The 56114-nt window shown below is 47.2% G+C and overlaps 21 protein-coding genes across 21 annotated transcripts; 11 read left to right on the forward strand and 10 right to left on the reverse strand.

Moving 5' to 3' along the window:
- Positions 1–1387: 1387 nt before the first annotated feature.
- Positions 1388–3556, forward strand: BDV27DRAFT_135354 (protein kinase family protein; the record flags this gene model as incomplete). The annotated part of the gene is made up of 5 exons (XM_032068520.1): positions 1388–1471; positions 1528–2234; positions 2284–2830; positions 2887–3284; positions 3347–3556. Coding segments are annotated over exons 2-3 (981 nt in total), but the record flags the coding sequence as incomplete, so codon positions are not given.
- A 336-nt stretch (positions 3557–3892) lies between these two features.
- BDV27DRAFT_135359 (uncharacterized protein) lies at positions 3893–5304 on the forward strand. The gene is made up of 3 exons (XM_032068521.1): positions 3893–4020; positions 4229–4631; positions 4725–5304. Exons 2-3 carry the CDS (start codon positions 4349–4351, stop codon positions 5237–5239), a joined length of 798 nt encoding a protein of 265 aa, XP_031922984.1. The 5' UTR covers positions 3893–4020; positions 4229–4348; the 3' UTR covers positions 5240–5304.
- Positions 5305–9278: 3974 nt separating this feature from the next.
- On the reverse strand, positions 9279–10652 carry BDV27DRAFT_162166 (uncharacterized protein; the record flags this gene model as incomplete). Its single annotated transcript, XM_032073345.1, has 1 exon — positions 9279–10652. The coding sequence occupies one exon, from the start codon at positions 10650–10652 to the stop codon at positions 9279–9281; it is 1374 nt and encodes a 457-aa protein (XP_031922985.1).
- Positions 10653–12093: 1441 nt separating this feature from the next.
- Positions 12094–13330, forward strand: BDV27DRAFT_47582 (uncharacterized protein). Its single transcript, XM_032076711.1, has 2 exons — positions 12094–12472; positions 12548–13330. Exons 1-2 carry the CDS (start codon positions 12202–12204, stop codon positions 13273–13275), a joined length of 999 nt encoding a protein of 332 aa, XP_031922986.1. The 5' UTR covers positions 12094–12201; the 3' UTR covers positions 13276–13330.
- Positions 13331–15064: 1734 nt separating this feature from the next.
- On the forward strand, positions 15065–16228 carry BDV27DRAFT_149152 (uncharacterized protein; the record flags this gene model as incomplete). Its single annotated transcript, XM_032071009.1, has 3 exons — positions 15065–15344; positions 15437–15667; positions 15747–16228. The coding sequence occupies 3 exons, from the start codon at positions 15065–15067 to the stop codon at positions 16226–16228; spliced, it is 993 nt and encodes a 330-aa protein (XP_031922987.1).
- A 2371-nt stretch (positions 16229–18599) lies between these two features.
- On the forward strand, positions 18600–19675 carry BDV27DRAFT_168241 (BTB/POZ domain-containing protein; the record flags this gene model as incomplete). Its single annotated transcript, XM_032074717.1, has 2 exons — positions 18600–19179; positions 19230–19675. The coding sequence occupies 2 exons, from the start codon at positions 18600–18602 to the stop codon at positions 19673–19675; spliced, it is 1026 nt and encodes a 341-aa protein (XP_031922988.1).
- A 402-nt stretch (positions 19676–20077) lies between these two features.
- On the reverse strand, positions 20078–21345 carry BDV27DRAFT_162170 (2,3-butanediol dehydrogenase; the record flags this gene model as incomplete). Its single annotated transcript, XM_032073346.1, has 4 exons — positions 20078–20232; positions 20283–20388; positions 20449–21146; positions 21207–21345. The coding sequence occupies 4 exons, from the start codon at positions 21343–21345 to the stop codon at positions 20078–20080; spliced, it is 1098 nt and encodes a 365-aa protein (XP_031922989.1).
- Positions 21346–21930: 585 nt separating this feature from the next.
- On the reverse strand, positions 21931–23905 carry BDV27DRAFT_168242 (thiamine pyrophosphate-binding protein; the record flags this gene model as incomplete). The annotated part of the gene is made up of 4 exons (XM_032074718.1): positions 21931–23037; positions 23097–23293; positions 23357–23589; positions 23649–23905. 4 exons carry the CDS (start codon positions 23903–23905, stop codon positions 21931–21933), a joined length of 1794 nt encoding a protein of 597 aa, XP_031922990.1.
- A 466-nt stretch (positions 23906–24371) lies between these two features.
- Positions 24372–25749, reverse strand: BDV27DRAFT_149156 (bZIP transcription factor; the record flags this gene model as incomplete). Its single annotated transcript, XM_032071010.1, has 3 exons — positions 24372–24714; positions 24874–24932; positions 24982–25749. The coding sequence occupies 3 exons, from the start codon at positions 25747–25749 to the stop codon at positions 24372–24374; spliced, it is 1170 nt and encodes a 389-aa protein (XP_031922991.1).
- Positions 25750–26989: 1240 nt separating this feature from the next.
- Positions 26990–27652, forward strand: BDV27DRAFT_149157 (uncharacterized protein; the record flags this gene model as incomplete). The annotated part of the gene is made up of 1 exon (XM_032071011.1): positions 26990–27652. The coding sequence occupies one exon, from the start codon at positions 26990–26992 to the stop codon at positions 27650–27652; it is 663 nt and encodes a 220-aa protein (XP_031922992.1).
- A 569-nt stretch (positions 27653–28221) lies between these two features.
- BDV27DRAFT_162173 (uncharacterized protein) lies at positions 28222–29153 on the reverse strand (the record flags this gene model as incomplete). Its single annotated transcript, XM_032073347.1, has 2 exons — positions 28222–29030; positions 29087–29153. 2 exons carry the CDS (start codon positions 29151–29153, stop codon positions 28222–28224), a joined length of 876 nt encoding a protein of 291 aa, XP_031922993.1.
- Positions 29154–29409: 256 nt separating this feature from the next.
- BDV27DRAFT_135363 (NAD-dependent epimerase/dehydratase family protein) lies at positions 29410–30711 on the reverse strand. Its single transcript, XM_032068522.1, has one exon. The coding sequence runs from the start codon at positions 30606–30608 to the stop codon at positions 29490–29492; it is 1119 nt and encodes a 372-aa protein (XP_031922994.1). The 5' UTR covers positions 30609–30711; the 3' UTR covers positions 29410–29489.
- Positions 30712–31680: 969 nt separating this feature from the next.
- BDV27DRAFT_162175 (putative 1-aminocyclopropane-1-carboxylate deaminase) lies at positions 31681–32733 on the forward strand (the record flags this gene model as incomplete). Its single annotated transcript, XM_032073348.1, has 1 exon — positions 31681–32733. The coding sequence occupies one exon, from the start codon at positions 31681–31683 to the stop codon at positions 32731–32733; it is 1053 nt and encodes a 350-aa protein (XP_031922995.1).
- An 80-nt stretch (positions 32734–32813) lies between these two features.
- On the reverse strand, positions 32814–35001 carry BDV27DRAFT_135366 (inositol-3-phosphate synthase INO1). Its single transcript, XM_032068523.1, has 3 exons — positions 34791–35001; positions 33839–34674; positions 32814–33787 (listed from the first exon to the last, which is right to left on the reverse strand). The coding sequence occupies exons 2-3, from the start codon at positions 34537–34539 to the stop codon at positions 32890–32892; spliced, it is 1599 nt and encodes a 532-aa protein (XP_031922996.1). The 5' UTR covers positions 34540–34674; positions 34791–35001; the 3' UTR covers positions 32814–32889.
- A 2752-nt stretch (positions 35002–37753) lies between these two features.
- BDV27DRAFT_168245 (uncharacterized protein) lies at positions 37754–40729 on the forward strand. Its single transcript, XM_032074719.1, has 3 exons — positions 37754–38145; positions 38199–38297; positions 38357–40729. Exons 1-3 carry the CDS (start codon positions 38037–38039, stop codon positions 40450–40452), a joined length of 2304 nt encoding a protein of 767 aa, XP_031922997.1. The 5' UTR covers positions 37754–38036; the 3' UTR covers positions 40453–40729.
- Positions 40730–42790: 2061 nt separating this feature from the next.
- BDV27DRAFT_168247 (sulfatase family protein) lies at positions 42791–44824 on the reverse strand (the record flags this gene model as incomplete). The annotated part of the gene is made up of 5 exons (XM_032074720.1): positions 42791–43183; positions 43241–43402; positions 43467–43684; positions 43747–44599; positions 44693–44824. The coding sequence occupies 5 exons, from the start codon at positions 44822–44824 to the stop codon at positions 42791–42793; spliced, it is 1758 nt and encodes a 585-aa protein (XP_031922998.1).
- Positions 44825–47511: 2687 nt separating this feature from the next.
- On the forward strand, positions 47512–48717 carry BDV27DRAFT_149164 (uncharacterized protein; the record flags this gene model as incomplete). Its single annotated transcript, XM_032071012.1, has 2 exons — positions 47512–47814; positions 47860–48717. 2 exons carry the CDS (start codon positions 47512–47514, stop codon positions 48715–48717), a joined length of 1161 nt encoding a protein of 386 aa, XP_031922999.1.
- A 582-nt stretch (positions 48718–49299) lies between these two features.
- BDV27DRAFT_135370 (cupin domain-containing protein) lies at positions 49300–50247 on the reverse strand. Its single transcript, XM_032068524.1, has one exon. The coding sequence runs from the start codon at positions 50199–50201 to the stop codon at positions 49605–49607; it is 597 nt and encodes a 198-aa protein (XP_031923000.1). The 5' UTR covers positions 50202–50247; the 3' UTR covers positions 49300–49604.
- An 885-nt stretch (positions 50248–51132) lies between these two features.
- Positions 51133–52488, forward strand: BDV27DRAFT_149166 (kinase-like protein; the record flags this gene model as incomplete). The annotated part of the gene is made up of 4 exons (XM_032071013.1): positions 51133–51159; positions 51671–51787; positions 51857–51887; positions 51917–52488. 4 exons carry the CDS (start codon positions 51133–51135, stop codon positions 52486–52488), a joined length of 747 nt encoding a protein of 248 aa, XP_031923001.1.
- Positions 52489–52604: 116 nt separating this feature from the next.
- BDV27DRAFT_162181 (serine/threonine-protein phosphatase) lies at positions 52605–53788 on the reverse strand (the record flags this gene model as incomplete). Its single annotated transcript, XM_032073350.1, has 4 exons — positions 52605–52703; positions 52769–53068; positions 53123–53524; positions 53609–53788. 4 exons carry the CDS (start codon positions 53786–53788, stop codon positions 52605–52607), a joined length of 981 nt encoding a protein of 326 aa, XP_031923002.1.
- A 714-nt stretch (positions 53789–54502) lies between these two features.
- BDV27DRAFT_168248 (serine/threonine-protein phosphatase) lies at positions 54503–55774 on the forward strand (the record flags this gene model as incomplete). Its single annotated transcript, XM_032074721.1, has 6 exons — positions 54503–54649; positions 54704–54745; positions 54806–54911; positions 54982–55515; positions 55576–55648; positions 55702–55774. The coding sequence occupies 6 exons, from the start codon at positions 54503–54505 to the stop codon at positions 55772–55774; spliced, it is 975 nt and encodes a 324-aa protein (XP_031923003.1).
- Positions 55775–56114: the final 340 nt, after the last annotated feature.

A 56114-nucleotide genomic window follows, 5' to 3' on the forward strand; every position in this document is an offset into this window, starting at 1 on the left:
ATTGTTGTTTTTTGACGCGGTACGCGTTCTGCCAAGTGTTGCAATACTTCTGACCCACTATTGTACTTCGATCATTCTCCAAAAAACAGACAAAAGGCAATGTCAATTGACTTACTATAGCTGTATTTTTATCTAAGTTATCTAATTCAATAAACTCGCACTGTTTTGTCGCTGCAAGTTCCAGCATTGACGAAATAACATAGGAATTCGTCAAAGCTTCCAATATTTAGGCTCTACCCGTAATTGTAAAGGGTAGGGTGGATACTTTTATAGCTATGATACAGGTAACTTATGCCGCAACATCCTTGTCCTAGTAACTTTTTTTTCGCCGCCATGTCATTCGGATTGCGGTTGCTTCTTTTGTGATACACAATGATTTGGCCCAATGTTAGCTACTTAGTACGAAATTATTTATACAATGAGCTTCCCCTCGGCGACTGGCTTCAATTATCCTATACTGACCGCATCATTCCGAAAATTTGTCCCCAACACAACACAACCCTATATAACCCAACTACGACACAGGCCTCACTAAGAGCACTAAATCCAAATCAATTCAATCAAAGTTAATATATATATATATATATATATACAACAGGATCAGTATGATTGTGCTCACCCAAGGCCAGTGGTGGGTGTCTCACCGCTCTTAGAGACTCGTTAGAGTCTTCTTCAGAGATCTGACTATCCTTTATCCAAAGAATCGAGAAGCACATTTTCATTACTAGAGTGGGTTTCGGGTCCGGGTCGGGTCAAGATCTGAAGCTGAACTCTATCCGCATAAATAATACACACTTGAAAAATCACGAGGTTTAATATATTTGACCTATTTTATACACACTAAATATTTTCAAATATCCAGAGGATATTGAGTGGGATACCATATCTGACAACTCCACAATTTGCGGAGAGGATATGCGGATATCCATGGATATTGAGGATGTTACCGCAGTCTACACAGTAGTGTTTTGACAATATTGCCCAGATAATTCCGTGCTTTTCTGCTATTTTTCGTGTAATTTATTTTTCGCCTGCTTTCAAGGATTCTATCTCTGCTAGGGCTGTTTCAATTGAGTCCCTATTGATGATATTATGGTCTATGTAATCTATCGAAAAAGTTGGTGTACAGATGAAAAACGTTTGTCAGGTGATACCATTTGTCAGGTGATTAGGGACGGCACATCGATGTCAGCCTCCTGTTACAAAACAGATTGTAAGCGCGCAACTCTGAGCTTACATAAACCACTTCCGCAAACGTAGCAAAGAATTCACTAGTGCCTCGTTGTTAAACTGATCAGGTGTGGCAAATAGACAGAGCCCTTATTCCAAGCGTCTGTCTCACCACCTCTCCGCCTTTCTTCTCCTTCTCCTCCTTCTCCTTCTTCTCCTTCTTTTGTGCTTCGTGCCGACTTTTTCTCAATTTCATAAAGACGAAGAGTAAGGACTCTGATATCACGAATTCTTTGCCAAAGTGAACAGAACCCTCTACGCGTAATTATGTCAGCTGATTAACTATGTGGTTACCAGTGGCAGCTTCGAGTGATATCAGACTCGAAATCTGCCTACAGGTCAGGAGTTCATCCTTAGATGACAGTGAACTGAGAAAGCAGAACATTTCCATATTGATAGGCCAGCTTTATGAGAATCTGTGTTGGAGTCATAGAACTTCTGCTTTGCCAATGAAAACGTCCCACGTTTTCAATTAATGGCATGTCATCGAGACCACGACCTAACCTCCAAGGTACCAGGGCTGTCTTGTGGCTACCAGCAGTTGCATTTCGCTAATGTATAAGTCAAAATGGACCTTCCACATATCGATAATTGCGAAGAGTTCCCATACGGGGTGCGTACATATATCTCGGCGGGTAGATTTGCCACCGTTTGGCAGTGTACACGCCAGAAAGAGGTTGTAGCATGCAAGCTCTTCGCGAATTCATATGATGCCCTCCCGGACTGCGCAAAATACTTCGGCGAACTTCGGCGGAATGAAGTTAACATCATGGGCAAGCTACGTGGTCAACGGCATATTGTTCACATCATAGAGACTATTTGTATCCGGCGGGACTTCTTTATTATCATGACTCCACTTGCTGAATTTGACTTACAAAAACTCCTCTCTCTTATTCGTGATGGGACAAAAGAACGAGATGATTATAGGGAGTCCCTGTTGAAGGCTTTCGGTTGCCTTTCTAGTGCTCTTGATTATATTCATGAACAGAAAATCCGTCATAAAGGTATTTCGTGACAGTTTATCAGCAAGAAACCGCTAACTTAAATAACCAGATATTAAGCCTCAAAATATTCTTTACTCCAAAAGCTCCTGCTATTTCGCTGATTTCGGGATATCACAGGAGTTTGAAGACCATTCAAACTTGCTTATAACACGTTCCGAAAGACCCCAATACACGGATAGGTATTGTCCACCTGAAACATTGAAACCTACTGTATATTCAAGTATTCCCACGTTTAGTCTACTTCCAAGGTATCCGTGGCTTGCAATGGAGGAAAGCTTTGCCCGAGATGCAAGATCTGACGTCTTTTCGCTCGGTTGCACCTTTTACGAAATCTTGGCAATTCTGGAACCGGAAATTTTTCCGACACAAAATGAATCCTATCGTGAATGTATTACAAAGATCAAAGATTCTCTAAAAGCGGCTGTATCCAGAGAGCCTAGCCTAACGTCGCTACTTGAATTCTGCAGCAAAATGTTATCGCAAGACAGGATCAAGCGTCCACATCCTTTGTTGACTGAATTAAAATCAATGCACTCATCTGACCTCTTTGAAAAGTATTTTTGTCATGACTGTCGATTAGATATATCAAAGCTGTGGTACATACCCGCTAATCCTCTCTAGATTTTCAATACTAACTGAACATTCTGCAAAGATAACCGATATCGTGAAGGGGCCAGTGGCCGTGATTCCTCCCGTTGACGACAGGATAGCCTTGGTCTAGAGGAGAATATGTTTTGCAGGACGTGCTGATGACCTAATAATGGCATTGCCTCGTCGCCCTTGGACATCCGTGTCAATTCTTGATATTGTGAAAACGTGGCGAGGCTGAGTAGAAACATACGACCAGTTGTCAATAAGAGTGCGTCGCGGTGGGTTATGAATTTAACTCATGAAAGGAGCTAACAACCATACGGACTATAATATTCCTGCTCGGATATTTTACTTTCTAAAATCAACACCGCAGCTTCCATGTTAACTTGTGTATTATCTCAGATTATAGTCCTTGATTATGATTCATAAATAGCTATCTTGAAACGCAGATTTATGAAGGTCAGTGATCATGCTCAAACATTTTTGGGGTTCGTTTAATAAGTTACCGAACTTAATAATAGATGAGCTTCTGTGACTTTTCGCGCCTTTAAAGACTAACTGGTCCGCCTTTTCAGCAAGCCATGGGTGAACGCTTTTTTGTGTCGTATACACATAGCATAGTCCAAATTTGTCGTGAAGAGGTTATTCATAGAGCGAACCACTCACTTTAGGATAATATATTTTGTACGGTATAACTTTATCATTGGTAATAGTTAGGGCATGAATGTTCTAGCACCCCGCATTACAATAGACTTTCGAGATCAAAGGATCGTAACCTCTTTTTCGATTTGACTGGACGATATAACGGCTACTCTAGCTATCGCCGAAGTCATGCCACCATGGCTACGGCGAGGGGATAGTATAACAGAAGTCCCCCCGGGTGACCGGCTTGGTCTGGCCAATGAGATGTTGGAGCCAGTGATCCAGTAAGTGGTGCCACTTCCAAATATTCAAGACGTAATCGTGAGTCATGAGCCGGTTGAGGAACAGCCTAGAGGAAAAAAGGGTTGACCTTGAATATAAAGTATTCTATGTAGCTCTTGAGACACTGGTACTCTTAACGAAAACTCACATCGTGGTATATTGAATGTTTACACAATGCCCTCACATTTCTTTGTATCAGACGGGAAATAGAGCGCCGTATTCTAGGGTTTGAACACTTACCACGCAGCTTCTGAAGACGCTACATGTAAAGGTACGGCCTGAGCCTTCTTTATCTTATAGTGCCAGTTGCTGCAAAATAGTCCGCATCGGGTTCAAAAAGAGGAAAGGCAGTGTAACTCACAATCATGATGGCCCTTCTACAGACTTTACTCTGTAAAGTAACTTGCGTTTAATTATCGTTCAAGCAGATTGTTTTTGTTGACTAGGATACCTTGTCATCTAGCTAATTGACATCATAGACCCATGGTCATGATCTAGGTCAAATGAGAATGAACGATCTTTGAAAAAAGAAAAATAGCCTCCCCGACTACGGTAATACGGTACGCTATTTCGTGCAGTAAGTTATTAATGATTACAATATGGGAGGCAATATAGTCAACAACGCCGAAACTACAACCGGATGCCCATCAGATGTTGAAAGGGGCAATTATGAGGATGAGAAGGCCCTGCTGGATCAAATCAGATCAGTTGGTGGTCGAGAAGTGCAAGGTATAGCTATACTAAGCTTCAGAGCGCTACAGCTTTACCGTATCTCAGATCTACAAAAAGAGCTTTTATTGAAACAAAAGAGCGTGATGAGTGGACAACAGGGTACAGAAGGAGATAATGGTCGTCAGACCGATAAATTACTACAAAGATATGGTAGGTGAAAAATTTACATACACTAGTGAATTACACAGGTTCTGGTCCTCATCGCTCGTGCAGCTATTTCATATTTGGCTAACCATGCTATAGCTAATGCGGTCCGAAACTATGAAACCCTATCCCAGAACCTAGTCCTTGACAAAATTGATGGCTACAAATTCCTTGATGATAAATGCCAGAGATTCCATCTAGAATATAGGAAGGGATCTTCCAAATGGGCAAGTCCCAGGTGGAAGTTCTGGGAGGACAAGACCGTCACTGTAGCTGCCACCGAGCCGAGTGCTGGTTTTTTCGGTCCCCTTGGATTTCGGGAACTTGATAAGCAGAAACGAGTAGAACGAGAACGTCGAAGCGCATACCATTCCCGGTTTGGCATGGGTCTATTCGGAGGCGTGGCTCTAATTGTACCTATGATTATCATGGCTTTACATCCAGGCCTTGTGGTAGATTTAGTTACCACTTCAGCCGCCACAGTGATATTTATTTTGATTGTTACTATTTTTGGGCGAGATGCAACTGGAAAGGATGTCCTGGCATCAACAGCAGCTTATGCCGCTATTTTGATTGTATTCGTTGGGACAAGCCTTGACCTACGTGCGCACTAGATAATCACTAGGGCAATACTTAATTCTTAGCAATACGTTTCAGTAATTAACCCGCTTTCGGAAACCACCACACTCCCCGCTCTACTTGTATATTTCAAATAGCATTGGTTCTCGAGGCCTAAAGTTGAACACCACATAATTCCAGCCTATCGTACTCAGCATGAAAATCTTTACAAAAATTGGAGAGATTGGATCCTATTTCTGGTATACCAGCCCCCAGCCTGAATAACCGCCTCAACACACCGTCCCATACTACGATACTACCCACTATATTCTTTAGAATACCCTAGAGCTCAATACACTACGATTGCTCAAACCTCCTATAGATACCTTCTTTCTTTTTATCCGAGCTGTGTTAGTTTCCAACATCAAGCATTTTATTATAGATGCCGTCTTCGAGCGAAAGCTACAAGTGTCCAACGGATTTTAACTCGAAAAAGCAGGGCGGCTATTCCATTTATTTTATACTATATCTCACCGCCAATCCTTGGTATTCCCAGCTATATAGAAATGCGCTTTATCTTTCTCGAAGGTATGCTGAGGACCACAGAGAGCAAACAATATCTTTTTCAAAATATTGAAATTGGAGTTAACAGAGTAGCCAAGCTTCTTCGACTCAAAGTTCACGTGCCAGATGTGTTAAATCTTTGCGGTTTTTGCCCCCAGATAGCTGCCCAAACCATCACTCTGACGCTATATCCCTTTTCAACAGGTTGAAGAAAGTCCTTCTTATATTTTCCACGATAAAGGTGGAGCCGAAAAAGCGATTTCTGACGATGGCCTGAGCCGAGCATTCATTTGGCTATATACTATTAGCTCAGTTAGCCTCAGTATAGTATTTGGACTATATAACCAATTGAAGGCATTATTTAGCTGTTTCATCTGTCAGTGTAGTGTGTTTTCCAGCTTTCCATTTGCCATATATCGATTCATGAATAGAATTATAGAGCGTGCGATCTGATAAAGCCACTGGGAGCTAATTCGGCAACTATGCATAAGGCCGGAAAGGATCTCATTAAACAAAACAGATAGTCGCTTGTCTCACTTAGGATGGTGTCGTGGGCATCCTGGCTGTGGTTGGGATTGGTATTTATGTTGCAAAATAGCTTGGTCGGTAGCTGAATAGATGGTTCAGACAGGCCCTATCTAGAGCGTCTGCTATTATTCACTAGCACCACCGAACCGAGCCCCCTGTATCAAAGGCTCTCAGCTAACTTCAGCTTGCCTAATACCAGAATTTGAAAGTTCTCAACGCCTCCCATTGAGCCATGGTTCTGTGGGTGATCCGGGCGCACTGAAACTAGGTTTCATTACCCAGACTCTTCTTTGGAAATTATACGAGGGGGCTGGGCTTTGGCGAACTTAAATAAGGAATGACGTTTTGAAATGAAAATTCGGTTACAAAAACCCTTTGCCATCCTGGCCCCTGTAAACGCGGCCATTACGATTCTGTCATCCTCAACTGCACCTGAATGCCCACATCTGAAAAGGTGAACAGCACATCAGCCTACCACAATGTATTCTTTTATTACCAGGTCTTCCAAGGACGTAAACGAGAAATTTAACGATATCCCACACCAGAATATGGAAATGACAATACTCCTTCCTCAGGTCGAAGTCAGAGAGGATAACTTCCCATATACTTTTATATCATTTCTTGGGAGAGATGTCTTTACCACAGTCCATAAGGTGCAGCAAAGAAAAACACGCAAATTATTTGCCTGTATGGTTGTACAAGACCTTTACAACGAACTGTCCAAGAGAGAGATTCTCTTTAAGCAGAATATTTCTGATCAAGTAAAGGCACTTCATGAGTTACGTGGACATCGGCATATTGTGGAGATAGTTGAGGCTTTTTATATACAGCGCGAACTATTTATCATTATGGCTCCAATCGCTGAGATTGATTTACATCATCTTCTACTTGATATTCGAGATAAAAACAAGCTACAAGATATGTATAAACAGCCGCTGTTGCAAGCATTCGGTTGTCTTTCTCGTGGACTTGCCTATATACATGAAAAGGGAATTTGTCATGGAGGTATTTGATTATACCCTTCTCAATACACAATAGCTGACTGGAACAGATATAACACCACATACTATCTTATATCACAATGGCTCCTGCATCTTTTCTGTGTTTGGGATATCAAGAATACTCGACGAAGCAGGCGGATTTATAACCTATACCTCGTCACCTCTAGACAAATATGCGGGCAGATATTGCCCGCCTGAGGTCTTCAAGAGTTGGAGGCGGCCAAATAGGCTTTTGACAGATGCGAAATCCGACGTATTCTCACTTGGATGTACATTCTATGAAATCCTGGCGACACTAGAGCCAAAAACGATTGAATTGCTCCCGAGTGATAAACTTTACTACCAACAAATTGGAAGAAATCAGCGACAGCTGAGAAAAGCTATAAAAAAGATACCAAGCTTGCAACGCCCACTTACACTATGCAGTATGATGATGCATAAAGTCAAGAAAAAGCGTCCTTTATCTAGTGAATTGGTGCCTTATCTCCTCGACTCCTCAATTTCTCAGCGTACTACACAGCCTGGTCACCAGCGCAGGGGCCACATAAATCTAATATGTGATAATTGCAAGATAGCTTAATAAACTAGCTAACTTCTAATTTATCTTATTTTCTCTTCTTGTTTCTAATCCGATATAGAGGAACAGGTGGAATAAATAACCAGATATCGACTTGTTTATCTTAGAAAAGCTTTGTACAATATATTTTTACCCAGAATTTGGTAAGAATAAGTCTAATTTCTCAGATTATTCAACAAGATCAAATAATAATTACAAATTCTTTCTCGAACTCTATTCAGCAGCCTCAGCCATCTAGAAAATTGATAGATGACTATTTTTTATATTGTAGACGGGCCCTAGTATCAAACCATGTTAAATTAAATATTACTATAATTGGATCACGGCATCATCTGTACATGGGTGGGCTTTCTATATAGGACTCCACATGGAGTCGTGGGTGTCTCTCTACTGTTCAGATATTTGATAGCTTCTAAATCTACACAATAACTTTATTATTCGTTTACCATACTCCAGATAAAGGTACCTACTTGTGTTTATAAAATATACCCTTACACGACTAAAGATTGCCCAGTTCGTCTTGGGTGGGCTTGCTTCATGGTAATACATCTTTTATCTTTTATAACAACTCCAGACATGCTCCTTTAGTCGCGACGGATAACAGGTCAGAAAACGAGACATATGTTGATTGTGTGAAAGGGCCTAACACCGTCCCTTGAATGAATAATAGTGGCCAGGTCTTTGCGCTGCTATTGAGGACCTCATATCTTATTCCTTTAACTCTTTCTCCGGTTCTTTGATCAGACACACTGTCTAGAAACGAGAAAAAGTACACTGTAGAGATGAGTCTCTCTAAGTTTTTATTATTACTGATATACTAAATAGATTCTATAATTAGATCTATAATCTCTTCTCTTTTATCCTGCGTTGTTGGTAGCTTACACCCACCGTAGTTAGTTATTACATAGTGTTCGGTCTCACCAAGGCCAATACAATCAACAACTCATCACCCGTTGCCCTACCACTCCTGCTGCTCCTGGAACTGGTTCTACTTGGGGCCCCGCTAGATTCGCTGTTGCTTATCTGCTCCAAATCTATAGGTAAATCTAGGGCCCTAGGGCCTCCACGGTATATTGGTGTTGGTGATGGTGATGGTGGTGGTATCCCGCTCAGGGGTGCCCATCTCGACGCGCTCGATAGGCCACCACTATAGGGGTTTGGCTCCTCTATAGCGGTTCCTGAGGTCTCAGGGAGCCTTCCCGATCGATTGACGCGTTAAAATAACGTGTTTAGGTTGGGTGTTGATTTTGATGTTCCTAAAGTCTTATGGACGATCTTTTTGCACAGCGTCGTTTTCCCAACGCCTGCACGGCCACGAATGAGGATTCTTCGGGGTCTGAAAGTCTTGTCGGAACTTGTTCGAGCGTCGAATAGTGCAAACAATTCCATCTCTTTTTCGCTAGTAGGGGCTTGAATTTCTAGACGCTAGAAAATTGAGAATTCTGAATCTCGAAGATTGGGCTTGTTAGGATTTATACCGTTCTGAGATTCCATGTCTTTAGATTCAATAATTGAAAGATTGATGTAACATTTGTCCATCTTTAACTGCGCTCCTGACAACCGGATGATTTCAAGACGACCTCCTGTCTCATAATATTGGGTGAGCTTGATATCAGCACTGAGCCTTTTGGCTTCATCGCAGCTTTTCCATGCAGCTTCCAATAGTTTTGTGTGCATCCCTCCGTTGGAGTTTGTGTTCCCAGCAAATACCTGAAGCTGCATCTGCGGCTGGCACTCTCCCTTATTACCCAAAAAGGCCAATTTTGAAAAACGTGACTTGACTTTATGATTTGTCCATTTGGGTTTATTCATGGTCGTCCCAACTACATTGACCCATTTCATCGTGCGCTTGCTTTTCAAGGATCTCGGCAGAGTTGATTCGACCACTTCCTCCACGTTCCACCTGGTGGGTTCATCTCCCTTAACCCACAGTTGCTCAAGCTGAGCATAAACACCACAGAGGAAAGTGTCATGGTCATCACAAAGTTTGTCTTCCAAGAGAGCTTTTAACATTCGAAACGCCCTTGCCTCAACTAACATTTCTGTGTAATGAAGAACAATATACGAATTTTTCCTTCTAGCCGACCTCATCGCTTCTGTAAATGCAGCATGGCCTCCACGGGAGAGATAAACCAGCTCCCTTCCTGTATTAACTATCTGCTTGAACAGCTCAAGCATCTTGAAGATACTTGGGACTGCGTCTGTAACCTTGGAAGGATCTAAGGTTGCAACCGCGCCAGCAACATTGGCCGTCGCTTGAAGCATAATCCAGCTGTTGCGGCGGAAGCTTTCCCATATATTTTCGTTATTGGCAATATTGAGGAGGCCCAAGTAAGCATAACGAGAAGCCTGTGCTAGACGCAGTTCGGGGTGCTCGCTGAGACTGTCAAGCTGCACCAAGAGTGGTTCACGTAGTTGTACTCGATCAATACCACCTACACGGAGGTCAACCATAGAGTCAATAACGCATCTAATCCTGCAGACTATGTGATATTGGGTCTCCAACGCTGCGTCCCGCACGGCACTGTCTAGTCTCCGTCTAAGGCTATCTAAAACCATCCCATGGCCTGCGTTTTCAGCAGTGAGGGTAGACTTGGCACGATGGAGGACAGTTGTAAAGTTTTCCAGCAGCTTTTGATGTATGATTGTGCCATCTTCCGTGCCCGTAATCATGGCGTTGGAAAATGCAGTAAGGATCTTACGATATTCTTCCTCGGTGCTGATTTCCGATAGGAGTGATATCTCGTTCATGTTGTCGAGGCGTGGGTTGTCCTCGAAAATCTCGATCATGCGGGCCATTAACACTTGCATTGCTCATTTCTGTTTCTCAGTGGTATCAGGGTCGGATAGGCACTGGAGAAGACCTTGTACCGTAGCTGGTTTGATGGAATAACTTCTGACAGCCGCCATGATGGGCAGTTATTTGCATGATCAGGGTTCCCCTGCGATGCATAGAAGAGATAGAAGAAGAATGCTAGAGACAGGCCGAAGGTTATGTTGAGCGTTGTGCCACTCAACCAAAATACCTTTGGCATTTGGTCGTGCCTCGAACCGAACAATCCGGCCAACAGGTTATAACTCAAGTTTCGAGCTACCAATTGCTCAGCCTCGCGCAGCATGAGTTGTCTTGTCACGTGGGCGACAAGGGTGCTCTTTGCTATTCCATCCTCTATATAATATGCCGATCCATGTCTAAGCCTTGTATAAATAAGGTCTGTTTCGCTTTCACTGTTATAATCGTGAAGTCTAGTCAAGTTATGGCGAATTTTATGTAGAGGAATCTAGCAGTCGTGAATTAGCAGTTCACTGATTGTTTCGCAAGATAAAGTTGGGATCAATGAGGCCAATATATACATTGAAACTGTGAACTAAGCCGCTAACAGAATAGACGATTTCGTAGATGTCAACTACTGGAATGGATACATATAAGGTCCAGCCAGGTTCGTGTCTTACAGGATCAACAACTAACCAATTATTTGAAGTATATAAGTTGTCAACCGGGCTCAGCCTATCGATCAACAGCCACAGTTATTGTGTAAACAGTAGGTGTCCCTACGCTTCATCTGTTACGGGGAAATCAATACTACTTCACTCATCTGTTTATATCGAGGGCCATAAAGGGCAGTAATTCGGGCATGAAGATGGGATTGCGCTTCACCCCGCGTAGGTTTATTTAGGGTCAATACGCACTGGGCTCCAAAAGTTCTTATCTCGATAAGAAAAGTAGGTGGGACGGCAGCAATGAGGCCGAGTGATCAGGGTTTTATTGTGGGTCGCTTGAAGCCAGCTCCGGTCAACATATCGTGAGAGAGATGCTCAGCCCCTGAAAATCTGGGCAATTGTCTAATACCTTAATCATATAGCAGAAATCGCATAAGACGCAAAGGGGCTTATGGTCATCGGGAATAACCCAACAACTGCCGAGAATCTGACAGGGCTACCAGGAAAAGGCAATCAATTAAACCTATTGCCAAAGTGTCTGAGCTAAACTAGTCAAGTCTCGTATAACGGCGCCAACTATACCGTAACAGCATTAACCTCCCAACGCCAAGGCAGGCTGAGGAAAATTAGAGCTCCCCTTCCGAAGCTCCAATTGGTGCGTTCGATCATCCAAGGCACTAGTTAATCCTGCTGCTCGGCCCCCAAAAGCACCCAATTTCTGCCCATGAAGAGGAAACAGTTAGCCGCAAGATGATCTCGATACAAGCGAACCCTTTAATAGGCGAAGAAAGCCCCGTGCAGGATCCTGCCAGAGTTGGATGGTTTTATAATTTGATCGGCGTGCGCTGTCAGACCCTCCGTCCTTATGTCTTGACCGAACCAAAAAACTTCAGCCATATCTTTCTACATGATGGCTTATTTGCCCCTGCGGACCCTCGCTGGTCTCGTAGCTGTCATCTACTTGTCCATACCAGTGCTATCGCTGGAAGTCCTGGACTCCTCAAAATGCCGGGGAGAATGTGGCGACAGGAAAAACACTCTCACGACTGACCTCGTCTGTCAGGATTCCTCGTTTAACACCACTGCAAACGGGATCACGATGAAAAACTGTCTCCTTTGCGAAAGCACAGGCACGACATACGTAAACGAACACGCAAGCGATACCTGGGATTTTCTCTGTATGTATACACCCAACCTAACACACCACTCCATCTACATCCCAAGACCGCAAAACTAATCACCGAGCCATACAGTCATTCAAAAATACACCCTCCAAACCTGCCTCTACGACGGTGCATCGGAAACCTCTATCTCCGGCTGCGAAGACCACTGTCTGCCCCTACGGTCAATCTACAAGGACCTCTGGTACAAAACCAATCATACAGAAGAGCTCTACTACTATTGCAGCGATGTGTTCACGCAATACGCAGGTGACTGCGCCACCTGCCTTCGGTCCAAGTCTGGGTCCGTGATTCTGGGCAATTTCATGGATAATATGGATTCCGCGTGTGAGACGAAACCGAATGCGTCTGCGGGGGAGACAATTACGCTGCGACGGCCACTTTTTGATTTGTCGACTGCTACGTCTAACGAGACTACGACGAGTAGTTCATCGGCGACGGCGACAGCGACAGGGAACAATGGAGATAATAGGGAAGCCAGTTCGTCGGGGTTGTCAACGGGGGCTAAGGCGGGTATTGGGGTTGGTGCAGGCGTAGGTGGGTTGATGATTCTGGGTGCTGCCGCTTGGTTACTGCTTGCAAGGCGGAAACGAGGGGCTGCACAGGGAGGTCCACATCAGTATGAGCCGCCATTGGAGCAGGGGCCTGCGTCGGAGGTTTCATACGGTGCCGGAATGCCTGTTGAGCAGGTTGTTGTCAAGCAGCCCGGGGAGCTAGCGGCTGTGGAAACGGCCAAGGTTGAGTTGGACGGCGGGAATGGAGGAGTCAGGAGAGGAGATAATGCGGTGGAGCTGCCATGATGAATGTATGGACGTGGTATACATAGTATGGACTATACCGTTTAATGATTATTCGATTACTTTAATTGAGCTTAGTTACATTACTCCTGTTTCGTATGTGGGAGTGCGAAACTAGGTTCCAATGGCTCCTCTGGGACACACCATCTGTCTATGTCATGCTAACCGAGAAGACCCTTGAAGAAGGCATCGAGCCCCTACATTCGGGAAACAAGTCCAGGCGGGTATCCAAAAGCACAGACGAAGATCGACAATAGGGAGTTCTATCTTTGTCATGCCATAGCGCTGGATCTGGATAAATGCAATTCGGCACCTTCCATTGCAGGCCTCACGCAAAGAGCACATCGTTGGATAAGTGCATAGTTCGTTGAAGCACCATCGATGAGGTTCATGTTTCATGATGGAATGAATTGTCGTCATTTAAGGTATTATAAGGTTCATCAGGCGTGCAGAGACAGAAGGCCCACTGAGACAGTCGCCACACTGGCCATGGATTGTGTTGTGTAGTCATAGATTCGTCATAGAGACAAGATCTTAGTTTAGCTGCGAGAGCTAGATTCTGTTACTCGTATAGGGTTCTCTCTTAAATCCTTGTGTCAGGATAGATTCTCGGCTTTTGAAGTGTGCTGTGGGGAATGCTCTTATTGCGCAAACGACCCACAACCAACGGCCAAACGATTAAGGTAGAGCTTCATCTTATACTTGGGGCTTCTTGGAAGTATATTTATTTCAGGGAAACATATCTATATACACACAGAATGCTTATTTTGCTGGTAAATGCAGCATAAGCGAATACTGATCTAAGTTCCTTCAATTAGGTCCACGTCTCTCCTCTCTCCAGAGGACTACAATATAAGCTCAAGGATCAAACTAAGATATAATCCTGTGTACAGTACACTTTCCTATGGCTAGGTGTGATTTCTGCCACAAACAAAGGGAACTAGGGATTTGGGCGAAAGTAAGGGGGTCTCAGGGTGGAGGTAGTATGATTGGCGAGCTTTGGTTGTTTTAAGTGGAGAAGCGCGGTGCACGGATGTCACTTAGATTATGTACATACTCCTTGCATAGGACGCGGAAGCCCATGTTTCTCGTGCCGTTAGTAAATTGCATGGCATGTTCCGGGCCTAATGTGAGTGCCGTCATTGCACGGACCGCGGTCGACAGCGAATTTCCCCTGGCGTGGCCTGGTAGGATGACAGATTTGCTTCATACTCGGATGACGATGGATCCACAGAGTCCCAGAAAAACGAGATAAAAAAGCATTTGTGCCACATGCCAGATCCAATGTTTCAGCTGCAGCATAAGCCACTTATAAATAAATCAATCACAGAGAGGCTCTGCTCTGATCCAGTTAGTGAGAAAGAATAACAACCGAGGATCCGGTAAGGCTATGCTCATGCTCGATAATATCGGGATAAATCAGCTCATTCGAGAATGGATCAACGTCGTATTCCAGCCAACCAATGACACCAAAAGAGCCCCCAACGCCAAGAAAGACTCGAGCAAAGACCCGTAGCTTGATTGGCCCCGTCGTCAACATACACTTTATACTGCGCCTCAGCCGTGCAAGTGGAGATTCTCCATCTCAACCCTGAAACCCTGAGTCGCCGCAGGGTCGCGGTAGTCGTGGAGCCCACTGTTATTGTCGTAGTAAACTAAATAACCCCCGAATTACAGTCACAGGATGATCGACATATATTACGAATTCCCCAATCCCAATCTCACCTCCTGCCCAACGTCGCAAATTTCACCCCGACAACACCACCCCGGGGCCGTATCCTATGTATACAGAATGACCTGTCCATCATCACGGACGACGCGGATCCTCCTCCTCGGACTTCTAGCCGTCACATACCTTTTTACGCCCGTACATTCTCTAGCCACGATCCCGAGTTCGAAATGCGTTAAAAGCTGCGGAAGCAGCCGTAAAACCACCGCCGATGACCTCGTCTGTCCGGATGCAGCCTATAATAGCACCGCGAAAGGGAAGACCGTGAGAGATTGTCTATTATGTCAAAGTACCGGAACAGCATATATCAACGATGAGAGGAATGATATTTATACCTTTTTGGGTATGTGGCCGGATGGCGCGCCCATGACCCTGTTCACGTCTTCGAAGGAGGCTTTTTAGCATCATCTAACATTCGATCTAACTGGAAAATAGCTACTCAAAAATTCACCGTTCAGAGCTGCCTTTTCGATCGCAACGGCTCCTCCATATCAGGCTGCCAGGACGAATGTATGCCCCTAAGAAGCGTCTACAAGACCGACTGGTACGGCGGTAGCAACTTCACCCCAATTTATACGTATTGCGACGACGCCGGGTTCCAACAGTATGCCGACAAGTGCGAATCGTGTCTACATGGTAAAAATGGGACTTATATTCTCGGGAACTGTGAGTTGATACTCCGCGCCAGTGTTTGGGGAGATAAACGGATGACGAAAGTACCCCTAACAATGAATCACTATTTTAGTCATCGACAACATGGTTTCAGCTTGCACAAATAAACCGAATGCCTCAGAAAAGCAGATTGTCAACGTCCGTCAACCCATCTTTCAAGTGCCTGCCTCAGAAGCGGTGCCCGACGAAAGCGATTCCTCCTCGGGCGGTTTATCAACAGGTGCGAAAGCTGGTATCGGTGTTGGAGTTGGTGTCGGTGGACTGATCATTGTGGGGGCTTTGGTTTGGTTTTTCTGCCTCAGGAAGAGGTCCAAGAAGGTCGACGCCCATCAGTATGAGCGGCCTTGGCAGCAGGAGAATCCGGGTGTCCCTGTGCTGTCGCCTGATCCGCGGAGTGGACCACCGAGTGAGATGCCCGCAGAGACGGTGGTGAAGGGCCCCTCGGAGTTAGCAGGGGAAGATAATACGAAGGCGAAGATGGGCTCGGAAGGAAATGAAGGGGAGTATGCAAAGGATAAGAAGGAGCGACAATCCGCGGTCGCGGAGCTGCCATAATGAATGATACCCGGTTGAGGTTAGGGTTCGGTAGGGGGTTTGTATGTGTATATATGGGTTACGATTTGGCATTGTTTATGCATCGGGCTTCGAGGCCAGATCTAGGCAATTGATATAGACCAGCTTAGCAGCATAGCAGCCGCAGAAAAGACACAGCGAAATGACTTTAATTGACTAATACTACTGCAAGTCACGATTATATTCAAGGTCCCGTATTCTGGATGAAATGCAAGACACTACGATTATTGGGTAGACGATGTCCCTAATCTGAACACGGTAAACATTGGCTATCTAAGGCAAAGGTGATACAACTTAGAGAGAATTACATCTCCATAATTGAATAGATGTAATCAACTATATACAAATGTTCAGGACTACAGGGTAGGACAACGTGATTGCCGTGGCATCCGTATTAACGCTATAGCCCCAGCCGTTCGGTTCCATAGCAACGCGGTACATTGTGCTCCATGAGCTGACACCGCAAGAAATGCAACTGTGATATGGCAGTTCCATTCTGTCGGGCTTTGGCTTCTGCAGGACATGTGTAATTGGGCCATCAAGTGCTCCGTGAGGCCCGACTTGAATGGTGCTCGACTCTCGGGGCCCTCAGCACATCTCGTGTAGTGTGGACTTGAACTCAACCAGCTGTAGCACGCCATCCATCCAATATGTGGGGTTTAGTGCAGCGGCTTTAGACCTGAATTTGTCCTGCAATTCATTGGCGTTAGAAACACAGTGTTGGTGATGCTCAATATTAGGTTAATTATGCCAAACAAAGAATCGAATAGGTACATCATGGTAGAAAGTGCTCCCTATTCCTACTCCTTCGCTGTCCAGCTGGTACACTTCTCTCACGTCAAACCTCCCGAACGAAACCTTTGACCACGCACCACGTCCTCGTTCAATCATTTCCCATACCTTTTGCGAACTCGTTACACCCCCAAAACATCTACACCCCGTGTTAATTTTTCAATCCCGTGTAGATGGGTCGAGGAAGGAGATGCAGCAGTTCTGGCAACCGTCCGAGGTATGATTCAGAGATTTGTCGACTGACATGAAGTCGTTTCCGTGATGAAAAAGAGGTTCTGGTATGGGATTTGATACAGCTTCATAGCTGCCCCAGACAAGCAAGCCTCTATCCGGGGCCATGTGCAACCGCAATCAATCTTGGACAATAAACCAGAATGCACGATTTGCACATTAGTCGCTCTGTACCTTCGAGGTACCTTGCCATCGTGCTATGCATGGGGAGATACCGGGGAGACTTCAAGCCGGGAGGCAGCGTCGCCTGGTTTGTCGACTGTCACGATAGGCCCCAAGCAGAAACGACCGATTGGACGGGAAGCAGTCGGTCTAGAGGATACGACGTGCGAGGCGATGCTACCCTGGAGAATCCGAGCATGGGTGATACACAAATAAGTAATACTCTTTCGTAGTATATCCAAAAGGGTTTAAAATAAATCCATGGCAGATTGGCCTGAAACAATATACGGCAAGGCGTCAATAGTCAATAAGGGTTACTGTACGGAATACGGAGAGCCGAACCCCGTGTCTTAGTGAGACTAGGCAGTGGTGAACTGAACCTAACTTTACATGACAGGGGAGTCTGGAGTATGACATAGGTTCAAATCCGCTTTATGCACTTTGACATGCCGTACGTAGTTTCATGGCAATCGTCCATGGCAATCATCCCTCTGTTCCCAACCATGGATGAAATTCGGGCTAGGATTTGGATCGATTCTGGACCTTTTATGTTATCGCCTCCTAATATCCACGGTGGCAAGCCATACTTACCTGGTCAGGTCATTTCTCAAAGTCTTGGAGGTATGTAATTCCATTGACACCCCCTATTCAGGATGCCTCTGCGAGCCAAAGTGATGCAGGCCTCGCATTTTCCTTTATCCCAGCTGACGATGACTCCACCCTATGGCGACGGTTACGACGTGCCACCTAGAAAGTTTAACATAATTGCTGCGTCGCTCATGCTCTCCCGCTTTCGCGATGCTCAGTCAACGGACCAACTGCAGCCCCTACGCTTGGGTAACGGGACAGTGACCTCGGCCATTCTGTTCCTATCCCGAACTGCTTGCTTACCCCCAGTACATACCATTTGCACGATGGCCATCTTGGTGAGTAGCACATACGTTGGGGCACTGAAAGACAGCACTTTCAATTCTCCCGGCAAGGTTGGCAAGGCCGACATTGGTTCCAATTATATGCATATTTCCAAGCATTTTATGTGGAACCCACTTATAGTTCACCACCTAGTTGGCATGAATCACGTGGGTTAACAAGTACCCCGCCACTGAGTTTCCTACGCTGAGTTGAATACTGATAGCCGCCTCGAACTGCATTCAAGTATAAGTTCAACATGTCAGAAAAAGACTTCAGCCAAATACAACCCGCAGATGAGGGCTTTTCACTTGAGCAAATCGACCCAGACGGGAATGTCATTCTTCTTGTTGAAGGTCGGAGTACAGCCCGGTTTCTTGTATCATCCAAGATTCTTAGCATGGCCTCGCCAATGTTTGCAAAGTTATTTGATTCCAATTTTTCTGAGGGCATTCAGGTGGCATCCTCTAGTTGCCCGACAATATCCCTTTATGAAGATGACATAGTAGCAATGAGGACCATCCTTAGAATCCTTCATTACCAGGGGCCAAGGCAGGACAGTCCTATAACTGCAGAGGCGTTCGCAATTCTCGCTATTCATTGCAATAAATATGACTGTATCAGGGCTATCTTTCCTTGGACTTTCAAATGGTTTAACGACCTTGAATCTATTAAGACTACAGAGCAATATGGCTACCTTCTTCTTGCTGCGCATTTCTTTCGCTCTGCAGAGCAGTTCCGCAAAATATCGGCGAGGGCTCAGGTACAGCTTTCATCTAGTTTCTGTGTTAAGTGGGAGACGCTGGAGATTATGGACCTTTTGCCTGATGCTATGAAAAGTACGTCTTACTATATGTACAGCTAGGGCAAATTATCTTACAATTAACAGACAAATTGATGGATCGAATCGAGAAGCTACTGAGCAAAATACACACAGAACTGCAGGCTGTGGAGGTTTTGCTAAGAAAGAGTCAAAAATACTACATAATGGACGGCATGGTATGCGCGAATTGCGCGAGAACTCACCCAGTTGGAGCACGCAAGTGCCATCCCTGCAAGAACAGCGACCTAATTACCAAGTACTGCAGTAGTGATAGTCGGATAGCAGAGTATTTCGCAACTTTGGGTAAAGCAAATCTCTGGCCATCCGTTGAGCCCTTCCAATCATGTTCTGCAACTGAAATTGCATTGCGTATATCGCAATCAGCACAAATCCTCAGGCACAGTTGTCAGGCACCAGAGTGCCCTCTCCAGTCAGAATTGGATATGCTAGTCAGGAAGATTAATGGGGCCATTGGCAGTGTCAAAGGACTTGGCCTGTACCCTCTTCATTAGTCCTCGCCTAGGATTTGAAGTTACATGAAGGACCAAATCATATGTTGGAAATGACGATACTCTAGACGAGACTTTCGATGGATTATATGCTTTGGATTTTGCTGTTGCCAAATAAACTTCAACGCAATGTTGTTCCCCATACCGAAAGCTGCTACATTTAATACATCCCTGGACCGATTGAAACGGCTCACCACTGTCTTCACGACTTCATTCAGTTCTACTCGTAAATTTCCAGGTAAACATTCATTTTAAAGTACTTTAGCATTACAATGATCTCTAATTGTAGAAATACTACCACATAATACCTAGAATATTGGCGATAGAGTCCATTTCTCCATTATGGTCAACTTAGAAGAATCGTGAATACACCGTCACTGACTAGGCGAATGCACACGGTAGTAGTTAAAGTACTGAATCCTTTGATGGCAGTTCCCCTGCAGTTGCGACAATTTTGATATGCTCATCTGGGCTCTGAAGAAGCGTTTTGAAGCCGTTCTCCACGAGGTCTTCCAACGCAATACGCCGTGTGACCATGCGCTCCACCCCAGCAAACTTGCCTATCTCATAGTCAGCCTCACTCAATCTAGTACATAGTTTTTATCTATACCTTCTGTGAATGCAGCCACAGTAGCCTTAAAGTCAGCATCATCATACGCCAAGAAGGACCTGTATGTCAGTTCCTTCCGCATGAAATACATAGCCGGTAGCGAGATCTGCAAAGACAGATTAGCGACATAGAACATGAAGCAAGTAGATGTCAAAAACAATCATACTGGGGACTTCGGCACTGCCAGGTTGATATATAGGCCATGGAACTTGAGGCTATCACATGCGGCTTCCAGCCCTTTCTGGGATCCAGCACAGTCGAAGACCATCCCTACACCACTTCCATTCGTGAGCTTCCTACACTCCGAACCAACATTGACCTCGATCGGATCAAATGTAGCCTGCACCAGGTCTTCAAGGAACTCCCTACGACGACGGGCCGTTTCAGAAACATAGATCTCATCTGCGCCCCATGCCCTTAACACGAAAACCGTGGCTACACCAACTGGGCCACCACCTATTACCAGAATGGGTAGACCCTTGAAGTCCTTGACACCGGAGCATCGAACGCCATGCCAGGCAACGGCGAGAGGCTCGATAAGGGTTGCTGTAGCCATGTCGATATTGTCAGGGATGGGATGAAGCATAGCCGGTGGTACGGAAACTTTCTCGGAGAAACCACCCCCTCCTCCAGAGAGACCTAGAAAGCCAAGGGATTGGCAGCAATTTGTGACAGATGAAGAACATGCCGTGCAGGATGAACAATAGAATCGAGGGTCGATGATGACTGCTTGTCCCGGGGAAAGTGAGGAAGTCGATGGTGCTTGAATAATGCGTCCAGAGAGCTCATGGCCAAGCGTTACAGGGAGAATATCACCAGTGAGGGGGTGCGGACCGGTGCGCGTGTGGGGTATCGACATAGGCCCTTGGGGGCCGTTAGTCCTATTTGGCTGTGGAGCAAGTGAGGCTGTCAGTTAGACCTCACCTTGAACATATTCGTTGATATCGCTTCCACATATCCCGCACCACTCGACTTGAATTAGGGCCTTCTCATCTGATGCTTTGGGGTCTTGGACATCCTCGATGCGGATGTCCCCGGCTGCATAGAATCGTGCTGCTTTCATCTTGACTGGTTGAGTGTGTGGGTGGACACTGTGTTAGAACAAGAATCTAACTAATAGCCTGGTTGTGGGAGCTATATATCGTCAAATCCAACTCAGAAATATGCGCGGATTGAGGCTGTCGTTGCTAAAAGAACTTCCAGAAATAGCTACACCTAGACTAACCCCGAAACGCATCTCGGGCCTCGGCCATCCACGACGACAAAAGTATGCCTTTAGTCATTTTGGTCAGTCGGATAACCGAATACTAGATCTAATGTGGAGACTGGCGCCTTGACTGACCAAGCAAAACTGACATCGTCAGGTCAGCTGGTGTAGTGTAGTTGTCACTGTGTCAGTACCCTACAGATACTTTCATGATATGTAAGATAAATCAGTACTGCTACAATTAGTTAATGGATGGTTTAATCGCTTTACTTCCGTCTTGTCAAGCTTGATAGAGTTATATACACCAGAGGAGAATCAATGCTATCTCAACTGAAAGAAGCTAGTATAACGAACCCAGTTGGAGACTGTTTCAATAATGCCCTGTGATAACTACCTAAGCAGACCAACATCCCACAACGTAAGAGAAACAATGTAGTATCCTCAAGATTTATAGTATGCTCTGGGGACATTATCATAATAAGGAACCACCACCATTCCAGGCTCATCAGTTTGACCGACCATAGAGACCGTAATAGGATGAATAGGCTTATCATCCACGACCAGCTCGATGCAACTAGGCCCAGTTTGATTCAGCAATTCTGCAAACGCAGGGGCCACATCATCGAGAGTCTGTATCTTCACACTGGTATTCCCCAGTGCCTTCGCCACAAGGCTGTAATCCGTGACAGGACTCAAATGGCTGACAGGACGTGCAGGAGTCTTAGTACCATAGATCAGGTCCTGCCCATTAGAACTCATTCCCCAGCAGTAGTTATTGACTACAATCGTCATGATTTCCAGATTGTGTCGTTTGTAAGTATCGAGGTCCATGAAATGGAACCCTGCGGATCCATCGCCGTGCAAATTAATGACCTTCCGATCAGGGCATGCAACGGCTGCTCCAAGCGCATATCCAAAACCGTTGCCTAAAAACCCAAGACCTCCCGATGATTTCACTATCGCACTGGGCGAGCAGATGGATATCACTTCACTTGCCCAAAGTGGCGCTTCGCCACCATCAAATATAACAATGCTCTCTTTCGGAACAGAGCTTAAGACATGCTTGAGTGCGTGGTATGGATGGAGACGTCCTGATGGCTGAACTTCTGCTTGTTGTTCATATGGTGATTGCAGGTGCTTAAGACCAAGGATATCATCCACCCACTTGGTGTCAACGGAGCCCTGGAATGGGGCGGCATCAAAATGGCGGTTCAACCCAGCAGCGAACTGGGTAACATCACTGATAGCTCCTAGATCAACTGGAAGTGTCCTGCCAATTTCTGCGCCGTCTACGTCTACTTGGACTAGCTTGCAGTCCTTCCCGGGTATAATCGCACCAGATCGACCCCCGAGGAACATACCGGTCCTGGCACCGAGGAGCAGGATGAGATCTGGCTTCTGTATACCGACGCGCGGTAGAAGGGCAAGGGTGCTGCTGCCCCCTCCATTGAATGCAAATTGGGAAGGAATAAAAGACATTTTGCACTTCATCGAATCGAAAATTGGAAGTCGACATGTTTCCGAGAGCTTCATGAGACTTTCTGCTGCCTTGTAGATATTTGCAAGGTCAGCCATGAAATACACCAGTGGTATGAATGGCATTTTACCTCTCTGGAGTTACCTCCTGTCCCTAGGATGATCAAAGGTCTTTTCGCAGCGTTCAATAGTTCAACTGTCCCCTCAATCGCTGCAGTGTGTGGACCAGGTCCATATGGGAAAGGCGAAGAAACTGATCCCCAGGATATGAGAGGCTTATGTACAGGAGTGAATAACACATCAATCGGGAAGTCAAGCAGAACAGGGCCTATTGACAGTAAGTATTTGAACTGATAGAATGACTTGAGGGCAACAGCGTAGAAGCACCTACCCGGAGCACCAGAGACCGCAACGCCTAGGGCATGTTTAACGATCCGTGGAGTATCCTCAGGGTTCGTCATCCGATAAGCGAACTTTGTAAGTGGGCGAGAGACAACGACCTGGTCAATTATTCCCTGAAGGGAATTATTCTCTGCATCGCGAGTCGGAGGCGAGGATGTTATGCAAAGAATTGGTGACCGATCGGCCAGAGCTGTCGCCAGACCTGGGATACCATTGGAGAAGCTTTTGAATTAGGTGAGCTCTCATCAGATAGAATGCAACCCGGGGACTGAGGTGCGCACCCGCTGTTTGCCGTGACAAAGCAGACACCAATCTTTTTGGAGAATTTGGCGTAGCTTTCGGCTGCCTGGACAGCGACGGTCTCGTGTCGGGTATCGATCAACCGGATTTGAGAAGCTTCACAACCCTGGAGAAATGCATCGAGATGCCCACCATGTAGACCAAAGGCTACCTCAACTCCGAGGTGTTTGAGCGTCTGCGCGAGGAGATCACCGCCGTTTAGCTCCCTGTTGTGCTCTTTTAGCGGAAACCCAGTCATTTTGGGTGACACTATTCGTATACTATATTGAAGTCACTTGCGTGGAATCTGAAGTGGTGTAAGAAGTATAACCTCTGTGCTCAAGTATAAGTAGTTATTCCCATCACTGCCTTTTACCATTCCTCGGAGTCTCCATGGTCCTCCTTGGCTTTTACCCGAGGCAATGATTGACAATGCGGAGATAGAAGAGCGAAGCTGACAACGCCAAGCCGACTTCACAAAACTGACAAAGTGTAGCTGACACCGCTAGCTCGAGGATTGCCGATGATACATTCGATAATTGGCAGGTGCACTAGATGCAGACATACCCCACAGTGGATATTGCGGGGAAATGACAAAGTCACTTTAGCATGCAGTTGAGGATATGTAAAATTGCCATGGTTTTTATAAATAGAGATTCGTCATGTCGACGTATGCTACCTCTTTAACAGCCGCTATTGCATGCATTGGCAAAATTAAATTACAGTCAATAGCCAGCAACTGCCCCTGCCTCAATAAACCCATTTGGATCCAGAGAACCAATCAGTATACTAGTCGAGGCCTGTAGGCGCCCTTCCAGTGAGGGCATTGGTCCATTCGCAACAAGCATCTTGAGTGCAGGGTTTGAGCGAAATTGCCATGACTTTAAGTCGTAATAAACGTTGTTGAATTCAATCGAAAATTGGAACTTGCCTTCCTCTTCGTGGTACCTATAGGCATCTCGAACCTGATATGGCCAACTCAGTTGGATTTCTGCCGCATAATGCGCCGCTGCTGCTTCAGGAGTATGGGATATTTCGGAGGCGATTAAGTGGTCACGAAGGTTTGGCCTAATCTCTGATCAGTACGCAACATTGAGGAATGTTCCCGCCCTCTAATGCTTACCACACAAAAAAGTCGATAATACACGCGTGAGTAACAAGGGTTTGCATGGTGCTAGTGTTACGCACTACTTAGCTTCATATTAAAGGAGGAGGGCTGGTACGTACGTGGGGAACATGAAAGACGGAATCTGGCTAGTGGAGTGCTCTGGGGACCCGTTCTTCGACTACTCAAGGTTACAAGAAATACGCAAATAGTTACTTGTGTCCACCCACCATCAGCATGGATCGCATTAAGCGCAAGATGGCCAGGCGCTCCACAGGGCCAGTGCGGCGAAATAATCCTTGGTCTAGAGCGCTGAGAAAGTTCCAGCCACGGTCGAGTGGCTTATCCTCCTTAATGGTATCCCATCCGTGTAAGATGGCCCGGATGGCTAAGTCATCGTCGTCCTCGGCGGAAGTTTTCAGTGGGCCACCACTGAGTACATGAACCAGAGACTCATCCACAACCTGGAAGTAATTTACTTGCCCATTCCCACAGGCCAGATTGGCATATGGTGAAGGAATGTCCTTTAGCTTATTGTTGTTATGAACCTGCCTGCCACGGCTACTATTGGGGGATATATCCCCCGCTGCAAATGTGGGTTCCATCTGAATTTTGCGATTATCGATTCGTTGGGTCGTTTGATCCTCGATAGCTACGAGCGGCCAGCTATTCTGTGTCACCGGAGAATCTTTAGGCATGATCTCAGTGATGGAGGGTGATATGGACGAAGAGGCCGCGTCAAGGGCAGTTCGCAGGACTCCATTAGCTTGCCGTATCGCCCTCTTAAGCTGTTCGATCTCCAGCTGCTTTTCTTGCAGCTTCTGTAGTAGACTGTGCTCGGAGCCTTCCTGGGATGCCTTTGTAAGCTCCTCAACGGTAGTCTCGAGTTGACTGATATACGTCTTGACACGTTCTCGGTGGTTTCTCTGGGCTCTGCGGTCCGTGATACGTTTCCGATCGACCTTAGCAGTGTCCCGTTGGTTACCGCGTGTACTCATGGTGTATGTGGCTAAAACGAATTCGATTGCTCTAGTAGCTAGAGAAGGCTGGAGATAGTTATCAATGATCCTTCTCCGCACTAGATCCCGTCACGTGGAATCTGGGGTGAGGGGGTGTGGGGCCTTAAAAGCACCTCAATTACGGCCCTCTATACGGAGTATTCTCCTGATTCTCGAGCGGGGAACGGAGATCAATGCGGCAGAACATCAGTGTCTGGAAACCGAGCGTTTGTCGAGATACCGCTACGGAAGGGTGCGGATGTTGACCATCGCACAGAGAAATCTTCAATGCCTGGCCAACCAACATTGGCATCTTCACGTTGTGGAATTTCTCCTCAACGAGGCAAAAGCTGATGAACAGAAAGACGCAATTTAAGTCGATACCCTGTCTGTGTGACCGGACGACTACGGTTCACTCATACTCGGTATCCTTCTGTGAGGGATCTCCCTAACACCTGCTCTAGCCGGATGGAGGTATTCAGGCAGTTCTGTGGAGGTGGGTGACGGCTCATTTCAAGGGGCCAAAGCCCAGCTTCTAAGGACTGTAGTAGTTGGCAAATACCATTGAGCGTTGCAGCAGACCATAAATAAGCAACGACGGTTGGCATCCTTGTTCTGAAGCTGGTCAACTCCAGTCGTGGGTGCACCGCTGATAGTAGCACTCGAAGGGGACGTGCTTCCCTTGGATGTTTATTACACTACAGAACGTTGTATGCGGGATGCTTATACATATTTGGCATATTCTTACTTTCGTCTGCCAACCCTGGTGAATGACTTCTTTGAGACGGGAGTGAACAAGCATTCCCAGTCTTACTAGAGCATGTGGGGCAGGACTGTGAAGAATAAGCGCTGCAATGTTACAAGGTTGTGGAGACTCTGACAGCCCAAAGCTAGAGAATTCGGTAGTCTTTCGGTCTTTCAACCTCCCTGCTCTTTGTGGTAATCAGCGCTTCAGCGACTTTGCTTGCACGCGCAGGTACCAGACTACATAATGCATGCATTAAGGCAGCAAGGCAGCAGTTCCCGCGCGGGAACTGCCGAACCAATGACCGGATTGGGGGTTACTATTGTTACATCGTCAGCCCTAAACGAGCAATAGTGTATTGGCTCACTTTGGGTCAGATGGGGAAGAAGGATAAAGCGGGTATCGATAAAGCAGACTAATCGATTTTTAACTAGCTCAGGAGAACTAACGCTGAAATTTTCTCTCAACGTTTCATCATTTAGACCAACCAACATCATGGCTCCTGGACTCTTCCAGCTCGGCAGCGGCCTCTACACTGGGCTCGCTATCCTCCTACTACTCTCTTGGACACTGACAGCACTCGCTTTCACTGCTCTCAACGTACTGAACAGTAAAAGCACCTACCTCGAAATCGTCGCATCGAGCAGTCTCCTTACTTTCCTCGTCTGTCGTCTTCTCGTTGCCTCGAATCCGTCGATTCGCCAAGATGATACTATTGCTCGGTTAATTGCGTCCGCAGACTATGGGTCGCGCCGGGGCGCTGTCGTTCTATTTGGCCTGTGCTGCACATGGCTATACGAACTGCTTAACCAAGTGGTGCTGTTATTTTTCATGACCATTTTTGGGAGTGTCATGGCCACCGCGATATACAACGATGCATTCACGGACACCGGAGTTGATAGCGATGAGGGTACAACGGCTGTGTCAGTCGAGGTGAAAAAATTCGAGGACATGGCTGGGTTTGATCCGACGGAGATGTTCAAGTTGATTCCGCCGCGACTGTTGGTTTATGTTGTCGCACTGGTATGGTTGAACTTTCTGAGCTTGGGGACTTATGTGCTGGGTCATGCAGCGATGTCGTTGAAGAAGGTGTTGGGTTCATCTGTAGCTGTCGGGAGGAGTGTTACGGCTGGTGAGAACGAGCCGGTAGGTGAATAGTATTAGATGGTGTGTATGGCAATTATTTGGCGCTACTGTCGCCTATACGATGGACTTGTAGAAAACAACTGTGCTGATAAATTAATCGGCTACACGTCGGATTGACCACATATAATTTTTGTACTCAATACAGCCTACTGACCATTTAACCCTCTTAGCCCCTTACTCATGCCACATTCCTGTAAGATATTCGTGGATGCCTATGGAACTAGGCGTGCAGCTACGCTAGACTTAGTGTTATAGTTTTGCTGACCATTGGGACTGGGCTAGACCTCGCCGTCACCCGGGGGTAACATCAAGATGATCTATCTATAGGCAGGGCTAGTCATATCAACTTATCCACTATAAAAATAATTACAGGGGAGTCAACCGGGTCTTTATGGTTATGCGGAGACCTCCGCAGTACCCGGTCTTCCGGTATAAGGGATGGAATATAGAATCTTCAGAATAAGGATAGTTAAGATGAGTTGGACCGAGTCGGCTGCCCTGAAACAATGTTCGGCTTAAAAGCATCCATTAATTGCTAGAGGAACCTTTACACACTGATTTTTCAACTATGACATGCTTAATTACTTCCCGGTGCTTGCTTTTCCCTCCATTCTCCGGAGGACTTCATCCTCACTAATAGGATTGCCAAGAATGCTTTTTACAGCACTGAGGAGTCCTCCCTCTGCCTGGTCAATCTCCTTATATTTACCCTCCCAACTGTAAATCAGATGGCCATTCCTTTCCGAATCAGCAAAAAGAAGCGCCACACTTCTCGCCACGACATCCGGATCTTGCGTAATCACCCCCAACGACGCAAGGAACTCGGAGGAAACAAGACCACTTGACGTCCACGATGGTGCAATTGCGTTCACCCGAACATTCCCGGGTAGTTGAGCGACTAAGCTACGCATAAGGCCCAGGACAGCATGCTTGGCCGTCGCATAATCAGGAGCGCCAAAGGTCTGGAATGACGATGCGGAAGCCGTGAAGACAATACTTCCGGTGGCCACTCCGTTGTGCTGTCCTGCAAACTCCCTGAAAAAGTGAACTGCTAGTCTGGCTGTGTATATCGCTCCATTCAGGTTGACGTTGAGCACCTTCATGTCTGGGGGAGCGAGCTCGCCGTTTTCATCAAGTGATTCCTCCAGAAAATTCGTCCTCGGAGCAATACCGGCGTTAGCGAAAACGTGGTCTATTTGACCAAATGCTTTCACAGCTTCGTTGAACAGGTTTCGCAGACTGTCCCAGGAGCTGGTGTCCGTGGTGACAAACTTCAGATTCTCATTGCTCGACAAGTCAGATGGAGGGGGGTTGATGTCTCCGATGACGACTTTTGCTCCTAGTTGAAGACATAACTCAACTGTCCCTCTGCCGATGCCCGAGGAGCCGCCTGTCTTAATTTATGAGATTTTTTCTATAATATGCATGACTTAAAGATAAGCGAACCTGTAATCAAAATGGCTTTGTCCTTAATCTTCACTAAGACTTCATCAGGAATTTCTAGACTGGCCATTGTGTTGAGCAAATTTGACTCTATTAGGTATGTCAAGAAGTGATGGAGATTGCAGCTTCCAGGCCAATACACTTCTCTTATATTCTTAGTCAAGATGATTGTCTGCCTAATAGTCAACCTTTGTCACCTCTGTCTTCTCGGCGTTGTCAGTTCGGCTGTGTCAGTTCAGCTTGGTCAGTTTCGATAGTTTTATCCAAGGATGACCTGCTTAGTAACTACAGCAGGAAGTTGCTTCGTATTTCCCCTAGGTCAATAGGTCTGAACCTATTCTAGCCTACTATAGCAAATACTATCTTTCAATCGGGACAGTCTAAAACTCCAATGCAGTTAACCATCCTACTTGCCTACGCAGGTTTCTAGCGTATCCAGCCCCTTCCTACTTTGCAGCAACTCAAGCGCATCTATATACTCCTGCTTCCAAGCTTCTTCCAACCTAGTCGGATTCCAACCGAGCAACCTCTTCGCCACGGTCCCCTTCATCTTCTTATGCCCAGCAATACCCCGCTCAGCTACATCCAAAAGACCCGCCATGAGCTCATCCGCAATTTCCTGAAGGCCCATCAACCGAATCTCCTTTTCCTGCGGCGTATCATCACGAGGCAGAACACCCGCTTTAAAAGCAATATCTAGACACTCCTGCATAATCTGGGTTATAAGCACCCGTTCGACAGCAGGAAAGATGATCCCATTCTTGCCGGAGGGAATATACCCCACACCACGGTCCTCACGTTCGAGAATAGCACGGACGATGAGCACAAACAAATCAGCCAGATCTTCGACATGCACCCAGTCGAAATTCGCCGTATCGTTCAACTTATACCCATATCCATGCTTGAGGATATAGCGCATCGCGACTAACTGGACGAGACCCTGGGTGTTGAAAAGCCCGCGACCAGTTCCGAAGATGCACGGCGCGTTGAGACTCACAGCCTGCACGCCCGTTTCTTCAGCGGTGGTGAGCACGCCCACTTCAGTTGTTCGCTGCGGGTAGGGGTCACGGGCGTCCTCGCTCTTGAGGAACTCGTAGATGGCGTTGCCGTTGGCGTCGTCCCATTCTCTGTCTGGGTAGGCGGTTGCCGTCAGTGGACGGTCGGCAAGATTCGTGCACCCAGCGATGTGTATGAACCATGGGACTGGTGCGCCCGGTTTAATTCGCCGGGCGAGCCCGTGGATGAAGGCTTTTGCGCCCTCTGGGATGAAGCCCGTGCCGGCGTTGATGATGATGTCGTAGTTGGCGGCTGTGTCGGCCACGAATGCGAGATCTGTGAAGCCTTTCCAGAGAATTGGCTTGACGCGATCTCCATATGCATTTCTGAGTTTCTCGGCAGCGTCATAACTTCGCACGAGGAGGTCGAAGGTTAAGTCTTTGATGCTTGCTGCTTCGCTCTTGATGAGGTCGTCCAGGACTGTGCCGCCTATGTAGCCGGTGGCCCCGGTGAGGAGGATTTTGGTCATGGTGTCTATTTTCCTTCCAATACTGATATGGAAATAAATGCTGGAGAATCATATAATTCTCTTCACGAAACGAGAGGTATACGTGTCCAAGGGGGCAGTGTTCTGGACTATCTCTTTAGTATCGGGTAGCGCTCTTGGCTTTCTGGATGGATATATGGTTCTGTCTTCCTCGGTTCCTTCGGCCATTGTAGATCCTCGGTGTTCAAGTATTGTGATGGTGCTGTGTTTAAATTCTATTATAATGCATGGGGCTTCGTCGGATATTCTCAACCTATCGTAGTGAAGTTAGTAGTTAACGACAGAATGGGTTATGTAGATTTCGAGTATATATATCGAGACAAACGATACCAAGCATGTAGTCTTGCGTATAACTGAATAATGATGGACAGTAAATATTTACTTCTCCCATTATTTATCTCTAAATGTCAGTGACCATGCGTACCCTGCGACAAGGAATCCAGGCCCGGATATATATCCCAGCCACGACATCGGCAAGGTATCCGAAGAACAACTTCATCCAAGTTCTTAGTATCGCATGCCCTTCTCCAACAAGATAACCTTATCCAAATTAAGAAAAAAAAAAAAATTAAAGCAAAAAGCCAAGTACGTACGTACGTAATGTATCTAATCAATCAATCAATTAATTATCTTATCGTCCCCCACGACATCTACCCATAGCCGAAGATCTGTCGGAGCAAAAGATAACGGACAACCTCCGATATCTCATCTGCGGGGACGAAGATGATTCCCCTCAGACTTACCACGATAGACTATAGTTTAGCTGCAATATAACCATGATTAGAGGATAATCCTGACAAGAGGGTATACTCCGAATTGGAGAAGGAGGGGTAGTACATACTATACATCCCTGTATTATGCCCTACGTACTACTACACTTATCATATATATATATATATATATATATATATAAATAGTCGATACCTACAGTACACTTGTCTACATCAACCTACATCCCTATCTATACGCTTCACTATACAACTCTACAGTAACACATACCTTACTACCCACCTCTCCATTAACCACCTACCAACGAAACAAAAAGAAAAACAAAATGTCCGACATCCCTCTCCCACCCCCCTTCGCCACTATCCCCCGAACCCCCCTAACCCTCGGCCCCTCACCCATCCACCCCCTCCCCCGAATAACCTCCGACCTGGGCCAAAAAGCCACCATCTACGCTAAACGCGACGACCTCAACTCCGGCCTCGCCTACGGAGGGAACAAAACCCGGAAACTCGAGTACCTGGCCGCGGACGCGCTGGCGCAAAACGCCACGACGTTGGTATCTATCGGCGGCGTGCAAAGCAACCACACGCGGCAGGTGGCGGCGGTGGCGGCGCGACTGGGACTGAAGGCGCGGCTGGTGCAGGAGCATTGGGTGGACTGGGAGGATCCGGGGTATGATGTGGTGGGGAATATTCAGTTGAGTCGGTTGATGGGGGCGGATGTGAGGATGGAGGATGCGGGGTTTGGGATTGAGCATAAGGAGACGCTGAAGAAGCTGCGGGAGGAGTGTGAGGTGAATGGGGAGAAGCCGTATTATATTCCTGCGGGGGCGTCCGATCATCCGCTGGGGGGGTTGGGGTTTGCGAGGTGGGCGTTTGAGGTCAGGGAGCAGGAGAGGGAGATGGGGGTGGTGTTTGATGATGTGGTGGTTTGTGCGGTTACGGGGTCGACGATGGCGGGGATGGTGGCCGGGTTTAAGTTGATCGAGAAGTTGTATCCTGGGGAGAAGAAGAAGAGGGTGATTGGCATTGATGGGTCGGCGAAGCCGGTGGAGACCAAGGCGCAGGTGTTGCGGATTGCGAGGAATACAGCTGTGAAGATTGGACTGAAGGAAGAGGATATTACTGAGGAGGATGTGATTCTGAATGAGGACTATCATGCCGGCACGTATGGCATTCCCGATAAAGGGACGTGGGAGGCCATCGAGTACGCAGCCCGGATGGAGGCGTTTATTACGGATCCGGTATATGAGGGTAAGAGTTTTGCGGGCATGGTGGACTTGATTAAGAAAGGGGAGATCACGGGAAATGTGCTCTACGCGCATTTGGGTGGGCAGTTGGCACTTAATGCTTATTCGCGTATTGGGGAGACGAAGTAGGGAGGGAGTTTCTTTTTATTTTGAGATACTATGGAACAGAATACATGCATCTACAAGGTTGACTACGGTGGAAGAATATGTACGATGGTAAATCAGTATGCATTCAAGGAGTGACTATAGTTGGAGAATGTGTAGCGGTAATGCGGCATCAGATACCTAGAACAGCTTGTGCTCCAAAGTCATATCCGATTCGGGCTGCAGGCCAACGCAGGCACGGAAGATGTTGGTCAAGGCGTTGCGCTGCTTGTTCAGAGCGTTGACGACCGGGGTGCCCGGGGGAGTCAGAGGAGCCTTAAGCATGTAGCTCAGGACGCTGAGCACACTGTGGAAGCCCTTGTAGTCGGCAGCCTCATCCGCCTTCCAGCTGACACGGGTCATCATCTCGGCAAGCACAACCAAGTCGATGATCAGAGGGGAAGCCAGCAAGGAGTCCTCACAGATGTTGAACAAGCTGATGGTCTGGTGACCGCCCATGAAGATCTCAGCGTAGTACTCATCCAGAGCACGCTTGTTGTCACCCACGGCTGGCATGTACTTGATCACCACGGTGTGGTCCGGGTGCTCATCCTTCTCGTACAGGATGTGGTTGGCGGCAACCATGTCATCGACCACGTTGGACTTGGAGATCTCCTTGGAGCGGAACTGCTTCTGAGAGCTCAGGTTCTTGCCGTCGTTGTTACCCAGGTGGTTGTAGCTGGCAATGGAAGTAAGCTTGATACCGGCATTGATGAGGAAGTCCACGAGAGCCGACTTCATCTTGGTCTGGCCCGACTTGAAGTCATCGCCGCCAATGAAGGCCTTGTGCTTCTCGGCCAGCTCAAGAGCTCCCGGGACGAAGGTGTTCTGGGGAGAACCGTTGATGAAAGGAGTGTTCTCCAAGATACAGGCGACGGCAAAGACAGTGGACGGGGCAACTTCCTCGTGGCCAGTCTTGATCGAGTTGAGGAGGTTGTCGGCGGTATCATTGACACCGGGCACGATGTCGGCGTACCGCTCGGTGTTGGCAGTCCACATGACAATCACCTTGTCCAGACCATGCTCAGCCTTGAAGTCCCTGTTGCTGTTAGCACGGGTCAAAGTTCGGCACAAGTTATTGTGTACTCACCGAATGTCCTGCTGAATCTTCTCCACGTGAGCCCAGCAAGCCTTGGAGCCCTCGAGGATGTTGTCGGCACGGTCCTCCTGGTTGGAAGCAATGAAGTCCGGGTAGTAGATGCTAGGCAACGGCTTCATCTCGGCCATTTCCTTGCGGACCAACTGCTTGAGAGAGGGCTCGAGGACCTGGGCCCGGTCCATGGCATCGGCGATGTTCATGCTGCTGATGTCCCATCCACCAATGGCGAGATCATTGGGGTGGACCATTGGCAGCATGTCATGGAAGGGAATGTTAATTTCCTCACCGGTCTTGGGGTCCGTTCCCAGCTTGACGGTCGAGCTCATGACAACAGAGCCGTAGTAGTTGGAAGCACGCATGCCCTCACGGGTCTCCCACTGGAGGCCACGGCGGTTGGCAATCATACCGGCCGTCACAGTGGAACCGTTGTTACCACCCCAACCGACCATCATCATACCAACCTTGCCCACTTTGCGGTCGACCTTAAAGTGGTAGGTGGTTGCCTTGGGAGTGGCAACCAGCTTGTTGTCGGCGGTGCGAGTGATATCGGTAGTGTGGTAGGCATACTTGCTCTTGATCTCATTGTCGGTGTACTCGACGTTGGGGGAATTGACAGTAAACAAAGGGGAGGATTGAGCCGACCCGTTCACGGCGCCATTGGCAGCAACATCCGAATTAGCGTGGGGAGCCATTGCGTTCACAGAGCAGACAATTGACTAGGATGGCGAAAGTGGGATGTTTGGTGAATTATTTAATGGGTGTGTAATTCGTAGGCCGATGTCCCTCCACGAGAGGATGAGCGCCGGCCGTTGAACGGGTGGTGACGCCTGCCATAATCGTTAGCTCGAGCACACATCAAATGCGAGGAGAATGTCTCATTGTTGTTCTCTACCACGAGGGGGCCTCGAGGAGGGAAAGCATGATTGCGGAGGGGGAGACTCACGAGTTAAGAAGTGTGCCGAAAATTTTGGCGGTTTTTGGCGAGCACGCCTTGAAGACAGTGATCTCAAAGAATTGAGAAAGTGAGCTTGAAATGGAACGAAGAGAGTTACGAAGGTAAACGGAGAGAAAGAAAAGTCTGGGAAACGTGAGCGGGAGAGTATTTAAGGGAGAGTGGGAGAGGTTGAGTCCGGAGTCCGGAGTCACGGGCGTCCCTCCTCCGCACCCGGCATTTTCCCTCCCCAACGTCCAAGAAGGATTAGCTCTACGTCCTTAGCCCAGTCTTCTTTGCCGATTTAACTTTCTAAGCGACCAAAAAGAACCAGCGGTCAAGAGACGAACAAGTGGACGAGTTGAATGAATTGTCTACCCCTCCATGACCCCTCTAGGCCATTGATCCCAGCCGTTGATTTGTCTCTACCCTTACGGACTCGATCAAAAGTCCATGTTGTTGCGGAGCATACGGGGTTTGACATGTTATGCACAACATTGGATAGTTCTAGTGTAAGTGCATCGAGACCTCACGTTGTGGTGCTGTCGTCCGCAATTCGGTGTCCACATTTCATGATGTCCTCTCCACTCGGAATGGTTGCCTACCGTTCTTTTCTCTCGGCTAATCGCTCGATGATGCAGGTCCGTCGTGTTTACTCCACAGCTACCTGTCAAAGCTAAGGCTAGAATATTGGCAACACGCACCATTGGAAAGAAAGGTCAGTCTCAATGGGTTGGTTTCTAGGGTACATCGGTGAAAGAGACAACGCTCTTTTCCTTTGATGCTCCTGCCACTCTGTAACATGTGATTTTCCTCCGGCGGAGAGACTCAGGGCACTGAATGGTCTGCGCGTTTTCTGTTGTGGGTCGGGGCATTCCACAGGGACCGCTACGGGCGGCCTCGCCAAAAAAAAAAAGTGGCCGGCAAGTCACTTCGTTCAGAACAATTCATCACCAAGAAAATGGGGAGAATATGTTATTTACCCGACATCACGAAGAACTCGACTTCTGGGATCCATGGAGTGCGCCCATCGCTGCATTTTAGGACAACTCATGCCCCTGACGTTGCGGTGAGCGGCGGAAAGCTCGGCACAGCGTCCCATGGTTGCAATATTACCCCTGATTCAGCGACCGCACATTTGCTGTTTGCGGAGTTGGTCTGCGAAGTGGGTAAAGGTATAACCTGATCCTTCCCCAGCGACATTCTCTGGGCTTCTCAGACTTGAGAGAGATTGGCTGCCATTTCGCGCACCTTCTTTTCGGGCACAGTGCTCGGTACCAGATTCTTTCTCATTGACGATGCTTTGTTCCCATAAATTAGAGTATACAATGACGCAAGGGACTACGTTGAAGACTGTGACGGTAGTGCTTAGTCAATCTAGCTGAACTTTCTCCCAGTGGCCACCGAATCCAAACATCTCGGATGACATGTCCAAGTTTGTCGACGTTTGCTCTTTGAGGAATTGTTTTTTGAAGACTGACGGGCACGCCACTGCATGGTTCTTTGACTAGCGTTGCGACTATTGTTCGAATACTAATTCTAGAAAACACGATGCTATTTCGGGCCTGACCCCCGTTTCAAGCCAACGTTCCGCACCATTGCCTGGAACGAAGACTAAATATTGGGGGTCTGAACCGGGGCGTAAATCATCGAAGTTTGAGAGTGAGACCGCTGGCTGCAACCATTAGATAAGAGTTTCCCACAGCTAGAGCCCACTCCACGATCCATGGTACAGGTGGACTGATCTCAGGGTAACTGTTTCGATGATGTCGTCGCGTGGCTTGGTCTACCTCAAAAAAATGGGCAACGACTATCGAAGTTTGACTGGTCTATCATTGCACTATGGGCGAGTGAGCCATGGTGCAGGGATCGTTGATCTACACAGACGAGAATGAAGAGATCCTGGGGGACCAACCGGGAGGTGTTTGTCTCGCCCAAGATAGAAGCGACTATCTCGCCTGAGTTCGAATTGACAAGCCATAGTCCGTTCGCCGGAGAATTTCCATCGACTCAGAAGAGGAATTGTGTCTTATGACAGGTCCAGATGGGGTTTTGTGCACCATGGGGAGTACCTCGAGAGTCGACACACTCTGGCCCCTTACAGGGAAAACCTCCGGACTTTCACACCGCCAATGGGGTCCGTGTAAGCTTATCTTTTACGCTGGATTCCTACGAGTTGGATTCTGGAATCGCCAACATGTAATTGGACACCATTAATAGTCGTCGAGCAAGGGGGATGGGATCAATGATGACATCGGGGAAGGGTATAAAAAGAAAAAGGTAACAAAAAAAATGGTAATCGAAAAAGTAATAATAATAAGAAAAATAAAAATAATACTCCGTAACACCAACAACAACAACAATAACAATAACAATGATTAGGACGGGCGCGTGCACTTCCCATGGGGGCCAAGATCAGGAAGGAAACGGGGCGATCAAATGACAAGAGGGTGTGGTAGTAGTGTTATGGAGTCCTGGCCGTTGCCCCTGAGGAAGATCTGCGCTGGTTCAGGGGTTTCAAACTTTCAAAAGTATATGTTCGTATGGTCAGCGTGTTGACATGCAGCATCACGTCAGACTGGCCATGGTCAAAACTCCGCTCGGAAAAGGGGGCGAAAAGGAAGACAACGACATAGAGGATGTAACGTTATATTAAATTTCATTTTCAGTCAAGATTTATATTGGGTTAAGTCGGAGTTGACGGTCAGCAACAGATAGAATTTAAATATATTAAGTCGAAGTGATATCGTACTGATACTCCGTCACAAAGAACGCGTGTTGCCCTGGGCTGGTTGTCATTGACCAATCCCGTGACTCGTGGTGGCCCCCAGCCCACCTCCTAAAGTGGAAACGCGACTAAACCGTCTTGGATCGTTAGATACACGAGGAGTTTCTGCCGCCGAAAAAGAACGAAAAAAAAGAAAGTAGCGTCTCCACTCACGGGGACTACTATTCTTGTCTGAGTTTGGTTTATTTGTTAGTTCGCTCATTATCCTCTCACTCTTATTCATAAAATCAATCACCCTCCGCCAGCACGAACGAACTTCCTATGATTTTCTAACCGAGTTTAGTCCCTGTCCTGCAGTTGGTGTGTTGTGTGTGATGTTGATTCCTGGGGTTCAATAGCATCGACGACTCGTTATGAGAAGGATAGACGCACGATCCATACATACTCCACACATACAACGGTTCCTTGGACACTTTTGTATGATTTAATCCTCGCGTAACGGTTCTCGGGAGACCATCGCAGCGGTTGACATGGCTGCCACCATGAATATGGGCCTATTGCCCACCATCAAATGCTCCAATTGTGGAATGAATGTCGAGATCTCCGTAATGGGGGACCATGTCTGCGCACCCGTGTCTGGTATGATTTTCTCTCCAGAATCCAGCAGTTCATGTCATTGACCGTTTCAATAGTATCTTCAACACCACCTCCGCCACCACCTAAACATCACAGTCCATCAAAAAGTATAGGGAGATCAGGCGTCCCCCCACCGATTGATCCTTTAAAAGCCAGTATGTTCATCAGTGGCACAAAGTATATCCCTCAGAACTATCGGTAACCCCCCAAATAGATCGACCATTTATGCGCCTGGAAGCTGTGATCAGCAGCAAGGGCGATATTACCCCGTTTCCAGATGGACGGCAATCCCCGCCTCGCCAGTTACTACGGAGCCAAACATCTCCCCTCCCCTCTCAGCCACGATCTCCAGATCAGGATGAGATTCCGACATTTCCCCTTCCCCGGTCCATGTCGCAAAAGACATCGAAGCACATGGTCCCTCTGGACAACCCATACAAGGCCCTACCGATTCCAGCCGGCGCTACGGGTACGACAGGCCAGAGCATTCGGTTACCTTTAGGCGAGCAAGCAGTAGCACCGCCGCCACCGTTGCCCAAGGACGACGTTCCAGGGCCCCTACCAACCTTCCACAAATATAGCTACTCCACTGAAAGTAAAAGCAGTTACCGAACTTCTGTCGCAAGCTCCCGCTATGATTCCAGACGATCGACATCAGTATCGATGGGGCGGCCATCAAACGGTAGCTTGGCCCATCAGTATAAATTTCTGGACGATGCTCCCCCAGTACCGTCCACGTTCCCCGGCAAGCTGCTACGGGATTCAACTGCAACCACGTTTTCGGACGCAAGTATACCCCACGGCGAAATCAAACACGACCAGGATCAGCATAAGCGCCATGGCAGTGGTAATCTCAATCCGTCTACCGAGCGCACTAGCGACAAGGCAGCTTGCCAGGAAGATAGGCCAGGTGCTCTCCGTGCTTCATCTCAAACCAGCTCGGACCGTCTGAGCAGTAACCGCGGGTCCGCTGAGTTGTTCTTTAGAAGTCCTACCCCAAGTTCCAATGGTACGCCGTCGGAACTTCTCGACCTCTCGCAGGAGCGGTCAGCCTCCCCTGCAGACATGCGGGGCTTTGAATACAAAGCTTACAAGAGTCCGGGCCTCCCTCATATCCAGACCCCCAGCCAGGAACTTGGTGACGGCGAGGGACACGCTGGAGCGCAGAAGAGGAATTCGGATGCCATCAGCGAAGCCGGTATCTCAATCACTAACTTTGCCCGCGAGTTGGGCTTAGACACTACGGACAGCGTGGTGGAGAGCCCGACAGCTTCCTCGGTTTCATCACCGAGTGATACACGAAGCGGCACGTCTTTCTCTAGCATCGGATCAGATATCAGCATGTCAAAGCGCCACCCGTCCGATGAAGGCCAACTAGGCACCTTAGTAGAGGACCTACAAAAAGAGAATGGCGAGAGTACGACGATGTCAATGACAGGCTCGGACATTCTCGAGCCGCCGCGGATGCCGCAACATCTTTTCAGTCCAGACTCCCCGACCGATCCTGCCATCAGTACAGGAAGTGTGTCCCTTCTTCGTGATAGGCCCATGCAGAAACCGGCAAAGGACGACCAGCCGGAGTGCCCTGCCACAACTAGTCCTACTACTGAACGGCCTGCCCGTGCAGCCCCCCGCCCAAAGGGCCCTTGCCGCGGCTGTGGCGAGATGATCATCGGGAAATCCGTCTCGTCCGCGGATGGCCGTCTGACGGGCCGGTATCACCGGGCATGCTTTGTATGCTATGATTGCAAAACTCCCTTCCAAACCGCCGACTTTTATGTTATGGATGACCTTCCATATTGCGCGCAGCACTACCACCAGCGCAATAATTCGGTATGCCATACATGCCACACCGGGATCGAGGGACAGTATCTGGAGACAATCGAACGACGGGGCCACGGCCCGGCCGATCGCTTCAAGTTCCATCCAGATTGTCTCACATGCCGCACCTGCCAAGTTGCGCTGAAAGGAGACTACTTTGAATGGAATGGTCAAGTCTACTGTGAGCGTGATGCCCGCAGAGCCGCGGCTTTACCACCACCCCCTCGCTTCCAGCGCCCAGGCCCGGGATTATATCCGCCCGGACCGCTACCCCCCCATGCGCGTCAGCCCTCGCGCGGCTATCCCCGTCCCCCACCTCCCGGATATGCAGGGCGCCCGAGGTCACCACGTCCTGGCCCACCTGGCCCACCTGGACCCCCAACCGCCCGTCTCCCACCACCAAGCGCACTCGACGGACCGTATGGAATGGCCCCAGAAGGCGGCCGGCGATTCCCAGAGCGGAGAACCACCAGATTAATGATGATATGATATTAAAATTCCACTCCAATGAGGCGTGTCACTTAGATATTACTTCCATATTCGGCTCGCTGGGTGGCAGAGTTACTTTCCCCCCCCCCCCTCATTTGCTTTCTATGTGTGCCGGAGTAACGTGTTTTTCTGTTCTGTCCATATTAAGGCTGCTTTATACCCTTCGTTTCTTGTTGATATAGTGTTTTATGGTGTTTGTTTCTCTGTTTTTGCACCTTCTGGGTCGGGTATCTGATGTTCATGGATGTCTTCCTAAATAATGTTTGATATAATGCTGGCCATATACAAGACACTGGCTGGCGAAGTGATGTGACTAGAACCGTTGATGAGATCAATATATTGGCTCTAGCCTATCGAGATACAGATACACATGTAATTTGTAACCGGGTGAATAGCTTCCGAACGCCGTAATTGCTTTGGAAAAGTACGTTTATTATTATGAATGTAGATATAACCGTCAGCGTTAGCATCGTTCATAGTTGCGTTTATGTAAGAGGAAGGGGACCATCCACAACTAACAGGATACTAGCCACCGAGCCTCTTCGTGGGCGAAAAGTCCCGGATTGCATCTACTTATTTCATAGTGTAGTCTGACTGATCTTAGGGAGATCAAAATATCATGGTGTAGGCTAGCACATATTTAGCAACAGAAAGCGCACCGTCAACAATGACTGCAACCCAAACAATACAGCAAACAGGCAATGCGATCCAGGATTTTCCCCAAACTTTAGCTGTCTTAATCTAGTATCTTTCCGGAGTCTACTACGTATGTTTGGCTGCTCTTCCACAACCAGCATAGCTTGCATCAAGTGAACTTCGAGTGCTCATTTCGGTAGAATCTACGTGAACTAGATAGTGCCCAGACCTTAGTCATGGGGGATGAGATGGTGTTGGCTAAATAGTCACTGGACATGTTACCATTTTTGTCAACCACTAGTAACATTCCTTGATAGATATGATGAGGATGATGTATTCTCTTGTCCTTCTCTTGCGATAGTGGAACACAAAAAACCCCAAATTCTAAAGATGCGATGTCCTGTTGAAGTCCTCAATACTCTTCGAATACTTCACAACCGGTAACTAGAAAAACCTCGCCTTCAAGAGTTTCCTGTCTTTTGACAGCTCAACAGGCTGTAGAGCAAAGCGGGCCTTGCGCCAGAGGCCGTGACAGTCACAGGAAAGGCATAACACATTTTGTAGGACTTCAGTCCCTTCGAGACCTGAAACAACTTGCTTCCATCTCTCTACTTTTCCTGGGGCCCAAAAGCAACTCAGGTTAAGCCAAAACTGATGTTGCTCATACCAGTGTCTACCCATCATGGTGTACGGGTATATATGGGCCACGTTGACTGGCCCATCCCTCTTCGTGATGCAGCAATATCGTTCCCGTTCAAGACACTAACTGTTGTTAACTAGCTACTTCTAAATTCACCTTAATCGTCAGCAGATACATACTGAAGTTACCATATCCTTGATTGTCTCAGAATGCTTTCTCCTTTGTGGAACTGTAGTAGGCGGAACATTACTCTCTGTATCCTCCATGGCTGAAGCACGGCTTGCCCCTTAGCATAGATCAGTATATCTGTATTCAAAGGACAGAGCCACACAATATGATACATACAGAATAGTAAAGGCCGATAGCTAGGGCACGCTAGTACGCCCGAAATGGGGTCTTCATCGAGGCTGCATAAGTATCGGATTTGGTCCAAATCTGCCAACCACAGCATGGCTCATGTGGCAGTTTCGACATACGGCACAACTGAACTGAGTCTTTCGATTAGTTCATATCGGCCGATTTCTGTCAGTTCGGGTGCAGCGACAGGACTGGGATTCTCAGTAGCAATATGAATAGAACTCGTTTCAGGAGCCATCTCAACGCCAAGTCTTGTGCTCTGGATGTTCAGAAAGGAAGGAAAGCCTTGATATTCAGAATTCTGGGAAAGGCAGCAGGTGGAATGGTAAATTGTGACCAGTGCATGACCAGACTTCGGAACGGAAGATGACGACAAGTTGATGAAGAAGGATATTGAAGGAATGAACCAGGGCTAGCTGGGTCAGGTGGTAGAAACTTCATATCGATGTAATATTTTTAGCGGACAGTATGCGGGTTTCCCAATTTCGGTTTCTTCCGGTCCTGCTTTTGGATTAAAGAGATGGCAGAGAATCGTTTATTTCTTGCTTGATTGCTGTAAGCTCCCATGTTTTATATTAATATGATTAACATATACTTTAAGAAGCGCTCATAAGTTTAACCAACCGTGGCATATCAAGACTGCAATAGCTGTAGAACTTTTGAGATATCTAGTTATCATCCAAACAGTTGGTTCAGGCAGTCTCTTCATAGCCACCCATCAAAGAACCCCCAGCGCTTCACCGAAGCAGACTCTCCTTCACTCCTCTTCCCAGTTGATCCACTTCCATAGATATTGAATTCCTGTGGTCCCTCTGCATGAATATGATAACCAAGGCTGCATTCCGAGAATGACACTTTCGGCTGATTAGCGTAGAATTCATCAAACCCCGAATCCAGTGCATCGGCTAAGTTATTCACGTAGCCCTTGGGGTGCAGCTGACGCCATGGCTCACGGCAGGAATCTCCATTGCACGATTTCAGAACCATCATTAGTGCATCAAGACGGGGAATGATCTGGCCCAGGCGGCGGTTGGCAATTGTGTAGGATTGGTGAGCGCTAATGTTGGAAGCCAAGTTGGTCGTTTGGAGGGGATCATCCTATTGCCTTAGGGTAAGTATATGTTGGACGACGATGGCTTGACTTAGGGCAAATACCTTTAGATTGTAGAATTCTTTGTCGTTGGTACACCAGACAGAGTAGTAAACACTATAATCGTCCGAGACAAGTCGAAGTCCCTTATACGTATTGTTTCTATAGCTATTACCCGGCTGGCTGTTGTTATCGCTTTTGTAGCCGTAGATGCCTTCGGGAACAGCCTGTTGAGGTAGTTGTTAGCATATTGGTCTTTGTAGAGCGACAATGATTGTTGGAGTAGCTCACAATTCCCCAGTACTCGATTGCTACATGCTCCGACTTATTAGCTGCGTTGCCGGCATCGATGGTAATCGGGATCTTTTTTCCATCCAGACCATCCCTCGTTGTTCCCGCGATGGACAAGAAAGTAGGCGCAAGATCAGTGTGGCTAGTGACGACTTCGATTGTTTGGTTCTGGGGGATACCAGGGCCGCGAACGATTAAAGGAATGTTGATATCCGTTTCTGTGCTTTGTTAACATTCCCCAATCTCAAGGTCAGGGACCATCATAACCATGCAAACTCACCATATCCACAGTTCTTGCCTGGTTGCATTGCATGCTGACCGATATGGTACCCATTATCCGTGGAAAAGAAGATATAGGTATTATCCAGCACACCAGCCTTATCAAGCTTCTCAAAAAGCTCACCAATCATTTCATCAACAGCCTGAAGCGCCCGCAGCCGACACCGCTGGAACTCATCTATATAGTTAATTTCCTCCTGGGTGAGCGTCGGCAAGTCAGCAACCCACCCGACAGCCCCATCAATGATCTTATTGAAACTCTCATCTCGGGGAATCTTATAATCCTTGAAGAGGTGTGCATGGCGCGGCGCATACTCCGGCTCACCAAACCAAGTCGCACCCGTCACTGCATCCTGGGATCCGTTCGAATGCGGTGCGTTTGGCGCAATGGTAAGCATCCAGGGCCGATCCGGGTTCGCGAGCGCTTCGTCCAGGAATCCAAGTGACTTGTTCTTAATGACATCAGTCGAATATTGACCGGCGTAGCTGACAGGTGCCTGCCCGTTACGTGTCATTTTGGCGTTGTAGTACCGATAGGTCCATGGATCGAGGAGGAAGTCGGAGCCATTGAACCCCTTTGCGTAGGGCTTGTTGTAGTTGTCTTCTGTATGTGAATTCCAGAGCTTGCCGACGTAGTATGTATCGTAGCCGGCTTCTTGCATCCAGATCGGTAGGTAGTTGTCGTTCCAGCCTGCGCTGACTACCTTGGGATATCCACCGTATGGTAAGCCAACGTCAGTAATGTTGGTATTATGTGGCATGCGACCGGTCCAGAGGTTGGCTCTGGATGGGCAACATAGGGCTACGGAACAATAGTGCTTTGGATATGTTGCTCCTTTTTGGATTAGGTTTTCCTGTGGTTTTGGGTTAGTTGCGATTGCTTGCTAATATTTATATAGTTCGGAATAGAAAGCAGGGGGAAATGAAGGATTAAAGTGCAGACAAACCTGTAGCTTAGGCATATGGTCCAGCCCACCGATGAGTTTGCCCTGGTCATCCGTAAGAATAAACAGAATATTAGGCTGTTTGGCGGCCGTGGCAAGGCCCCAAAGCAGCCATGTTCCCAACATGACCTTCATCGTGACTAATAGACAGTCTGATTCTCTTTCTCCGCTTAGAAAGGCCACACAGGGCTCAGATACTGATCTAAATGCAAGAGGTGGGCGCCCTGTAAGGTATGAAAGCTCCGAGAAGTTAGGATTATTTATGTCTCCTTCTCTCCATCATGCAATCCCCACCACTCCCTCGCGCACCACTTCCGTAAAGCATACTCCGTGGAGTAGCGCATCTTGTGCAATCACCCCACAGAATTACATCGTAAGAATTAAGACTGAGTTATTGCCAAATGATCCGTTAAAATATCGCGTAGCGGGGGGATCGTCGAGCAGCGCAGAGGTAAAGACGGAAAGCGGACAGCGTTTCGAGGAGAAAATCTTGACTGACAGGGGACGATCAATGCGGAAGGATAGAAAAGATCTACGTTTTGCCGAGAAAAGTACGGGGTGTAGTTGATGGTTATGGAGGTTGTGGTGAATTGCGAAATTTTGAGGCCGATGATGCTAGAGGACAAGCAATGGTATAATGGTGGGTCCGCATCACGTCTTCGATATGCCAGATTTAGCCGTTTTTTTTTTCGGTAGATGAAGAACTCATACTGCAAGTGTGGTGAGGGCGATTAGGGTTGTTGATCTATCTTGATAGAGTAGGGCGGGAGTCGATCATGGAGCCATTCAGGGCTACATCTCTCTGGAAGCCATTTCTCTGCTCGTGCCGCAACTATGTCGGTAAGCTGTGATAGCCTTCATCACCTTTGCTCAGTGCGGCAATTAAGCGGTAATCACAAAACAGACAAGAATTATTAGAAAGGAAATTTTGCCGTAGGTGTTATAACGTGTAGTACGGAGTGGATAGGCTTCGCGCAAGTCTTTGCCAAGCTAGCCCCACAACTCCCTCTTAGCTATATAGGCTATAGGCTTGGTGCTTGGCATATGTATTCACCGACTTGTTCAATTTACAATGTAAGGATAAGGTGGATATACCTCGTGCGATATAGTCCCATCCATACCATAATAAAAGCTTCATAAGAAATGGTCAAACCATAAGAAAAGTCGGATAGAAGACAAACGTATCTAGACTCTGGCCTAGCTAGGTGTTTTTGCTTATGTGGCTTGCATTAAAGAGGGGCTTTTTGTGGAACAAAACAGGTTGGTGAAGGAGAATTAAGAGCGTTTCATCTACAGACGAGAAAGTCGTATCATATCATTGCGGTACATCTCCTATTGAATATATTGCTTAGTCGGAGCTACAAACCCTCTACCCACGTCTGTCTCATTCTACTATAACTGGTTTTCCCAAAATAAAAACCAATTACCATATGCGCAAATAATCGTCCGTCGCATATCTACAACGGGCCTAGGTGAGTCAGTGTGCTCTCGCGAAGACGTAACACGGGGTCGCTCCATACAAACCCCGTAGAGCAGAGAGACTTGCATATCAAGCTAAGTGACAGAGAGACACACTGTCCGTCAGTGGCTTGAGAACGGACGCGTAAGCAGTTGTAAAAGAAATCTGTGCAAGACAGGTTTGACTTCAGAAACCGTCCGAGGATTACTCATTATTATCAGTAAACCCTATATATACATCGCGGAGAAAGGAACGACGTAGCTTGGTCCAGTCACGCTCCAAGAATAATTCCCGACATGTTGATGGATGCCTTGGCGCATTAATCGCATTCATAAACTCTAGAACACTCTTTGCTCATATTCCCCTTCTAACAGGCCCGGCGCCGGAAGCCAGCGGATCATCGCCCACAACGAGTCTTTAAACTGACCAACCTTATGTGGGTCTTGAAAAACGCCGAACAAGGATAGCTTATGCAAGGGCAGTCGTGCTGGTCATTGGTGAATCGCGAGTCTATAACCACTCGGGGACCTTCAAGCATCGGGTTTTGCTGGCATACCATAAATGAAGCAATCAATGGCATCGTCTCTGACAAGTAAATATTAGACAGTATCTTGGCTCACTCACCTGATAGCAGCCAATATTCCCTCATCGAGATGGTCTACACACCGTCTGATGCCCTGGTCATGCTGGATAACGTGCTCTAGATCGATCGTGGAAAGTTCGTGGTGGAACATATGGCTTTCATCCTCTAGGATCTCGGTATACCTGGGTTATAACGTAACTATTTCATAAGGCGTGTATTTCCAAGATGAGTTCGACGGAGTTGAGAGTTTTGCGGTGTCGGGCAACTGGGCGGGTTCTGCCGAGAGCCTTTACAAGGGCTATCTTTGTTGAATCAAGACCTGAACAAAGGAGCACCAGATCCAGCCTATTAGAGATTCTTACACATCTGAGCAGGGCAATTCGGGCACGGTAAGCTAGGTATTACCAACATCAGCAGTTGGCTTCTATCCGTGAGCCTTCCCAAGATGCACAGTCAAGTATCGCAAGTTAAACAGAAAGAAACAACATCCCGAAGTTGCTCAAAGATGCCAGAAAGACTCCTTTGTCATCGTAGGACCAGGTACCCTTGAAACGAAGTTGATTTCAGATGCATATGCAAAACTCAAACCTTGATGCTGTGTCTAGGATGTTAGAAGAGATATAAGGGTCTTTAGATTATTGTCGTGCTGATTGAGATGATCTTTAAGCGGAGGTCCTTGAAACTTATCAATGTGAAGCGATATACGGTGCACTTATCGTTTCCATTCTATTCATTCCCCCCCCCCCCCCCCCCTCTCTTTCTGTTCTTCTGTAACTTACAATGCTCCCTTCGTCTGGGTCATTTCGCGCCATACTAGTCGCTCTATGGCTTATTTTTGCACTAATTGGCTTTTCTGACGGCCATGAGAGGTCCACCCGGCATCATGGACGATTAAAAAACCCATCTCGTCCCATTGAAGCAGTATCGCTCTGTGGGCTAGATTGTCCCTCGTGCGCTGCCGGATTAAACGCCGCACCAAAAGTTTCAGCACCTAAAAATCGGGTAAAAAGTGGATCGTTACATAAACGGGTGCTAGCCAAACCAGAGGACGAGGATTTTGATGGGGATGTCGATTCGTTCTTGGTGAGCCAATATATGAGAGCAGATTAGGTGCATTTGTCTCAACAGAGCCTGTCGTCAGCTCTGTTCAGGGAGCTGGGAAATGTGAAGTTCAACCTGGCAGTGCAGGATCTATATGGGTGTACCTCAGTGGTAGTAGTCTCCGAGAAGGGCGTATGGATGTCGCATCTTTGGGAGAACCCCGCATTTGCTACAAAAGGCCCGTCTGGTGAATGGCTGCCCAGTGCTGACAACAAGTTCGAAGCCGATGTCCTCAATGCACTGGAAGATGGTAATCAAGAGATGCCAGGCCTAGCACAATTTACCAAAAATGGCGGTGCATTCATCGCCGCCTACAGGCCATTTGCCTATATCTTTTATCAGACAGGGTCCCATTACCCTAACTATGACCGTACATATAAGGCTAGGATCAACCAGATCAGCCAAAAACTACAACGCCTCCTTCCACTGAACACACCGCCCCTCATATATCAATATGATCGCGCTGGAGGACATATGATGAGAGCAAAGGGAAAGGTTCTTTTTCAGTACGAGCCTAATGAAAGAATTATGCAGACTAAAGATGGTCCACTGCAACAGGCACTGAATCGCATCTGGTTAGAAGATCGACCTACGTTTGTTCATCAGAGATACTGGCCTGCCTGGCCCCGGCAGATGGCCGCTGGAAATTCCAACCAAAAACGGGATACCTGGCGTATTCCGACGCCAGGTACACCGGGTTCAATATCAGACTCGACGCTTAGTGGCTCAGAGACTACAGTTTCCCGCCAGATCATCCCAACTCTGGATATATTGTCCATTATAAGCCACGATTACAGTAATGGAAATTCTACTGCAACCAGGAGCGAGACACCGACCGCGTCACCTACGTCTGAGGCCCGGTTAGACAGTCACATCAACATCTAGTCCATTGCTGAGCACAATGCCTGAGTCGGCAATGGATTCGGCATACAGCCCAAAAACCGGCTAGACACATACCTCAGCATCGAGACATTGTCTCGCTAAAGAACGACTCACATTATAGATACAGCGGTAAGCGAGAAGGTGGCGAGACCGTTAGTACAGCAGAAAGCCTCGAAAACTAGCCTTTGCCCTACTACAACGAGAACTGTATAATCGCCACCCACATCCAAAGCGACAGTCGTCGTAGGCATGAAAAACATCCAACGCACACGGAATTATTCCATTGTAAATATCTCTAATAAATCTGTGATTTCTATTATGAATCATGCAACAATATAATTGGTTATCAGAGCTGGACATCAAGTCAGAAAGGTTAGAAATGAACTGTGATGATCTACCGACTGACGTCTTGAGATTGGAATCAAATGTAGATTCCAACGACAAGGTCCCGTAAATAAACGCTGGCACTAAAGGTCTAGGGCTCATTATTATATTATAATATGAATGAAATTAGTCAAGGGTGACCATTTTGGGGCTCATGTACACGTCTCTCGTCAATATACGACCTACACCCTTGTTGGACATATACAGTCCACCATGCACTGCTCGGCAGGTACCCGATAATCAGAATACCGGATAACTCAGGACAACTATTTGCCTTAACTATTGCATGGCTCAAAACTACTAAAATTTATTGTCATAAAGTCCTGGAGACACCTCAATAGCTTCTCGAGCAAACTTTGCGAGTAGAGGTCTCCATTATAACTTGTGACCAACAGGATTAACTCATGGGTTTTGTTACTAGTCAGGTATCTAGCAGACCTTCACACATAGCCCTTGTACGAACTTCCAGAGAGTAGTCTACCAGGCCGTGATAAGACGCACAGCCCTCACAGACTACTTGCACTCACACTGGGCTTAATCTCCGTCTGAGTCCCCAACTCCTCCTTCAGCACTTTATCCCCAACCACTAAAGGCTTGCTACCCTGCAGCACAAACACCATCCTAGTCCACTCCGTTTCACTTGGATTCCTCCACTCATGCATTGTTCCCCTCTGCACAGCGATATCACCCTTCTTCAACAGTTTCATTTCCCCGGAGTCCAACCACATCTCAATAGATCCCTCCAAGACAATCCCATAATCCAAGCTTTGTGTCCGATGCATCAATCCCTTGGTTCCCGATTTCAGAGGCGCAAAGTCTACAACCCGGCAGACGGTCCCACTGGGGCTAACCAGACCCAGGTTGCCAGACGCTAGCAGCGACTCATGGGCGGATATATCGGCGTCACCGCTTAGTTCGGCGGGGAACTGGGAGGTGGTGAAGGGAACATTGAAGCGCAGGCTACCGCTGTCATATTCTCTGAAGGTGCTTTCGGTTGCACTGTGGATTATGGCGGTACCGTTGGCGTCGTGGGTTGTGATGTAGCGGGTGAAGTTTGGGAGGGTCGGGGTGTTGTGGGGGTTATGAGATGATAGGGAAGACATTGTGCCAGTACGTCTTTGGTTCTCTGAGACGTTTTTTTTTTTTTTTGTTATTCTGATAGCTTTCGGTGTACTTTTCGCGTTTTTTCTATAGTGAATTGTTGTTAAGTGGTAGTTGTAGGAGATGAGGTGTAGCAACATCTGAGCTACAGTTGGGTTTTGAACGCCGAGGGGTTCGGGAGTCAGTGAATTTTGCGAGCTATCAAACTAATCAAGATTCGGGTACCGATCTTTTACTCTTTCGTGTAGCCTTTCTTCCAAATCGGCCAATCAATGTTGTGGAGCTGCAAGGTGAAGTGGCTTGCAGGATGTGACGTGGTGAGGGGTTGAGATCCCGTGGAACGTTTGAATATAAGGGTTACCTCATTTTCTTGATCGTACATCTCCTGGATTGGAAAGAGCCGACAATTTTAATTATATCTGTGAAACGATTTGTATTGTCTCATTTGTGTGTAAGTGATAGTACAAAGTTTGGTGTGCAGTGGGTGGCTAATACTGCTTGGTGGTCGAGTATAAGAGCTTCCTTCGCAGATGTCGTACTGTCATTCATTCCAAGTGTACAGTATTGGTCGGTCTATATACAAGACTGTTAAGGCGTAATATGTATGTATTTAGCCTCTATTATACTCCCGTCGTCACAGATACGATCGCTGCTTTTTGCAGATTAGGACCATGGGAATATCCCGCGATTGTAACACTACCCAGATATATGGCATTCTCCTGAGGCTGGCTATAGATTCAGTTACTTTTCTTTCAGGAGCACTTAACCACAACTGCAAGACTTCCGGAGACGCCCCTCAGGATTCGTTATAATGGTATTATGTTGAACCTCATGCTAGATCCCGAGCGAGGGCACCTGCGACTGTTTACTTGAGCCTAGGGTTACGAAGGTCTCCTCTCAGCGGAAAGGCTCTATGGGGTGTTCTTTGTTTTCATGCCCATCAGCTCACTTGACTATAAAGTAATTAGCTCCAAACCTCAGAAACAGTATTTGAACCAACGTTGATACTCTCCGTATACCTTTTTACTACATATACTGTTTCAGATCAAGGTTTTCAAGACAACTTTTGTAACCTGTCTGGTCGGGAAACTCCTCTTACTTTGGTTGCTTAGAGAAAGTCTCATATTGTGGTCATGCTGCGACCAAATTATTCACACTGGTGATACAAAGGGGTATTGCCAAGCAAATCTTTGGGTAATCCATGGTTGTGAAACTATTCACTCAAAGATTATACCGTTTCGGATCCGTGCCCAATTTGATGGTTTCTAAGTTTGGTTAGGCAACCCCTTCCCAGAGCAACCAGGAGCTACAAGTACGACATCTTGGTATCAGATTTGCTATTCATTATCATAGCACCCTAGCTGTGCGGCACATCTCTTCTTTGATCTAATCTTTAAACACACTGGTACTATCCCATATGAACCCCTCAGACCCTTGCGCAGCATGTAGCTGAACCCCTGAACGCCAACAGCATTGTAGCTACAACAGCTACGTCAAAATAATCTATGAGGCAGGAGATCGAGGCGTCTGGTTATTAGGCTCAAATTTGATCCTCAGAGACCGAGGTTCTAGCTTTCCGACCGCTGAAGTACCAAACATTTAATTTGTGCAGGAAAACACATCCATTCCTGTTCCCACTGTTCTTGAATCCTGGGAGGAAGATGGGCACACTCTTATCCTAATGAAATGTATTCCTGGCGAACCCCCTTGAGCAAAGCTTGGCCGAGGCTTTCTACACATGAAAAGGAGGGAATAGCAAAACAGACCGCTGAGTATCCGCTACAACTTGGCAAGCTCCAGTCCGACAATATTCAATCCCTGGGTGGAGGTCCAGTTTATTCAAATTTTCTGTTCAAGAATAAAGATTTCGATCTACCACATGGTCCTCTTGCATTGGATGACGAACTCTGGGCACATATGGAGCGTGGGTTGAATGAGGCTATAACTGAGGCTGTGCGCATACGTCTTCGGCATCGTATGCCACCCGCTACACCTTATACCTTTACGCACGGTGACCTCACTAATGTCAACATCATGGTTGAGAATGAATCCCTTATTGGTATTGTTGATTGGGAGACATCTGGATACTTTCCAGTATGGTGGGAGTACGTTTGTACGTCAGTTGCTGACAGTGAGAAGGACGGGGAGTGGAAGACCTTGTTACGAAAACATATGCCCGATTATAATAACGCACGTGAATTTTGGTTGTATTACTATTACTTATGCAGGAGTCTAGAGCACGAAAGAGCGAGGAATTTCAGCGGGGAAACAACAAGCGGCAATCCCTAGAACGGCTTATCTCCACGGTACGATCGCTCGATGATGGGTAATCCACACGACATTCAGCTTTGTGTACCTGTCTATGAATGAGGTCACGGGCTTAATCTTTAACCCAGTCTGGCATATCATGATTGCTTCTTCTGATGACCTGAAGATGGGTTAGATCTGCCCGCTTTGAACCCTCTCATGATACTCGCCTTTTTCTTTTCGGCTGGTTTAAGGATCTGAAATAACACCATTCAGCCAGTGTTAAGAAATATACCAAAAGTAAAGAGGCCATATCACATACCTGGAAAGAGCAAAGCAGGCTCTCATCCACACTCATCATAGCTCCGGCGTTGTCAAATTCGCCACAGTAATTCGGTGCACTGAACAGCGTGACAAGTTTGCGTTTCGCGAAGAACTCATACCCATCTTCCACACACTGATGCGCGCGGCATACCAAATCTATGTCGTGTTTCTGCATAAAACGGTTGACAACGTCAGGGCCAAATGTGAAGGAGACACCACGATCATTCTCTCCCCAGCCGGTTATCTCCTTGTCTGGATCCGCCCAGAGGAGGTCACACAATAGGCCAGAGTCAGGTATCTATTTCAATCAGCCTTGAATTTCCGAAATTTATTTGAGAAAGAACAGACTTACATCCGTGGGACGCATAATGCGACGGATCTGATCCATTGAATTAAGATCTGGGCTGAGCCCCCCATGCATACAAAAAATCTTGTCCTCCACAAGAGCCGCAATTGGCAGACAATTAAAGCAATCAATGAACGTCTTCCAGAGCTTAACATTATATCTTCTCTTGCATTCGTCGTAAAACCCATATATCCGGTTTATCGAAGCACATTCGTGATTCCCCCGCAGGATAAAGAAGTTCTCGGGGTATTTGATCTTATAAGCTAATAGAAGGCAGATGCACTCGATCGACTGCTTTCCGCGATCAACATAGTCACCAAGGAACAGGTAGTTGGCATCAGGTGGATAGCCACCGTATTCAAACAGGCGCAGGAGGTCGTAGTATTGGCCGTGGACATCACCGCAGATCTAGTTTACTACGGGTTAGTGATTGGCTGGTTCGATTTCTTCCTTCCTTAAAGAATGTGAAAGGGGATGGTGATGAAGGCATACCTGAATGGGTGCCTCAAGCTCTAGTAATATAGGTTGAGATATGACAATCTCGCGCGCCTTATGGCAGAGATATTGGATCTCCCAGTCGTGGAGCCGGACTCGTTTACCTGGCCGGCTACCCCTGACCTCGAGCAATCTATTGATGATAGAGTCCAGATCTTCCTCCTTCTTGTCAGACATGTGTAACTGCCTGTGAATTATATATCAATTTCTTATTTGTTCTAGCTACTGAAAACCAGAGCGTACTTATGCTATGATTGTTTGAGTATCGCTTGAATTGACAGGGGAAGATACTTATATAGCCTACTTGGCCGTGAACTGCACTGCGACGATTTCCCAGATGTTCCGATGGCGTACGGAGTTGAGATTTGCCTCCCGAACTAGAGAGTCGGAGTTCCGAGAAGGATATCGGACTTGAAACCTTGTCTCCACAAAGATCCATAGTCATGATTCGCCTAACGCATTACGACAAGAGAGGTACACAGAATTGGCCACTTAGCGTCGGATCCAAGATAGAAAGAACATATTATGGCTAAGGGACTCCGTATGTCGGTCTCATTCCCGAGTCAACCACAGAGCCACGCAAAGTCCGTAGCGTCGTTATATGATGTCACGTCGATTCCTGGTGGTTTATAATGCCAAGGTGGATCCGGCAATATCTGAAGATGCAACCATATATTTTTCTCTGTGCTGTGGATGAGAACATCGGCTGAATGACGCCCGTATTTGTACCACCTTGAATTCATCATCCTAAAACGGCAGACATGCTCCCCAGACAAACAGTCCCTTAGACATATACAAGATCTGTTTTATATAGCTCCCTGCATATCACTGGTAGTGCATTCAAAAAGAGCCTAAGTTTTCTCCCTTCTTGACATATTAACAACCGACCGCATGGAAGTCAACCCTGCGCTGTCACACTCTTCTAATCTCGGTCTCCCGACGGAAGCCTGGCCCTTCCCGGCACTCGATAGATGTATTGAAGACTTGTTAAACTGCAAGCAACTGTCAGAGAGCGACGTGCAGAGTCTGTGCAAGCAGGTAGGTCTCTTGTGCTCCATCCGTCCACCTCTTCATCAATAACCAGCAAAATAGGCCAAGGAGGTAGTACAAGAGGAGTCAAACGTGCAACTAGTTGTATGTGTGTCGACAGGGATATCAATGCGCCACTGAAAGGTTAGGCTAATAAACTCGCAGAAAAGTCCGGTCACAGTCTGCGGCGATATTCATGGCCAATATCACGACTTAATAGAATTGTTCCGTATCAGTGGATCATGTCCAGATACGAATTACCTTTTCATGGGCAAGACACTAGATAAACAGCTGTTATAAGATACGTGAGCACGACACTAATGCAAAAATCTCCGTTCTAGGTGATTACGTCGACCGTGGCTATCATTCCATCGAATCAGTATCTCTCCTGATTGCTCTGAAGATCCGGTACCCGAAACGCATCACAATCCTTCGTGGGAATCACGAATCTCGCCAGATAACCCAAGTCTATGGCTTCTACGACGAATGTCTCCGTAAATACGGCAATGCCAATGTCTGGACATATTTTACGGATCTCTTCGACTACCTGCCTATAACCGCTCTAATTGAGAACCAAATCCTCTGTCTACATGGAGGGCTCAGCCCTTCTATCGGTAACCTTGATGACATTCGCGCAATAGACCGGGTGCAAGAACCTCCTCATAGCGGCTCTATGTGTGATCTTCTCTGGAGTGACCCGGATGAAAGAGAGGGGTGGGGCATATCTCCTCGTGGAGCAGGGTATACGTTCGGTCAAGACATCTCAGAAGCGTTTAACCATGCAAATGACTTGAGCCTTGTTGCCAGAGCGCACCAGATGGTCATGGACGGTTACCTTTGGTCTCATGATAAGCTCGTGGTCACTGTGTTTTCGGGTACTGTTTCTCCTGTTAAAATGTCATGGGGCGTTAAGAGGCTGATAATATGCACTCTAGCCCCGAACTACTGCTACCGGTGCGGCAATCAAGCTGCGTTTATGGAAGTTGACGATCATCTCAATTACAAGTTGTATGTTTGTTCCTTGTATTGGGGTCGCATGCTGTACTCATATTTGTTACTAGTATGCAGTTCGAACCTTCACCGAGAAATGGCGAGCCTAAGATACAAAGACGGACACCGGACTATTTCCTATAGATGCTCCATGGGGACACCGGGCTTTAGGTACCGCGTTGAATTGATGTTTCTCTAAATCTTCCTATTTTATAGACATTGAAAAGCGCGGCATAGACTTTTCTTTTACTCAAGGGCACTCGAAGAGTAGCTAGGATATAACTTTACTCACATCATGATAGCCAGCACTCATTTCACCTTTGCAGCAGTTACCTACAATTAGCAGTGTATGTACCGGGGCATATACCCCCAAATCCTTCTTATGAACAATTACCACTATCTTAAGCAAGTTATCAACCCTAACCCAACATAAACACCGCCCTTCCCCCAAAAAACCACAGTCACAAACAAAGAGAAAAAAAAA

This window comes from Aspergillus caelatus, assembly GCF_009193585.1.
Source record: "Aspergillus caelatus strain CBS 763.97 unplaced genomic scaffold BDV27scaffold_238, whole genome shotgun sequence".
Lineage (NCBI taxonomy): Eukaryota > Fungi > Ascomycota > Eurotiomycetes > Eurotiales > Aspergillaceae > Aspergillus > Aspergillus caelatus.

What these genes read in the sequence shown, in the direction of transcription:
- BDV27DRAFT_168245 (XM_032074719.1), top strand. Translation starts at nt 38,037, where the DNA reads ATGGCTGCCACCATGAATATGGGCCTATTGCCCACCATCAAATGCTCC. An exon ending in TGTCTGCGCACCCGTGTCTG is followed by an intron (nt 38,146 to 38,198) that starts GTATGATTTTCT and finishes CCGTTTCAATAG; the next exon opens with TATCTTCAACACCACCTCCG. An exon ending in GATTGATCCTTTAAAAGCCA is followed by an intron (nt 38,298 to 38,356) that starts GTATGTTCATCA and finishes CCCCCCAAATAG; the next exon opens with ATCGACCATTTATGCGCCTG.
- BDV27DRAFT_135366 (XM_032068523.1), bottom strand. Translation starts at nt 34,539, where the DNA reads ATGGCTCCCCACGCTAATTCGGATGTTGCTGCCAATGGCGCCGTGAAC. An exon ending in AAGATTCAGCAGGACATTCG is followed by an intron (nt 33,788 to 33,838) that starts GTGAGTACACAA and finishes TAACAGCAACAG; the next exon opens with GGACTTCAAGGCTGAGCATG.
- BDV27DRAFT_135370 (XM_032068524.1), bottom strand. Translation starts at nt 50,201, where the DNA reads ATGTCTTCCCTATCATCTCATAACCCCCACAACACCCCGACCCTCCCA.
- BDV27DRAFT_135363 (XM_032068522.1), bottom strand. Translation starts at nt 30,608, where the DNA reads ATGACCAAAATCCTCCTCACCGGGGCCACCGGCTACATAGGCGGCACA.
- BDV27DRAFT_135359 (XM_032068521.1), top strand. Translation starts at nt 4,349, where the DNA reads ATGGGAGGCAATATAGTCAACAACGCCGAAACTACAACCGGATGCCCA. An exon ending in TAAATTACTACAAAGATATG is followed by an intron (nt 4,632 to 4,724) that starts GTAGGTGAAAAA and finishes ACCATGCTATAG; the next exon opens with CTAATGCGGTCCGAAACTAT.
- BDV27DRAFT_47582 (XM_032076711.1), top strand. Translation starts at nt 12,202, where the DNA reads ATGATGGCTTATTTGCCCCTGCGGACCCTCGCTGGTCTCGTAGCTGTC. An exon ending in CGATACCTGGGATTTTCTCT is followed by an intron (nt 12,473 to 12,547) that starts GTATGTATACAC and finishes CGAGCCATACAG; the next exon opens with TCATTCAAAAATACACCCTC.